A 69439-nucleotide genomic window follows, 5' to 3' on the forward strand; every position below is an offset into this window, starting at 1 on the left:
TTAGCTGTATCACCAGACCACACTAGAGGGAACAGACCTTCAAGGCCCAGTGACCTGACAGTCTGCTTCCAGGAAAGGGAAGGAACATCAACTGGGTCATTGTGGAAGGTCCCCTGTGAGTGTCACAATGCAGAGCCAGTGCATCGGGAGCTGCAGGTCTGAGAGGCAGGGGAAGCCAGGGAAGGCAGAAGAACAAAAAGGGACACACATGGGAGGAATGGGCAACACAGGTCACGCCAGTGCCAGGACAGGGCGTTCCGGGCGAGGGTTAAATGGGCCTGATGTCGACTCCGCCCACATCTTTTCTAGGTCCACTCCTGTAAATTTGATCATAAAAATTTGTCTTTTTTTTTTTTTTTTTTTGGTCAAAAGTGACCTTTAGCTGCCTTCACGATCCTGGATTTTATCAACTGGACAGTCAATTTGGGTCCCCAGAATTTGGGGTCCCGCACATTCATGATGTTCTGGCCACAGCCTATGGTTTCAGAGCCGTGGAATGAAGTTGCAGAAAGTACCCCTGCGACAGTGTCGCGGGACAGCCACCAGAGAGGACTGCTCTGACATGGCTTTAGGCCAATAAAGTCTTTATTAGCCAGCCAGTCAGCGACTACACTGGCTGTGAGGGATCCTACTGTAGCTCCAGCCTTTCTCAGGTTGAGCTTTTAAGCACAAAAACCCATGTTCTGGGTTGGCATACTTCAGTTAACAAGAACAGTTAGCCAGAAGCAGAACCATAGAATCCAAAAGCAAGGTTACCATACTTAGAGACTTTCCTCTAACTATGGATTCTGATGGATTAGGTCTTTGTTTTAGTTTTGGCAGGTGGTGCCGGCTACGTGCTGAGTTTTACAGCCTGAATGGTACTTCCATCATGGAGTCAGTTGTGCTAAGATCTGCTACGTTCTGGGGACGTGTTACAGTGCCATCTTATCAACATCTGAGACACACTTCTGGCCATGTCTATGTGGAATTAAACCTCTGAGCTTGCCTATGGAGCAAGCTTTTAAAATATTTATTTTTATGTACATGAGAGATTTGACTACATGTATGTCTGTGCACCACTCGGATGCCTGGTGCTCACAGGGAACCCTAGAGAGCACTGGAGATGGTTGTGAGCTGCCTTGTGGATGCTGGGAATCAAACCTGGGTTCTCCGGGAGAGCAGCCAGTGCTCTTAACTGCTGAGTCATCTCTCCAGCCCCAGAAAGCAATTGTGTTAATTGATGTGGGAAGACCCATTTTAATTGGGCAGGGCCATTCTCTAGGTGGGGGATCCTGGTTTGTATAAAATGAGTTAACCAAACTGAGCCTGCACACTCATTCAGCCCTCTTTCCTGACTGTGGGTGTCCTGTGACCCGCTTCTTCATTCTCCTGCTGTCTGGAGTCCGTCTCTGTGATTGGCTTGAACTACCTGATGAATTAAGTCCTTTCTCCCTTAAGTTGCTTCTGTGGAGATATTTTATTGTAGCCACAGAAAAAGAAACCAAGGCACCTTCCTAACAGAGTCTGGGGAAGTGCTCAGAGGGCCACGGGATGAAAAGGACCCAGCCCAGGAAAAGCCAAGGCTAGCCTTTGCCAGACAGGCCGGCAGCGGCTTGCTTGGAGCCGACTGTGTTTTTCTGGTTCTGTCTCCCGGCATGGGGCCGGTTAGCTGCCTTTGATGTGCAGGTGTTGTAAGCAGCTGCTTCAGGCACACAAGCTCTTGGCTACTCTCCCCAAAACTAGGCAGGATGCCTGCAGGGCAGAGGCAGCCGCAGCTGTGGCAGAACACTCCTCCCTCCCCCTCACCTTTGTCTGTCTAGATGGGAACCCCTGCCAGGCAGCTTGAACCTTGAGTCTCTTCTGCTGGAACAGCAGGTTTAGACGGCTTTGTTCTTCCGCTGAGAGTCATCTACCCGCCCCCCATACCTCCACCCACCCACCTCAGACCTTTCACTGCACGCCCCTGAGAGGGAGGCTGATGCCTGAGGGCAGGATGGGGGGTGAGATCTTGTAGCTGACCAGGCGATGCAGGTCTATCTCCTATGGACCAAACCCGGAGCAGGAGAGACCCGCCTCCACGATGTTACCCTGCCCTCCTTCTTTGAGGCCTTTCTACTGACTGGCTCCTCTCTGGGGGTGTTAGATGGCAGCTTGCCTGCTATGGGGCTCCCATCTGGCAGGAAAACTATACTAAAAACCACCACCCAGGCCAAAGGGGTAATTCTGCCAGGAAGAACCCTATAAAATGCGGATCCACTCTGAGCCAGACCCCTGGAGGCACCTTGTTCCTAAGGATTTGATATGAACCTGGCATCAATCAAGGTCGCCCTCTTGGGGAACCTGCATGGGGCTGAACTAGGCCCTCTTAATGTGGGTGACAGTTATGAGGCTTGATCTGTTGGGACGGACGGGGCAAGGTGTGTGGGGGGGGGGGGGACACGGACGACACTTGCAGTCGCACCAGGACCTATCCTAGGTGCATGAACTGGATTTTTGGAGCCCATTCCCTGTGGTGGAGTATCTTGCTCAACCTTGATATGGGAGGTGGAGGCTTGGTCCTGCCTCTGGGTCATGGACTGTGAGCTTCCTGAGGACAGAGACCTGGCTTCCCCATTCCTCAGTAAGCCCCACTGCTTAGCACAGGGAAAGCAACAGGAAGCAAGCACTGCGCTAACAATGAAGAAACCCACAGAGGTCAGAGGGCATGAGGTCCCGTGGAATTGGAGTTATAGGCAGTTATGGGTCACCGGATGTGGGTTCTAAGGGCTAAACCTAGACTTTCTGCAAGTGCATTATGGTTTTTGTTTGTTTGTTTCGCTTTGCTCTTCTTTGGGTTTTTCGAGACAGGGTTTCCCTATAGCTTTGGAGCCTGCCCTGGAACTAGCTCTTGTAGACCAGGCTGGCCTCGAGCTCACAGAGATCCACCTGCCTCTGCCTCCCGAGTGCTGGGGTTAAAGACTGCACCACCCGGTGTCACTAAGGTTCTTAACTGCTGAGCTGTCTCTCCAGCCCCAGCAACAATCTTTTAAACAAAAGTGAGTCCTAAACATTATTTGGACGATAGTAAAACCTTTAATCCCAGCACTCAGGAGACAGAGGCAGGTGGAGATGAGGTGGTGTAGAGGCGGGAATCCAGGCTTCGGGCAGGCAGGCAAGAGTGCCACGAATATTATCTCCCCTAAAGGGTTCACAAATGTTACTTCTCCTAAGTTATCAGATCAAGGAACCTTGGCCCCGCTGGTCCCCGGCGCTCCTAGATCAGCCCCTGATTCTTCACATCCTCCGGGAGGGTCCCTGGCGCCCCGTACCGCCCCGTTCCAGGCGTATGCGCCTGCGCACTCCGCTTTGCGGGCCGCCCTGGGGGGTCGTGGTGCCATGCGCACGCGCGGACAGAGCGAGGGAAGGGTGGCCTCGGAGAGTCCGGCCGTGTCCGCCATCATGGCGTTCGTGCCCACGGGGCCTGAGGCCTCGTTCTTCGACGCCCTGGATAGGCACCGGGCTTCCCTGCTGGCCGTGGTGAAGCAAGGCGCAGGGGAGGTCCCTACCGGGGTGACCCGCGTGGTCTCTAGGTACAGCCGGTCGGCAGGCGAGGGCAGGCCGGGAAGGTGGCCGCGGGGAAGGAGAATGCCGGCCGCACCTGACCGGGCCCTCCACAGGGCTCCCGGCCGTTAGCTCTCGTCTTGCGGTCCAAAAAAACGTCGCATTCCAAAAAACCCGGTGACCACGTCCATATGCACACCGGATGTTTTCTAGAATGTTCCAGCATCCTCTAGCCTAGTTCCCAGGGTTCTCAATATCCTTTCTAGTCAGGGAGGCCGAGATCCTATTTGGCTCTATGTTTTAACTTTGGGGATTTTGGATGAGGAATAAGAAGAGGGAGGAGAAAAATGCAAAAGCGTTTGCTCGCTACACTGTTGGGTTTCTCAGCTAGACCAAGGATATCAGTACGTTAAGTGGTTTACAACCGTCCTGTCCTTTTCCTTGACCCAGAGGAAACAGATGAATGGGTTTTAAGGGATTTATTTAAAATCAGCGGCTCCTCCAGCACCCGGGGTGGCCCTAAGTGCAGAAAATGCGGTTGTATGGCGGTTGTGTGGCTCACAGCTTTCCTGTCCTTTCTCTTGGCTGCCACCGCTTTGCATCTTAGACACATTACTTTTGTTTTTAAGCCCAAATCAGCCACCCCAAACCCCACAAGCAAACAAATTTTACAGAAGTAATTAGTTTGTGGGAGAATTTAGGAGATTGTGGGAATCCTTATTGACAACAAAGACGTGGATTAATCCCATTATACCTTAAATTTGTTTCCAGTATTTTTCTCAAACTGTTCCAAGCTTTGAAAAAATAGCAAGTCATTAGTCTCTACTGTATTAGAACATACTAAATGTTTCAAAATCTATTTTCTGATCTATTTTTCTTTTCAGTGAAAACATTGAAGACGGTGTGGACATTAAAACTCAACATTTTGCCCATCTTCTATGTTTAACTTGGTTTCCCTTCCTAGACAATGTGCCAATGTTACTTAGAATGACATGTTTGAAGCTGATGGTCTGTGAAATTAACAGCCAGCTGACAGAAAACTGGGTTTAGTCTTGATATTTTGTGGTAACGTGGCATGATTTAAGTGGCCAAGTCAGCCATTTAGTACAGAACTCACAATTTATTCCTTTCCTGGTCGTGATTGAATTCTTTCCTCTTGAATCACTAAAATTTAAAAATGGTTAATTTTTACGGCATGAGATCAATTAGGGCAGTGTGCTACAAGCAGCTGTGTTCGTGTGCATGCGTGCATGTGTGCGTGCATGCGTGTCAAGACTCATCTCACATCATCCTTAGTAAAACATTTAGCAGTGGTATGTCAGGCCAAGTCTGTGTAAGTTCGGTGACATCGAAGTAAGTTAATGTGAGCAAATAGAAATGTATTTGTAGCTTATATTAGCTCATCGTTAATGCCGAAGTGTTATTGAAGACATGAATTTACAGGCAAGTCTAATGTCTCTGTAAGTACCACTATACCAGCAGGTGTATGAATGCATGGTAATGTCAGAGACGTCAGACTTTAGTAAGAGAGGTGGTTATTGGCATGCATTTGTTAGGCGTAAAAAAGAGTAAGCAGAAGGGAGGCCTAGTGGCCAACACCTGTAATACGAGCACTCAGGAGAAAAGGCAGGATTGTGGGTTTGAGGCCATTTTGGACTTCATGGTGAGTTTCAGGCTAGCCTTAGCTATCTTGTAAGACCTTGTCTCCAAGATCAAGACAAAGCAACAAAAATCCAATGAAATAAGGAAGTTGTGCCAGGCAGTGGTGGCAGGTGGTGGAATACGCCTTTAATCTCAGCACTTGGGTAGCAGAGGCGGGCAGATCTCTGTGAGTTTGAGGCTGGTCCACAGAGCAAGTTCCAGGACAGCCAGGGCTGCACAGAGAAACCCTGTCTCAGGAGAGGAAAAAAAAAAGTTGTCTTTGTATTGATCTGGGAAATATTACATGCTATAAAATTAAATCATGATGTGTTTATTGTTTCAGTTCTGAGGTTCTTACATCTATAGAAAATATTATTCAAGACATAATCAAAAGTTTGGCAAGAAATGAAGTGCCTGCCTTCACAATAGACAGCAGATCGAGCTGGGAAAACATAATGTGGGCATTTTGCTATTTTATTTCTATGTTTTAAAAAGATGCATGTGCTTGCCTCTGTGTGTGTGTGTGTGTTTATGTACCTGAATGTGCATGTGCACGTGGTTGCCCATGGAAGCCAGAAAAGGGTGTCAGATCTCCTGGAGCTGGAGTTACAGATACTGTGTGTGACCTGGTATGGGGACAGAGATCTGAACTCCAGTCCTCTGTAAGAACAGTAAGCACTCCGAACTGTCCAGCCACTTTCCAGCCCCTGGAAGTTGTGTTTTATTATTTATTTATTTACTAACTTATTTGTTTGTTTGAGAGGAGGTCTCACTGTAATGTCCAGCTGGCCTGGAACTCATAATGTAGACTAGGCTAAAATCAAATTCACAGACTCTCTAGCGCTGGTATTAAAGGTATGTGCCAGGCTGGGCAGTGACGGCATACACCTTTAATTCTGGCACTAGAGAGACAGAGGCAGGAGGATCTCTGTGAGCTTGAGGCCAGCCTGGTCTACAGAGCTAGTTCCAGGACAGCCAAGGCTGTTACACAAAGAAACCCTGTCTTGAAAAAAAAAAAAAAAAAAAGGTATGCCTGATCCTTGCAGCTTTATTTTAAAATGCACTATCTATGTTGTTATTTCAATTTATATAGTCATATGTCATTCTTTTTATCCCCTTTACCTGTCCCGTAAAAATTATCAGGTTTACAAAATCCACACCCCACAGAAGGGCTGTGAGAAAGATAAGGCCAAGACAAGGAGGCTAGCAACTAGAGCAGCTCCGAGGGAGGGGATGGTTCAAAGTCTGTTTGTCCTTGCTCAAAACAGCAAGTGTAAAGCCACACTTCTAGCACTGGGGAAACACCCTGCTGTGGTTGTCTTCCACTCTGCCAAAGCAGCCATTGCTCAGACAGCTGGAGTCAGTGCTGACATGTGGACCACAGTGTGGGCATCCTGAACACGGCACAGAGATAAGGCTCCTTCCTTGCCACCTAGTCTATCCTAGTTCTCCAGCCTAGTGACAAGGCTTGGTCTTTCCTGGCTGTGTAGCCTTTTCTACCAAACCAAGTTGCAGAGGAAAGGGACTAGGGAAGATCCTTTTATAAGTATTATTTTAAGATCAGTATAACTAGCATAAGCTGTATACTTGGGCGATGTGTTGTGAAGGATGGATTTCAAGCAGCTGCCATGTGTGGTGTTCTCCTGGTGCCTTCTGCCACCTTTAGGAGAGCCTGGGAGGTTCAGTTTAACAAACTGATATCAGTCATTCACACAATGTCACTTTGTGGGTAGTTGAAATAAAATATTTCAAAAATTATTATTAAATAGAACCAAATTATTAACTGAGAATGAATAATGGCAAAATGAGTAAAATATATAATAGTAAAGTATGTGTAAGTATTCCATATATATTGTCTTCCCAAAAAAAGAACTACACACACATACTCCATACGGAAAGGTATTTGGTTTAAACCTTAGCTAGTCTCCTAGCTAATTAACAGCCTGTAGCAGTTTGAGCCTTTGGGCGTTCCTAAGCTCCAGTGCCCACACAGAGAACTGTGGGAGATGACTGAGTGGCTGAAGTGCTTGCTGTGAAGCGGGAACGGCTGTGTTAGGGTACCCAGCACCTTCATAAAAGCAAACTCTGGCTTATGCCTGCAACCCCAGAGACAGGTAGTTCCCTGGGGCTCAAAGACCCCCCCCCAGTCTGTGGTGACTGGTGAGCTCATAAAACAAGATGGGTGGTACCCACCTGCAGAACAATTTTCTCATGGTCAAAACCTCTAGCCTCTGTCTGTGCCTTTGTGATATGCAGAAGGTCACACCGAGTGTGTGTCCAGGAATTAAGTCTTTCTCATTTTGTTCCTTTGTTTTGAACAAAACAACAGGTTTGAAGATTCTGTCGGCCTTCAGATGATACCTCAGTGTATCACCAGAAAAATCAAAAGCGATTCACCAAAATCAGTTAAAAAGTTTGGTAAGTTACTCTTTCATGGTGTTAAGTAATTAACAATAAGTTAGCTATTTCTAGAGTTTAGCTGTTCCTAAATGGATGTCTTCACATGTTCTTTAGTAGGTAACTTGTCCTTAAAATAAATTCCTAGAACTTTTCACTGTCAGTAACATTGGGAGCACACGGCCACTCCAAATAAGCATGTTCTAGGTTCATGTTCAGGAAAAGTTACTTTGATTTGCTACCCAAAGAGCCCTTGATTTTCCAACTATTCTTTACCTAATGCTCTCTTTTGGAAAGATAATTTTTAAATCATTATAGACAAGCAATGGGGGCAATTAAAATCTTTGACAACAGTGTCTTTCAAATTAGTGAGAGAAGTAAATTGTTTATGTCTTATTTTCCAGCTCTAATTCTGAAAATATTGTCCATGATTTATAAATTAGTACAGAGCAACACTTATGCAACCAAGAGGTAAATATATTGTTCCGGCAAATGGATGCTCACCTTACTAGACCTGGATGGAGGTGGGTGGTCCTTGGACTTCCCACAGGTCAGGGAACCCTGATTGCTCTTTGGGCTGATGAGGGAGGGGGACTTGATCGGGGGAGGGGGAGGGAAATGGGAGGCGGTGGCGGGAAGGAGGCAGAAATCTTTAGTAAATAAATAAATTTTAAAAAATGCTGTGTGAGATTTGGTTAAATTAACTGTTTTAGTTTTAAATTTGATGTGTATGGGTGTTTTGCCTGCATGTGTGTCTATGTGCCACTTGCCTGGTGTCTGAAGAAGCCAGAAGATAGTCTCAGTTCGCCTGGAGCTGGAGCTACAGATATTTGTGAGCAGCCTTGTAGTACTGGGAATTGAACCCAGGTCCTCTGGAAGATCAGCCATTGGCTCTTATCTGTTGAGCCATCCCTCTAGCCCCCATTAGCTTTTAAAATATGCTTTGGATAGTCATGAATCCTGGAGCCCAGGTAGTAAGCAGCTCTCATGGTATGCTGGTATGCAGTAAATGTCCTCCACATAGTACTCTGCGCATCACAGGTCAAGAACATGGTGCTCATTCACAATATCGACCTTACATTTTCATAGAGACATATACTACACTGACAGCCAGCTCTTTGGGAACCAAGCTGCAGTGGACAACATTATAGATGACATTTCCTGTATGCTGAAAGTGCCCCGGAGGAGCCTGCATGTGGTAAGCCATTCTCGGAACAAAATACTGCCACAAAACAAAATGACAGCTGCCCTTAGTGCCAGAGCTGAGGCAGAGGCCGGCAGGTCAGCGAGATCTTGTCTGGGAGGAGAGTGTACTCTGGCCCTTTTTATGTCATCTGATCGTACATTTTCTCAACATAACCTCAGTCTGTTTCCAATGTGTTCCTTTGGTCAAATGAACCTAAACAGGGCCCTTTTCAGATATTTTTATTTTCTAAGTACACTTACATGCTTTCTCCTCCATCTCTACCTAAATTCTGGTCTAAGATAAAATACAAATATCTTAAGAGGTGAGCATGAAGAGGCTTGTAGCAACAAGTATATTAATGAGAATAATTTCAAATCTGTTATTTTTTTTCCAGTTATCTACATCCAAGGGATTGGTTGCTGGCAACTTGAGATACATGGAGGAAGACGGTACCCGAGTGCAGTGCACCTGCAGTGCCACGGTGAGCATCCTTCCATCTACCTGCTCAGTGCCACACAACCCCTTCCATTTTGAACTGGATTTCATTCCTTGCTTCATGTGTAATTTAGAGACAAAGTAAAAATTATTTATAATTGTTGACTATGTGTATGTATGTGTGTGTGTGTGTGTGCTCACAGGTGTGTATATATGTGTGCTACAGCACAAGTGTGGAGGTCAAAGGACCATTTTCAAAAATCGCTCCTCCTTCCACTGTGGGTTCCTGGGCTCAAACTCTTGTCATCGGGTCTGTGTGGCAAGTACTTTTACTCACTGCTCCATCTTGTTGGCCCAGAGGTTTTAAAATAAAACTGATGGGTGAACATGTGTGTGCTTTATGGGGTTCTATACCAAGCACACTATTTTCAAATATGCTAATTGTCATATTGAAATAAACAGACACGTATTATCTTTTACAATGTGTTGATATTTTCAAATGACTTGTGACATGGCCTTTTTGGCATGGTTATTTACATAATCTGTGGGTTTGAAATGAACACATTTTATCCCAAACCCCTTGCTGATGTGGGTGGTCTGATGCTCCCATCAGGACAGGGCACAGCCATGCTGTGAGGCCCTGCATCAAGACACTTTCCTTCATTCTGTCTGCTCCACAACCTTCCCTGCTGGGGAAGCTAAGTAGATCTGTGTCTGCTTTCCTGGACTTGTCTGTTCCTCACTGAGGGACAGTCTCTAGTCTACCCACTGAGGGACAGTCTCTAGACTACCCACTGAGAGTCAGTCCCTAGACTGACTCAATGAAAACTGAATACATTTGATTGTGGTGATGGATTATTAAGTGCAGTGACACTTTTTTATTTAATTTACAAACTGCTTGGTTTTGTTTTTTCTTTTTAACTTAGGCTACTGCTGTTCCATCTAACATCCAAGGGATCCGGAGTATCCTTCAGTGGTAAAACTGTTTAAACTGGAATGTTCCTTCAAAGAACTTTGCCTTCCTGTTGTGTAACAAGTTAGGCCATAGAGACAAGTAGCCACAGTCAGCTTGCTAGGGCTCTCGGGAGCTGTGAAGTAGGTCCAGCACCTGTATACCTGAGTGAATACAGATATTGGGAGGTAAACTAAAAACTTTTTCCCGTAGCTGCTTTTGAGTTGAGATATACTCTGCTGTCACGTAGCGGGTGACTAAGCCTGGAGACTGTGACTAGAGTTTCTCAGCCTTAGCTCCACAGATCTGATCACAGATGCGAAGTTTCTGTTAATAGTAGAGAAGGATGCGACATTTCAACGGCTCCTGGACGACAACTTCTGCAGCAGAATGTCCCCATGCATCATGGTCACGGTAGGACTTCTGCCTCACTTCACCATTGTGGTGCCTGGAAAGAGAGTGCCAACGTCTGTGCACCTGTCCCTGTCCAGTCTAATGCACCATCTAGTCTCACAGCGCAGAAGACATCCTTCAACCCAGCCCAAGTTCAGATGGGTCTCTATTCTTAAAAACAGCCGTTTCCCCAGACAGGCTTTGTTTTCTTGCTCCTCTGGGTCTCCCTCACACATTCCTGCACAGTGTTGCTCAGGGCTGGGCAACTGACAGTGCTTGCTGCTCTTCACACGAGTTTGTATTCCAGGTGAGTCACTGGCGCTTTCCCTTTTCACACACACATGCGCAGGAATAGTGAGGGACGTAGGTGGTGTTGTGACACCAGTGGGCCCACAGGATGCCTCAGCCAAAGGCCGTATCTCAGCCAGCAAGAGCCAGCCCAGAAATGCAGCAGGCAGGGTAGCTGAAGCAACACGGGTGCTTCTCAAAGTTCTGCATCCTAGGGTCAAGACTAGATATTAGTTGATTCTCTATCTACTAAGGGCAGACCACTTCCTGGTCACAAAGAAGCTATCTTCTCATTGAGTGTACACATGGAAGAAAGAGCAAGACCGAGACAGGAGAGAGCCTTTGTGGAGCCCCTCACATAAGGGTTCATACCCCATTCAGGGGAGTCCATCCTGCTGTTCTCGACCCCAAAGTCTCACCTCCACATCGAAGGGTAGGGTTCTGACATGAACTTATTGGTACTGACAGAAGTATTGGTCCATTGTGGGCAGTTAGCTTCTTGTGGCATGGCAATGTGGTGAGAAATCACAGGAACTGGCTTCAGGAGGGCAGAAAGATTGGGGTGAAATGGGAGCTGCAGATAAAGCTCCCCTCTTCTGAGATCTCTCCACATCTGCCTTTACATAGCTGTAGAAAATCCACTACTTGGAGAAGAAAGCTGTTTAGAGTCCTGTGATTTGTTAGAGGGACCGGAAATGCAGCCTTAGCATAGCCAGGAGAGAGTCTGAGGAGGAGGTGTCAGGCAGCACCTTGGAAGCCTGACTAGTCTTGTAACATTCTGACTTGGACCAAAAGGGCAGACTCACAGGAGGCTTTGCATCCTTGGGTTTATGTAGCAGCCTGCAGATCAGATGGCCTATCTCATTGTGAGGATGGGGTGGGGACTGAAGGAAGGACACTTAAGGAGGACTAGGTGACTCCTGATTGTGGGGAACAAGTCTATGTGGCTCTGACCTATGGCTTCTTGCTTTAACGTCACCACTAAAACCCAGAGGGCAGACACAAGCACTCAGTTCTTTGTGAGAGAAGTTCCAAGTGTGATTTTGGCATGGATTCTTGGGGTGATGGCAGAAAATCCTAGTGGCATCTGCTAAGGTGGAAGAGCCAAGAGGCAATATAGAGGGTAAAGGACAATTTTAGTGTCTGGCCTCTTTCCTGGCATCGTCTGGGTCCCAGGAACTGAACTCGGGTCATCAGGCTTTCTCTGCTGAGCCATCTCATGGGCTCTCCCTGTGCCCTTTTAAATAACACTGTGGTGAGCGCCTTTGTGTAGGGACTTTATTATTTCTACTGCTGCTGAAATGTTTCCATGGAGTGGGGTCTTCAAACAGGTATACTGGAAGTAGAGGTGTGAATATATATGGCTCTTCCTGTTGCACATTGTACATTTTCCTCACAGTCAGCACTAGACTCCCCCTCCTGGAAGTCAGAGTGGGGGGTCTCACTAGCCAGTGTTGATAAAATGCTGGCAGAATATACCCAGGTTCTCCACAGCCACAATGCCCGACTCTGTCTGCTTTCAGGGAAAGGGCATTCCAGATCTGAACACAAGGCTCCTGGTGAAGAAGCTGTGGGACACATTTCATCTTCCTGTTTTCACACTGGTAGATGCCGATCCCCATGGTAATCTCTCCTGGACTATTTGGTACAACTGTCGTGACTAAATTATACCTGTGGTTATGTTTTTCTGCTCTTAGAACAATTCACAGCGTGTTGCATGGGCCAGGGGATAACTCAGTGCTGTGGTACTTGCTTGATGTCCTAGGCTCAATCTCCAGCGTGGTAATCAGTAGAGAAATAAATCAAAGGGACTGTTAATATTGTCAAATTAAAGGCTATAATCATTTAAGGTAATGTTTAACATGAAACTGAGAACGTAAGTTTTCATTGGTAATGTTCATAAAAATAAAGATTTTAGATGTTAGATAAAATTTGAGAGTGCAGATTCCATAGCTGCAGCCTGAGTCTAATTGTCAAGCTCACTCTCAACAGGCATGGAGATAATGTGCATCTACAAGTACGGGTCCCTGGTGAGTACAGAAGAGAGCATCTGCTCTGCTCCACAGTGCGTTTCACAGTCCTGGGCTTTACTTACAACCCTAGCAAGCCAAGGCTCTCCAGAATGTCCCCGGGGAAATGGTGATCTCTTTGAGAGCCAATCTTTGCTTCAGTGGTGTGAGTCCTGCCCCTAGAATGCACAGCTACTCACAGGTAACCCAAGGATAAGCCTGTTCTGCTCCAAAAGAGCATCAGATAGACCATAAATGTCACATGCAGCTTCCAGTTTTGACTTTGCCACTGCGACTCCCACAATGACAGGAGGGAAAACATCAAGTCCACCCTGGAACCTATGGTGACCAAATTTCACTCTTGAGAACCTGCAGAGCTACAAATCCTGGTTCCCTTCAAACTCACTGAACCTGCATCTCCCAATGAGCTGGAAACCCAGCCAACTTCTTACAGTGGGGTGGCAGAGCAGGGAGGGAGGAAGTGAATGCAGGTGAGATTAATAAAGCAATGGCTCAGAGCACCTCACCCTGCTGCCAGAATAGAAAGCTAGGGCTCCACCCAGGTCACCTGACACAGCTCTGCTCTTTACCTCAGTCCATGTCCTTCGAAGCCCACAGTCTTACCGTCCCAGCTATCAGATGGCTTGGTCTCCTCCCTTCTGATATTAAAAGGTAAGGAGTCTCATTGCAGTGTGTTTGACATGCCTGATGTCACTAGAAAAGCACTTGCTGTCTGTAGTTATAAGTAAATTTCTTGAGGTTTCTGTTATTTACATAGTTAATGAAGGCCGGGCTTGATGGCATATGTCTTTAATTCCAGCACTTGGGGGATAGAAGCAGGCAGGTTTCTGTGGTTTCAAGACCAGCCTTGTCTACATAGAGAGTTCCAGGACAGCCATCACTATTATACATCAAGAGGCCCTGACTCCAAAAACAAACAAAAAACCCAAAACTCAATGGATTATGCTGGGCAGTGGTGGCACACACTTTTAATCCCAGTACTTGGGAGGCAGAGGCAGGCAGACCTCTGTGAATTTGAAGCCAGCCTGGTGTTCAGAACTAGTTCCAGGACAGCCAGAGATACATAGAGAAACCCTGACTCAAAAAACAAACAAATCAAAATCAATCAATTTAGTTAATTTTACTTTCAGCTAGCTACAATTATTTTTATAATTATGGTTAAACCTTTGTACAAGTTTTTTTTTAATTTAAAAGGATAATGCGTGAAGATGCATGACAATATACTTGTAATCCTGAGCTCAGGGGACTGAGCCAGAGGCCAGTCTGAGCTCCAAGTGAGAATCTCCCTCACAAACACAGATAATATGTGTGAGGCCAGGAGTGCAATTAAATTTCAGTCCTGATCTTGAACATTCTAATAACTTCACAGAGTGATCCCATCTTAATATCAGAGTTTGGGAACTTCCAGCACTTAAAGTTATTGGTCATTCGAGGCAGGTTACTAGGTGACCGGTGATTTTCTGCCCTCAACCATGACCTTTTCCCAAAAACCTCAAGATCCTTAACTGTTTCTTTGGTTTTTGCATACAACACAATGTGATCACTTCTTTTGCTTGTTACCAATAAATACATTTCTCTCTTGTGGACCTCATGGTAACAGCTTCTGCTCCTGAGTTTCCATGGTCCCGTGCCAGCGTTCGTTCAGGCCATTCCTCATAGCTGTTCTGCAGAGATTGTAGGTTACAGGCAGATCAAAGGGTCCTCTGATAATTAAATCTTTCCCTGAATCTTAACATAGTCTCTGAGGATTCCCAGAGACATGGTGGGTCAAAGTGTATGTGAGTTTGAGGCTTCCCCGGCCTTCAATAGGGTCCTTGTTGTGTTCTCTCTAGAGAGTGGGCCACCTGGTCCTCACTGTGGGGGAAGATTGCTTTTCAAATACTTGTAAAAATATCTAATTATGTGTAGGTACTAGGTGATATGAACGTGTGAGTGCAGATACTCACAGAGGACTAAAGCCTTGGGACCCTGGAGCTGGAGTTACAGGCAGTTGTGAGCTATTCAGCACGGATGCTGTAATCAAACTTGGCTTCTCCGCAAGAGCAGTATACATTCTTAACCACTGAGCCATCCCTCCCACCCCTCAAATGCCCTCTTGCGATCTATTCTCCTTTCCCTGGGTGAAGAACTTGAGTGTGTGTATATGGGCTTTCCTGAGGCAGTGGGCTGTCTTGGGTGTAGATGCTGATTTCCCAAACATGGGGATCATTAAGCTATGAGCTGAGTAGGAAGATAACCTTCTTCATGGAGTTTCAAATTCTTCCATAGAAGGAAGCAAAGTTTAAACTTGTCATGGCCATGATCTTTTGGCATGACCTCTTTGTACAAACACGGATTTGGACAAGCCTTCTAGCACGAATTCTAATTGTTCTTAATAACAAAAACTCAGAGTCAGATGTTAGGGGTTGAAAGTTGAGAGATCAGAGAAGCAGTGCAGCCACTAGAGAGACCTTTTACTTCTATTGAATCATCAGACTGAAGGGAGGATTCTGTCTATGAATCCTTAGACTGCATCTGTCTCTACAAACCCTCAGACTAGGGAGAGCTCCTGTCTCCTCCCACCTTATATTCCTCTCTCCGCCCAGCCATATCTCTCCTGTCTACCTCCCTAGTGCTGGAATTAAAGGTGTGGGATCCCAAGTGCTGTGATCACCTTAGTGTGAGCTCTGTTTCTCTTTTAGACAGATTCAGTTTAGTGTAACCAAGGTGACCTTGAACTAACAGAAATCCCTCTGCCTCTGTCTCCTGAGTGCTGGGATTAAAGGTGTGTGCCACCTCTCCCTGTCAGGTATGGCTGACTAGTGGCTTAGCTCTGCACTCTGATCTTCAGGCAAGCTTCATTTGTTAGATTACAACCAAAATATCACTATAGAACCTCATGGCTTTTAAGGTAGAGGTCTTGGAGGAACTCCAGCTGTGTCCTGTAAACCACTCTGGTGTCCTTAGAGCCACTCCAGAGAGACATGTGATCAAAGGAAAGAGACTGCAAGGAGCAGCACTGGATTCCCTGCAGTCAGCCAGCCAGGAACTAATTATGGGGCCACTGAGGACAGCTGAAATTAGTGTTTACCTGGGAACCTCGGACTTGACTTTAAGAGCACATTACACGGGGGCTGGAGAGATGGCTCAGAGGTTAAGAGCATTGCCTGCTTTTCCAAAGGTCCTGAGTTCAATTCCCAGCAATCACATGGTGGCTCACAACCATCTGTAATGGGGTCTGGTGCCCTCTTCTGGCATGCAGGCATACACACGGACAGAATATTGTATACATAATAAATAAATAAATATTAAAAAAGAGCACATTACACCATAAACCCAGATCTCTCTACTGTTTTCAAACTTCAAACTAGATAAAGTGTGCATCCCAAGTAAGAAAATAATAGATACACATCCTCAATACTGACTTAGTAGGCAGCCACTTCCTGATTTCTCAGTGTCAGCCACTGGCCACTTCTGCTGGAGCTCACAGCTGCAGGACAAGCTGTGGCCTGTCCACACTAGCTCTGCTCCGTGGACCTACACCAGTGCTTGAACAGTGTCTGTCTATCTGTTACCATCTCAGAGGTGAGGAGGGAGAGGAAGGATAGAATCTGTTTCTATGACAACACAGACTTCTATTTTGAAGTTGGAAAACTCCCTGGCCTAAGTCACAGAGCCCCAGATGCTGGGATTGGGGAGGCTGGCCTGAGACTCACAGAGATCCACCTGCCTCTGCCTCCCGAGTGCTGTGATTAAAGGGGTGCGCCACCACCGCCCAACCTCACTTGTTTTTCTGTTTGTTGACATAACATAAATACAGGCATGATTACAGACACATCCTGTCCACTCCGTCCGATTTTTTTCCAGGTTAAATATACCGAAGGATAGTTTGATTCCACTGACAAAGCATGACCACATGAAACTGGACAGTATCCTGAGGAGGCCTTACATCAGCTGTCAGCCCTTCTGGAGAAAAGAGGTAGATGGTGTGCTTCAGAAAAGGCAAACGCTGCGTACTTTCTTTCTTTTGTTAGAGTGGTACTTTTCAGCACATCTGTGAACTTCTGTTTCATCTTTATTACTGTTACTGATTTTTAACTAATGTTTTCAGGTAGTGTATGAGATGATGGGTTTTATTATTGCATTTCTTGCATATATATCATGGTACTTTGTTCATCTCCCCTGCCCCCACCCCTGCAGGTCATCCCTGCTGGCAGGTCCTATTCCAAACCCAAACCCAACATGGCCCACCTTCTGCTTTCACACATACATACATGTTAAACCTAGAGTCCACATAGAAGAGAAGATGTGCAGCACTTTGTCTTTTCCTTCTCTGTTACCTGCTCTCGTTCTCCCTCCCCTCCCTGGTTGGAGCCTCCCTCCCCCACATAGTACCTTTTCTACATTCATGTCCTACCTGCATATATCTAAATCTAGATTCTCTACATGGAAGAAAACATACAATTTGTCCTTCTGAATCTAACTTACTTCCTTGAAATTCTACGTAACCAACAACTGATACCAAGGCAGTTTGACAATTCACAGTTTGTTGAAACTGCATCACAAATAGTGCTAACAGAGGTCAGCAGGATGAAGACTTCTGTCTTTCCTCCATGGTTATATCACTTTATCAGTGATGGTATTGCAGTTATTGGGATAAAATAAAGGAAGAAAGAACTCATGAAAAACCCGGAACAAAAGCACCTAGTTGTGAGGCCTGACCTTACAGTCTTGGCCATTAGCCACTCACATGCTCTAGCAGTCCTGAAGACAGCCTAGCCTGTGGTTCCTGACAGACGCTGGTAACACTGTGGTACCTTCTGGCAGATGGAGATGATGGCAGACTCTAAGATGAAAGCAGAGATCCAAGCCTTGACCTTCCTGTCGTCAGACTATCTTTCCAGAGTGTACTTACCCAACAAGCTGAGGTTTGGAGGATGGATATAAGATTGTAGCTGGGCGGTGTGTACTTTTCAGAGCTTTTCATCTTCTTGTTTGAACTGCAAACATTGGTTGAAGGAGTACCTTATCTTAATGCTTCAATGGTAAAAATAATTTTACATTAATATGGTTGTCAAAGCAAACTCCACAATGCTCTTTAGAATGTTTGATCTTCTGTAAAGACAGATTCTTATTCTATGTTCTAGAGTGATTATAAAATAATTTTAAAATTTTATTAGAAAAACTGTTACATATGAATATCTATAAAATATTTACTTCTGCTGGGTGATGGTGGCACACACCTTTAATCCCAACCCTCAGGGGGCAAAGGCAGGTGGATCTCTGAGTTCAAAGTCAGCCTGGTCTACAGAGTGAGTTCCAGGACAGCCAGAACTACATAGAGAAACTGTCTCCAAAACAAAAAAAAATTACTTCCTGCAACTGCTGTAGATATGAAGTGTCTTACTAGCAACAAAAATAGCAATCAAAACTCAAGAGGTTGCAAAGAAATTACATGGTATTTTTCTCTTGTACTTTCTTTTGCTTCATGGTAAAGGGACCTTGATGTACCTACGAAACTAGTAAAGTTTATTATACACAAGTATTCGAGTTGGTGTGTGTCCTGTGCCTTGCTCTACTCATTGTCAGTGTGCTTCTCTACCCACTGCCCTGGACCTGAACCTGCTTCCCAGCCACACAATGTTGCCCACAGCAAGGTGTCTGGATTCCTCTTTGTTCTCTGGGTGCCAAGATTGCTTGCAGTGAGAGTTCTCTTACAGTAGGCTGTGCTCTCACCTCCTCTTGCTAGACCTTAACTTTGTCAGAAGTAACCTTTATGGTCTCAGTGCAATGCATCCCAAGGAAAGAGAAGTTTCAACTGTCTGCAAGCCTACACACTTCCAGAAGGATGCAAACGTTGCTGAGTTTCTAAGGCTCAGCTGCAGCTGATACAATAGGACCAATTCTGCCAGTGTGTGTGTGTGTGTGTGTGTGTGTGTGTTGCCACTGTGTACACATGATCTCACTTTATTCTCCCAATGAAAACTGGTTTGCAGGTGAGAACTCTGAAGGTGTTACTTGTCCAAGGCCACAATAGCATTAGCCACAAGAATACCAACTACCTTGTTGGACAAATAACAGAATATGCAGGGGCTACAGAGAAATGGGGAAGGCAGCCCTTGTTCAGAGTTAAGAATTATAAGATAGCAGCAACAGAGAATTCAACTGAGCCAGGTCTCACATAACTACCGGTTACATAGCCATGATACTGGCCCTGCCCAGGAGCTGGTAGTAAAGATTAAACGAGGCAATATGACAATCAATACTTATCACACAAGAGGCATTTTTCTAGGGGCTTCCCAATGCTGACTCATCTCATCCTGTAAAGCTCCTTTCTCACCACCCTACTTTACATATGAGGAAATGAAGGCATACGGAAGTTTAATAACTGACTGTCCCATGTCCTCAGACAAATAAGCCATGGAACCTAAACTTCACCTTGAGTCTAGAGACTTCTGGGGACATAGAATGTGCTTCCCAAGTGTCCTGCATGCATACTGCCAGGGCAAGGTCTAAGTCGTGTGTTAAATCAAAGCCCTGATATCATGCCTATGGCATTGAGATGGCCCCTGGACATACAGAATACCGAAAATTTTGTTTCAAGAACATTTTAATAAGATGTTGATTTGACTTCTTTGTGAGAGTTATCAAAAATTATTTAAAGCTTTTATAAATTACTAATGTTTTCCTTTAAATTTATACACACAATACCAACATGCAATAAAGTCACTGAATTTTGGTAAGCTAAAAAGAAAATACAAGTAAAAAATATTTAACCCACAGAACATCTGGGCTAGGCTATATTGTCAAAAACGAGAGGGAAATACAAGACTACAGTAGTCATGAAAATTTGGAAATAAACTTAAAAATAGCTTGCAGATCCATTCAGTTCGTCTAATTAAATTATCTAAAGTTTATGACTGGAAATTTTCTTAAAATAATTTCCTATTATTTTGGAAATGGAAGATCAGCCACACTGAAGTTGGCTATGCTACCCACCTTTATTAAATGCAGATGAGAAATTGGTGCTAAGTTTTGGGAACCATCTAGAATTCTAAATTACAAGATTTGCTTTTAGAACAGATTGCGGCACAATAGCTCTTTCAAATGGCAGCTGGTAACAGACATGCCCTCAAGGTGCCAGCATCTCCTGGACCCATGTGGAAGAACACAGGACTGAAATCTGTTTGTAGTTAGGGGGTGTAGGCACAAGTACCACAAAGTATGTTCTGAGACTCTTGGTTTTTCCTTAAGGGCTCGTAATGACCCTCATTTAAAAAAAAAAAACCTGCAACATCCCATTTTCTGGGAAATTGAATTGTCATTATTGGTGATGTTAAGTGATTTCAGAAGTCATGGTTGCATAGGGGTTGGGAACAAGTAGTGCACATGGTACAGAAATAGGGCAAATCCTCTAGCTGTGCCTCACGGCTTCCTCCAGGCCTCCTGGTTGACTGTCAGTGAGGCCAGTATCTGTCAGGTGCTGCTGGAGAGAACAGACACTCTGAAAACCACGCCACGTGTGTACAGCAACACTGATGTGGGGTGTCTGCAGAAGGCAGTGTGGACTAACCCTGACTTCTGCCACTAAAGGGATTGTCAGAGGTGGATAGCCGGTCTAAGCTCCCTAAGACAGACCAAGACTGCCCTCTGCTGGCCAAAGCTTGTTGGGCATGCAAATCCTTCCACTCTTGAGTGGGAATTTTCTTAACATTATTTCCAAGTCACTTTTTAAAGAGCTAGATGAAAAAGTGTGAGACTCGTAAAACCGAAGGTGTGGGAAGCCAGGAGGCCCTCTGGTGAATTCTTCCGAGGCCTCATGAGCTCATCTGTTCTGGGCCCCTACTCCCAAGAGTCTGTGCTTGGCCGCCAACTGCTTGCAAACCTTAAGCCAGCCTATGAGAACTTACCAATAAAAATGTCAAAATTAAGTATCATTTAAGTTGAAAAATTAGCTGAAACTAAACTTATAAGCACATCCAGTCTCTTGGAAGTGTACTATAAACAGCACTCTGGCCTAAGTTTTCTCCTGAGACGTCTCCAATGTGGGTGATAGTCACAGCCAACATTTCAGATTTTTATGTGAGTTTTTTTGACTTTGCTTGGTTTTGTTTTGCTTTTCCTAGAAAGAGTTTCCCAGTGTATCCCTGGCTGTCCTAGAATTCACTCTGCAGACCAGGCTGGGATTGAACTCAGAGATCTGCTTGCTCTGCCTCCCTAGTGCAGGGATTAAAGGCATGTGTCATCACCACGCAGCTTTCTGTGACTTTTTACCCTTACTGAGTACACAGATGATTAATCTCCCTTTGGTGTTTAGGCTTGGGGAAGAGGTAATACTGCCTCTCATGTGCAGCCAGGCTCTGAGGTTCCCTTCACTCACTGCCTCTGTGTGTGTGGTGGGGGTAATGCTCTAATCCCGTCTCTGTCTCACAGCCACGATGGAGGAGGGCAGAAATGATGACGAAGTCCATAGGAACATTGTGAAGATGGAGTGAGAGTATTCACGTAAAGTGTGTGTCTGTATAATATAGTTTAGACACAGAATGTGAGCTGCTGGGTTTGGGTAAGCCATTGCTCTTGGTGTACTGATGGAGCGTGCAACATGGCCAGTCGTTATATTCCCCTAAACAGCAGGGTTCTTGGCTGTATCTCAAATTATCTGGGTGAGATTTAATAAAATAATTTCTGAATTCCACCTGAGACCTGTGAGTGGAATCCAGGCGTGAAAGTTTTTTGGGTTTTTTTTTGTTTGTTTGTTTGTTTTAATGTTCCCAGGGATTCTAACAGCCTGGTTGTGCTCTTTGGTGGGGTCTTGGGTCCTGGTTTATGCTCCTTGGTGGGGTCTTGGGTCCTGGTTGCACTCCTCGGTGGGGTCCTGGGTCCTGGGTCCTGGTTTATTCTCCTTGGTTGGGTCTTGGGTCCTGGTTTATGCTCCTTGCTGGGGTTTTGGGTCCTGGTTTATGTTCCTTGGTGGGGTCTTGGGTCCAAGCACTGCAGCCACAAGGTGGTAGAGATATGGGTTCTTGACCCACCCTATAGCTGTTGGGCCTACAGTTCACAAAATCGCATGAATCTAAATATCTAAGAGAAGGTCATGGAGCAAGCGGACCTAGGACACTCACAGCAGCCTCACAGTGCTAAACAGCTCTGTGGTGAGCAACAGGCTTTGGGGACGCTGGAATTAGAGCCTTCTTCAGAGTCAGCAGCCTGTGAAACAAAGAGCTGAAGGGTCCAAGGTTAGGGAACGTTACGATTGAGGAAGAGAGAGGACCTCTCCACCTGATGTGATTTCCCAAGTTGCCTGAGAGATCATTAATAACTAATTGGAACTGGCTCCATAGACTGCGTGTCTTAGTGTTTCTATCGCCATGATAAACACCATGAGCAAAGCAACTTGAGGGAGGAAAGGGGTTACCTGGCATACACTTCCACATCACTGTTCATCATCAAAGGAAGTCAGGACAGGAACTCAACCAGGGCTAGAATCCGGAGGATGTAGAGGCCACAGAGGAGTGCTGCTTACTGACTTGTTCATGGTTTTCTCAGCCTACTTTCTTATAGAATCTAAAACCACCAGCCCAGGGTGGAACCACCCTCACAATGGGCTGGCCCTTCCCCCCATCAATCACTAATTAAAACAATGCCCTACAGGCTTGCATACAGCCTGATTGAGCTCATGGAGGCATTTTCTTCAATGAGGTTCCCTCCTCTCAGAGGACTTAGCTGGTGTCCGGTTGACATAAACCACCCAGCACACCCCACAGACTATTGCACCGCACTGCAAGGCCTCGCCCTGAAGGAAGCTGTCATCCGCGCTCATAGAGAGTAAACTGTGCTTAGTTAATGAATCCTCGAGAGCAGGAGGCTGGAGAGACAGACGCATCTGGATCACCTCTGCCGTGTACATCCTGTGTCTGGAGTGGTCCTGGGACAGTCCCTGGTGAAATACAAACTAGAGCAGCCCACTGCTTTGTACTCAACTCCCTCAGGAGACCCCAACAGGAACAGACAAGACTACATACAAACCAAACGCTAGCCACCCATGTTAAAATTCCATGTAGGCAAACTGAAACTTGCTATTTGACTTTTCGAGGGGAAAAAGTAAATCTATAATCACCCAAAGTCTCCTAGACAGGCCAGTTCCGACTGCGTTACACTGAAGTCCCTTAAAACATATACCTGGATGTCAGCTTTTACTCTGTTGTCCAGTGATCCTGTTCCTGCCTTACATTTTAATAACTGTTTTGGAGACAGAGCCTTACCATGTAGCTCTGACTAGCCTGGAACTAACAGAGGCCTGGCTCTGCGTCTGCTTCTACCTGAGTGCTAGGATTGAAGGCCTGCCAGTCATTTCCCAACAAGAAACGTAATTTTGTAGCAACCAATCACATCTTGTTCTTCATTACTAACATTCAGCCTTTCTCTGTCTCTAAAACTACCTTTCCTTGATTGGCTCGTTGAAATCCTCAATCTGGAGTTCAGCTAATTGTGTCGTCATTTTGTCTGACACATTTAATTAGCATTCTATATGGAATGTTCCATAAAGCAAGTCTTTTGCTGGTGTTTCAGGCCAGCTTAGTCCTGACCAGTTCCTGGGGGCTCAGAGCATTTGGTTTGTTCCCAGCATTCACTTGGTGGCTCAACTGTATCTCCAGTTTCAGGGGATCCTACACCCTCTTCTAGCCTCTGTACACATGCATTCAGGCAAAACATCCATGCACAAAAACTAAATCTTAGACAGCTCAGGGAGTAGGCATCGTTCTCCTCATCGTTTCCCCCTTCGGGATGCCCCAGTGGGCAAGTAGGTAGATAGCCCTGGACATGAGTTGATAAACTCATTTTTATTTTATTTTATTTTTTTATTTTATGTATATGGGTATTTTGGCTGCACATAGTTCTGTGTACCTGTCGTGTGTGCAGTGGCCACAGAGACCAGAAGAGGGCGTTCTCTTGGAACTGTGTGCCGTCCAATGAATGCTGGGAATAAAACCTGAGTCTTCTGCAAGAGGCCACTGCTCTTGACTGCTGAGGCATCTCTGCAGTCCCACGATCATCAGAGACGTTTAAACAATAAATACACAAGTGAAAACAACTCCCTTTCTCGACCAGTCGCCTGGCAACTGCCAAGGCTGACTTCCCTCCCACCAGCCCACAAACTCCTGGCATAAGGACTTCCTCTTGACCTCAGAAGGGCTTGTGCGCATGCGCACCCGCCTGGAGCCCCGAGGTGCGTGGTTCTCTGACTCTTTCCGGGCAGTCCCGGAAGTGGCTCGTGGCGCGTGCGCGGTGCTTCTGTGGTAACGGGGCTGTTTCCCCCGGCTTGAGGCGACTCGGGCATCTGGGGTCTGCTGGCCGCGCCCCTCAGACCCCCGTCAGAGCAGGTACGTGGCTTCGCGCCCCGCCGCGTGCGCAACCCTTGGACTGTCGCGCGTCGCGACCCGGTCCCCGCCGGCCGCGTGGGGAAGGTGAAGCCGGCCGGCTGCGCCCCCCTCGGCCGACCCTTGCGGCGTGTGCGCCGCCCAGGCCGCGGAGGTGGGGAGCGGGTGAGGGCGACCCGGCGGGTGGCGGGTGTGCCGGGGGCGTGCTCCGACGGGGGGGGGGCGCAGCCGACACGGCGGGCGTGGGCGCGCACTTGGGAGGTGGAGGCCCGGAGTTCGAGACCATCCTGAGCTAACAGTGGGTTCCCAGCCAGCCCGGGCTGCGTGAGACCTTGTTCCAAAAAGCCCAGCCAGACACCTCTGGGTGTCTGGGCCGGAGAGAAGGCTCTGCCGTTCTTCGGAGGTCGGGCAGCTCACAGCCCTCTTCTGGCCTCCGTGGACACTGCACTCGCGTGCACACACCCACATAATGGTTTAAAAATACAACGAATCTTAAAGTAACTTGTACAGTAGAGGAGCTTGCCATTTCAAGCACCGTGACTGAGGTGTTCTGGTTTCATAACTCCAGGAAGCAGGGATTAATGTTTCTGGTTTAAAGGTGGGAAATAAAGACTTAATTCCCGTTGCCGAGACACACAGCTGTGCAAGCGGGAAAGCTGTGAGTCAGTCCATCTCTACAAGCACGGGCAGGTTTGCAGTCGTCTCCTAGACGCTTTCTTAGATGTGAATGTGCCAACCCTGCCACTCACCTGCTGTCTATTGCAAAGCCAGCAGAACTCAAATGTGTTCCCAAAATTCCTTGCTGTTTCCCCTTTCTGTGTTTTAAAAAGCAACCGGCATTGATGGTGTGTTAGCTTCCCTTTGGAAAGGTGGCTGATTTGGTAGACTTCTGGGTGTAAGTTTTTGCCAGTTAGTAACAGTTTGAAGTGTTATGTAAGTAAATGTGAGTCTTCAGGAGTTACAGTGTACAGATGGTTTCCTTGGAAACGATGCTGTTTATCACATTCAGCATGTGCTAGACCGTGCAGATGTTTTCCTTTAAACAGGTTCTCTCATAGGCTAGGCTGTCTTCAGGCTTGCTGTTAGTTAGGGATGGCCTGATTCTCCCGACGCTACTTCTAGCCAGGTGCTGAGATTACACGTGCCATCTCACCTGCCTGACCCCAATCTGTTTCTGCATTATTTATTTATTATGCGTGTGGGCGTGCATGCCACAGTCCACATGTGTGGTCTGATGCTGGGGCTCAGACTCCAGTTTTCTCCAGGCTTGTACCCAACGTCTTGTTAACCGCCTGAGCCATCTCGCTGGCCACAGCTGCATAATTTAGTGTGGCTCCTTTTATAAGAAGACATTCTGCTTCTTGCGTGTTTAAATCTCTACTGAAGAGCAAGGCCTGGCTTAGCATGAGAGTGCTCAGCCGTCTGCCATGTGCTCTGTTACCTCAGAAGGGCCTGTCCTCAACACCATCCACTTTGTGTTTTACAGCCAACATGAGTCTGTTTGGATCGGCCTCCGGATTTGGGACTGGCGGGACCAGCATGTTTGGGAGCACAACCACAGATAATCACAACCCAATGAAGGTATCCTCAAAGGTCTTGCAGAAAGAGTCAGGCCATGTGTTCTGTACTGCTGACAGCTGGGGAGGCAGAGAGAAGTCAGGTGAAGGAAGGGGGGTCTCTAGCTGGCCTAGCAGTCGCCTGTGGACTGTGCAGAATTAGTGTCCTGTCCTCACTTGGAGCTCACCTTAACTGTCCAGTCCACCCGCAGAAGCCAGAGCTTCCTGGGCCAGCTGAGAACTGCAGCAGACGTAGACCTAACCCGGAGCCGTCTCACCGGCTACTCCTGCATAACGAGTGTGGATCTCGGGGCAGTCCTGGAGAATGGGCACTGTTCTTTCTGCACAGCTGGAAAGTGAAGGCTCGGCCGCTGGCGGGGGTGGGCCAGCGAGGGCCCCCCCTGTGCAGATGCTGTCTTTGTGCCTTTCACTTAGCATGTTTCTGAGCCAGCAGCTCTAGTATTTTCCCTGACCTGTTTGTCATTCCAGTTTTTGATCAAAGTGAGGAACGGTCAGATCCAGCTAGCTCTCGGGGCTAGGAGATACCAGCTCAAGGTGTTGGGTAATTGGCGAGAAAGGAAGCTACCTTATGGTGATGATGTGTGCATTTTAACTCTGACATTCCCTCCCCAGGACATCGAAGTAACGTCTTCTCCTGATGACAGCATTGGTTGTCTGTCCTTCAGCCCACCGACTTTACCAGGGAATTTCCTTATTGCCGGATCGTGGGCTAATGATGTAAGTGCCCCTGAGGCAACTGCCGTGTAGTAAGTGTAGCAGGCCTTTCAGCTCCATTCTGTCTGTGAGTCGAGGCTAAAGCTTTTGTGTGGCCCTTTCTGAGACATGGTGTAGAAGCTGTGCACCTTTCTGAGTGGCAACACCACAGCCAGTTACTGCTGCAAGGTGCCCCTTTCCTGATCAACTGCACTATATGCTACTTGTTTGAGTTTTTTTTCTGTTATTGTTTTATTTGGTTTTGTTTTTGAGACAGGGTTTCTCTATGTAGCCTTGGCTGTCCTAGAACTTGCTCTGTAGACCAGACTGGCCTCAGACCCAGAAATCTGCCTGCCTCTGCCTCCCGAGTGCTGGGATTAAAGGTGTGCATCCCCACTGCCTGGCTTTATATTGTCTGTTAAGAACCTTTCTCGGCATCCGGCAAATGTTCTTTTGGTAGACTTTAAATAACGGCAGATTCTCCATAGACTGTTGTTAGCTACTTAGTACATTAAGCTCAGTGAGGGCATGAAGGGAATTGAGAGCCGGGGTGGAAACAGGCATAGGTGTCGGGAGACTCCACACAACAGTGACCCGGACCATCCTGCTACACTAGCAATCACAAGAAATGTCTGTGGTAGACTCCTTTTCCTATCTGATTAGTAAGAGTAAGCGTCTTTGGATGGTAGTACGAGGGTCAGCTGGAGCCTGAAGTACCAGACTAGTCTAATTAGTAAGAATAAGCATCTTTGGGTGGTAGTACAAGGGACACTGGAGCCTGAAGTACTGCTTGTAGCAGGCTAGCCGCAGCAGCTCTTCACAGGTCTACTTAAGACCTTGTCCTGTGGACTCTGTAGCTGAACTCAAGGGACTCCTGATAATGCCCTTCACACCCCAGAGTTAGAGACTGTGCGCTCATGTCTGTGCTTCAGGACAACGGCTTCATGTGGATGCCTGTGAAACCGGGACACAGATCTGCACAGCTAAGCTTGGTGCCCTCAGGACCAGGGCTGCAGCTCTAGAAGCAGAGCGCCCACCTGGGGTGTCTGAGGCCCTGCGATACCATTCCCGATACCGCAGAGAACCCAAGCTTAAGGGCCTCACTTAGGTAAGACCTGGCACTGCTGGATAGGACACCAGACGTGGCTACATAGGTAGGCCCTGTCTTCAGAAGGGTTTGGGGAAAGATTGCAGGTGAACTGCAGCAGTGCGGATGCAGGGAGGACGGAAGGCGGACAAGCTTGCTTTACTCATTTCACCTGCTGCTTTAAAGGCTTAGGCTTAGAAAACAGGGTTGTTGGCACCTCCGTTAGCCCAGCCCTGGAAGGTGGAACAGGAGATCACAAGTTCAGGGCCATCCTCAGCTTCAGAGTGAGTATAAGCCAGCATGGGCTATGTGAGAGACCCTTCCTCAAAAAAATAAAAAAATAAACCAAGTTAGAAGTACGTTCAAAGATGGGCAGGGTGAGAGTCCCGGCGAGGAAGACTGCAGCTGCAGAAGTGCAGAGGCCTTGAGTCAAACTACGTGTTCCTCTTGGTTTTCTGGTTTTGGTTATTTGATTATTTGCATTGAAGAAGACTAAATGCAAACAGAACTTAACTAGTTCTCTCTGGTGGAATTTATTTTCTCATCACAGTTAGAAAATCTGCAAAATGCATAGCTTTAACAAGAAAATGATACAGGAAGCATTACAGAAGAAAGATGAACGCTCCTTCAGGCCTGGGTGACTGATGAGCAAGCAGCTTAGCTGCAGTGTTGGGTGTGAGCGGTACCCTTTGTATGTCTCTGGCTCAGCAGTAGGAAGTAAGCTGCTTGCTTATCCATTTTACTTTTGAAGTCAGATAACTGGATTGATAGAAGAAGCCTGCAGTAAACTGTACTAGGTGGGTGCACATCAGACACCAGGAACTGCCCTGATCTCATTCATCTGTCTTGTTCCTACAGGTTCGCTGCTGGGAAGTGCAAGACAGCGGGCAGACCATTCCGAAAGCCCAGCAGATGCACACCGGTCCAGTGCTTGACGTCTGCTGGAGTGATGTATGTCTAGCTTCCTTCTCTTGCTGTGACAGAGTACCATGACCAAGGCAGCTTCTGAAAGGAAGCGTTTAGCTAAACTTACGGTTGTAGAGGAGTAGGGTCCATGATGGCAGAGCAAAGGGCTGCGCGACAGGAACAGCTGAAAGGGTCTTATCTTGATCTGCAGGTAGGAGGCAGAAACACTGAGAATGGCTTGAATCTCGAAATGCGAGAGCCCATGGGGCCATTCTCACTCAGACCACAGGGTCTCACAGTGTAGTCCTGACTGGCACAGAACTCAGAGGTCTGTGTGTTCAACTTTCTGAGCTCCTAATGTCTCAGCAAAGATTTAGCCTTTTGTAACAGAATGCTTAAGGCCAGAAGTGTCTTGGTTTCCAAAGCTTTTGAATTTAGTAGGCAGTGAGCTGTGGTAGCACTCAAGGATCAGAGCCTGTCCTAAGGAGGGAGCACTTTTTCTCTTCTGGGCATGTGCATGCTGGAAGACCTCTCTGACAGGTGGGCCCAGCCTGAGGTTCTAAGGCTTTTTTTTTTTTTTTTTTTTTTGGGAGACAGAGTATTTCCGTAGACCAGGATGGCATCGAACCCAGGATCCACCATCCTCTGCCTCTGCATAGTGCTGGGATTAAAAGAGTGCCCCACCACCATCATCCAGCTGTCATCATCATCATTATTATTATTATTATCATCATCATCATCATCATCAATGTGTGTTATGGCTTGAATGTGAAGTGACCTACACAGGTTCTTAGTTTTAATTTGTGGCTATGTGTGTTTTGCCTGCATTACTATGTGTCTGCATTATTTTGAAGGCTGTGGGATCTTTTGGACACGGGGTTTAGATAGCAAATGTGAGCTGTAGAGGCAGAGCTAGATCCCTGTAGATCACCTGGGGATGCCCTGAGGTGTGACCAGTGAGGACCCCAGGTGTTGTGCCTCCGCTGCTGAGAGCCTCTGAAGTAAAAGAAATCCTTCTGCTCAAATGTTCTGGTCAGGTTTGCTGTGGCAGGGGAGAGGACTTGATTGTGTCGTTTCTTGAAGCTTTGAGTCTCTAGATATGCAGTGAGCTTAAGCTGGTTTTGCTTTTGTTCATATTTGTAGTGTATTTGTGTGTGTGTGTGTGGTGGTGGTAGTGGTGGTGCCCTTCCCACTGTGCGGGTCTTGGTGACCAGTCAGTCTCAGCAGTGACCTTTATCCATTGAGTATGTTGCCAGCCAACACTTAGTTTTCATTTTGTAGCTTTCAAAGCCATTTGGATTCTTTTTGTTTGTTTGTTTGTTTGTTTTTTCAAGACAGGGTTTCTCTGTGTAACAACTTTGACTGTCTTGGAACTCACTCTTTAGACCAGGCTGGCTCAAACTCACAAGAGATCCACCTGCCTTTGCCTCCCAAGTGCTGGGATTAAAGGTGTGCGCCACCACCTTCAGGCACTACTTGATTGCTTCTGCGTGATCTCTTAGTCAGTTTCTAGTTGTGTGTGTTTCTTAAAAGACTAGCTCGCTGTGTGCTAGCCCTTAAGTCATTGGATAATACAATGCAGAGCAAACATGTGACCCAGCTCTTGGGTGTTGTGGATACTTAACTTTTGTTCAGCGAGCAGACTGCCTCTGTTTTATTTTAGGATGGGAGCAAAGTATTCACAGCATCATGTGATAAAACAGCCAAGATGTGGGACCTGAACAGCAACCAGGCCATTCAGATAGCACAGGTGAGAAGCCTTTGTGGGTGGACTCGGGAGACAGCACTGAACAGTTTGGTGTAGTGGCACCCGAGAACTTAGTAGCACACACATAGCGTGTTTGTAAGCACCCTCATTTGTACTGGCATTTCACAGAGCACTTTGCCACGAGTTTCCCATGGACACATGAGTCAGTGATGGTAAATCTGTAAAAAGGCAAGTGTAGCATTCCAGCGCCCGTTTGTGACTTGCCCATCATTGTTCGCCTGTCATTCATCAGTGTCGGTTGAGTGCCTGACATGTGCCAGCCAGTGTCGTCGTGGTTAGGAGGACACCCATGTACCTGTGGAGCATCTGTCAGCTGAAGGGCAGCAGGCTGGGTCTCAGTGTGAAAACTGAGAAGTAGATAAGGGACCGCCAGAGGACACTCAGTAGAGAAGGGACCCCAGAGGACACTCTAGTTGAAGGACAGGGAGGACTTCTGGCATGGTTTTCGTCGCATCTGAACTGAAGGCGTAGCCTCCTAATCGATGAATCTTAGTAAAGAAACCAGCAGCATAGGAGCATTTCCCACTAGATATTTCTGAATAGCTTCCTAGGACGGGCCTTACTGTCACCATTAATTATGCGTGAAGGGTAAGCTTGCGTTAGGACAGAATATGGGTGCGAGGCCTTGGGTCATGGGAAAGCAATGACATGCCCTTTGTTGTTACTGTTGACTATAACCCAGTATTTTGATTAAGTTAGTTCCTTTGAAGTTCCACAACTAGAGCTGTTGACACTGGTTGTTCAAGGGTCTCCCTGGTTTTGTCTTTCAAAAGCACGATGCTCCTGTTAAGACCATACATTGGATCAAAGCCCCGAACTACAGCTGTGTGATGACAGGAAGCTGGGATAAGACCCTGAAGGTATGCTGTGTGGCTGACGGGTTGTGCACCATGAAGGTGGTGTTGGTCTCTACGGACGCCATCCTCAGCAGTCTCTTACCGTTCCCTTCTTTGCTTTCAGTTTTGGGATACCCGGTCATCAAATCCTATGATGGTCTTGCAACTCCCTGAACGCTGTTACTGTGCAGATGTGGTAAGTGAAGCATCTCACTTCCTTTCCCACAGCTGAGCAAGTGCACCTCTCTGTGGCCTCCTGCCTTTTGTCGGTGATTAAACCCTCCAACTTCAGCAGATTGCTAGTAGACGTTTGGGGCTGCCTTTGTCCTGCAGTACTGAGTGCTGAGGTTTGGACGTTTTCGTTTTATTCTCTTTTGGGCTGGAGATAAAAGCCCTGTACTGCTAGTGATTTGTTTGAGCTCTAGCCTCCTGTCCTCCGTCGTGTGGGGAAACAGCAGGGCATGATGGTAGTAGAATTGGAGGACCTGTGTGTAGTTCTGATCTCTGAGTGCTTTCTCTGTGTCTTTTCTTTAAGTCTCAGAATTTTGTTAATAGCTACCCAGGTCATTCCACAGTGAGGAGATCCATCCTCAGAAGTGCTCAGTGTGGACTGATGTTCGCAGACTGTGTGTAGAAACATACATAACTGGGCATGTTTGTCCGTGATTGTAATCCCAGTTCTCAAGGCAGAGGCAAGATAATAACTGTGGGTTCTAGGCCAGTCTGATCTACAGCTGGAGGTTCAGGCTAGCAAGGCCCACATAGTGAGACCCTGTCTTAAAAAGAAACACCTGGTACTCAAAGACGGAAGGAAAATGCTGAAGTACAGCCCATTACCATATGAAGGGGTGGAGATGACCACTCATTCTCACTGGGGCCTCAGAATACTGTTTGTGTCCACATTTTATAGTCTAAAAACTCTAAAGGACAAGGTAACAAAGGCCTGAACTATAGTGCTCAGGATGCGCCAGTAGAGGATGGGGTCCAAGATACCAGCCTGTGCTGTGTAGCAAAACCCAAAGTATCCCCATCACCCAGAGTAAAACAAACATGTGTGACTGTTGTGCTTGCAGGGTGTGTTTCTGTGTCTTCACAAACACATGGAAGCCACTGGATTATTAAACTTTGTGAACCATTAGGATTTTGTGGACTGAAATGTTGTCTTCATGTCAAGTGTGTATCTCTTTTTGTCCCTAGATATACCCGATGGCCGTGGTGGCCACTGCAGAGAGAGGCCTGATTGTCTACCAGTTAGAGAATCAGCCTTCTGAGTTCAGGAGGATAGAGTCGCCACTGAAACACCAGGTGGGCCAGAGACCATTGAGAATCATACAGTTAGCACCTGCTGCATGCAAGATGTTGCTCATGTGTGGGACATAGTTATACAGTGCCTGATTTGACAAGCTTGTCAATATGTTCAGAGGAAGAAACGTTGCGTGTACATAAGCACTTACCATCCAGACTTCCATGTCCTCCACAGATTCCCCCAAGTGGCTTAGTGCTCCTGAGTGCTCCCAGCCCATCTGGAGAGACTAGTTCAGCTCAGCCCTACCCTAGCTGCAGGACTGCAAGGCCTTCCTGCTTCCCTGCCCTAGATTTCCTCCCAGCCTGTGTCTCAGCAAATGGGATCAGTTTGCACTCAGAGAAGAGGAGAAGAGGGCTGAACATCCTTGCCTTCTTCCTGCAGTGTCTGCCTGCACATGCAGCTTCCCTGCTAGGTGCTGCCCAGCTTCTCTGGAGGAGGGTTCCATGGCAAGCCCTCGTGCCCTGCAGCCTTTGCAGGGACTAAGACGTCTCTCTAGCGTTCACTGAAGTGTGCCTTAGTCTGCTTCATCCTGGGAAGCAGGCCTCTGCCTCTTCAGAACCGTCTATGATCCTTTCCTTTCACGGTTCAGAGGCTTCCTCCCCATACCTCCCATCTTCTCCCATTTTCCACTAAGCCCTGTGCCTATGGCTTCACTGAAAGCATTTGGTGTAAGTCCCTGTGGCATCGCCATCAAGAGTTTCCATGGGCACTGATAGCGTTACGTCCAAAACACTTCGCCCCTCATACTCGAGGTCACTCCTCAGTCACCTTTTGTTCCTTTTCCTTCTCAGCCACCAGGCTTCCCCAGTTCTTTTCTCGCTCTTCGTACAATCCCTAGCAGTTACGTAATACTTTTCCCACTGATCTTTACAGTGCTTGCTTGGATGTGACACAAAAAAACTTAGGCAAGAAATAAATAACCAGTGGGACATCAGACCAGCTTCTGCATAGGAAGGAAGTTACCAGCAACAAAAAGCCTACAGGGAACAGGGACTAGTGAGGAGCCTGTATTGCTAAGTGCATTTTAAAGGGTATAAAGAACTTGTGGCAAAACTAATGACCCAATTAAAAACTTCTCCAAAGAAAACGACCTGGCCAGCAGGTGTGTGAGAAGGCAGTCATTATTTCTACTTATCCCAGGAGAGCCCTGAGACAGCACTTGATACGGGGGTGGGGGGCATTGTTTTCAGGGAGTCAGAAGGCAGGGCCTTAAGAAATCGTGCCGTGGAGACAGGTGGTGGTGGTGCACTCCTTTAATCCTAGCAGTCAGGAGGCAGAGGTTGAGGGGGGGGGGTCTCTGAGTTCAAGGCCAGCCTGATCTACAAAGCAAGTATCTAGACAGCCAAGAATGTTACACACAGAAATCCTGTCTCAAACCCCACCCATCACCCCTCACCCCTGGAAAAAAAAGAAAGGAAGAAATGGTGCCGTGGTCGAGAACAGTTGCAGCACAATACTGAAGACCTGAATTCAGATCCCAGCACTCATGTAGCAAGATGGGCCTGGGCTAATGTATGCTGTAACCTCAGTGCTGAGGGAGCCGGAGATGGGGGCCAGAAAGACTGCCTAACATACAGAAAGTGAGGGGGCACTTGACACCCTCCTCTGGTTTCTGTGCGTTTACTCACGTGCCTGTATACATATACTGCGTGTGTGTGTGTGTGTGTGTGTGTACGTGTATGCCCACAAGAATTACAAATTAACTAAGATAGATAGCAAGTGTTGGTGATGTTGTGGTGAAAGCTCTTGCCCCATGGCAGTGGCCTGAAGTGCCTGAGGCTCTAGGACACAGCCAAGTAGAAATACTGTGAGCTTCTAAGAAGGATTTCAGTCCAAGTGGTGGTGGCGCATGCCTTTAATGCCAGCACTCAGGAGGCAGAGGCAGGTGGATCTCTGAGTTCACGGCCAGCCTGGTCTACAGAGCCAGTTCCAGGATGATCAAGGCTATACAGAGAAACCCTATCTCAAAAAAACAAAGATGTTGAAGAGATGCTCATTCTAGTATAGTAGTCTTGTGATAGCCAAGTGAGTGGGTATTTGCCCCTAAAAAGAAGTAAGCTTGTCACTGCACAGTGGATGGACTTGGGGGCTGCTCTAGTAACTATAGTAAGCCAATACAGGACAACAGAGCCTAGCTGAGTCCCCATACTTGTGATAACCAAAATACTGGCTTGGTCTGTGTACCTGTCCGGGGTTCCTTGTAAGAGGGCTCACTGTTGCACTGCTTCCTGGGTAGGGAAACAGGACAGACATTGGGTGTCTGACCTGAGGGTGCCTGCTGATTAAAGTGAGACGTGCTCTGAGTGCAGCCCAGTAGTGCTGGGACTGTGGGCTTGGAGGGCTGTGCTGAGTAGGGCAGCTGCAGTTGTGCACAGATGATCCTGGAGCTGGGAGGAAGGCTAGAGAGGAGCACTTTCTGGGGAGACAAAAATACTTTCGTATTAGTCATGGTTTTGGTTCTTCTAAAACCTAAAAATGTATAACATGTATGTTCATATTAACTAATCTTTACTTACATGGTGTTAATGGTCCTTCCCCTTTTATTTTAACCATAGCATCGGTGTGTGGCTATTTTTAAAGACAAACAGAACAAGCCGACAGGTTTTGCTCTGGGAAGTATTGAGGGCAGAGTTGCCATTCACTACATCAACCCTCCGAATCCGTAAGTGACACTCACTGCCTGGCATGCTCTTTCCAACTGGTTCTGAAAGGAAGCTGAGATGTCCTTTGTTTTTTAGGGCCAAAGATAACTTCACCTTCAAATGCCATCGATCCAACGGCACCAACACTTCAGCTCCTCAAGACATCTACGCAGTACGTTCCAGCAGTACTTCATCATGAGGGGAAACCCCTGGAACCAGGCTTGGAGCTGGCTCTCCAAGTGCACTGGGACCAGAAGTCATAGAAGAGCCTGTGTTTGTGTTTGCAGACGTCAGTGTTCCTTTACAAACCTGTTGACTGGCTCTCTTCTAGATGTGCTTGGGATAAGAGCTTGTGCACAGGGGCATTGGTATTTTCTGCTTTGTGGGTATTCACAGACAGTTTCTACACCTAGTAGAATTTTAGCATTTAGACAGTGGAGTGTGTGGACTTGGAGCCATAATTCAGACCTCCCTGTAGAGTGTCTGTTGGAGGACATGCCTCCACTTCATTCTGCATGGTTGTTCAAGAAATTTGTTTGCTAAAAGAAATCACACACGTTTTCCTATGTTGCTGCTTCGTGTGGCCAGTGGGTACAAATGTGAGTTCCTATCTGGGGAGCTCCTGAGACAGGTTTAGTTATGAGCTGCCAGTTGCCATGGGCAGCCTGGCTAAGGAGTGCTATGCGCCCATGTGTTTGGTTTTGGCAGGCAGCAACCTGCTTCTGCTTCTCACTGTGCTTATCAACCTTTGCAGGTGAATGGAATTGCCTTCCATCCTGTTCATGGCACCCTTGCTACTGTGGGGTCTGATGGCAGGTTCAGCTTCTGGGACAAAGATGCCAGGACCAAACTAAAGACTTCGGAACAGTTAGATCAGCCCATAGCAGCTTGCTGCTTCAATCACAACGGAAATATATTTGCCTATGCTTCCAGCTATGACTGGTCCAAGGTGAGAACTTCCAAGCCAGTTCTGGGGCCAAAGACCTGAATTTGAATTGTAGATTCCTCTCGGGACTTGTATGCCCTTGAATGGGGGTGGTGTGGGCGGGACACTAGCAGCCTGACTCCCAGTGTGGGGTTTAGTGTCATCTTCAGTCCAGTCTTTGCACAATGGGAATTGTTTTGCTAGGGAGATCCATCATGAGCTCCTCTCTGTTCTTGGACCCAAAACATGGGCATGCTGGGGAGGTGGGGGCGGTCACTGAAGTGTTGCTCTGGTGGCATCGGTTGGTTTGCCCAGGGAGAGTAAGGAGCTGGCAGGGTTCTGGCTGCATCTTGAGGCATTGCAGACAGTGGAGTGTGTGGACTTGGAGCCGTAACTCAGACCTCCCTGTAGAGTGTCTGTTGGAGGACATGCCTCCAGTTCATTCTCCATGGTTGCCATTTCTCTGCTCTTTGGTGGCTTTACCTCTCACCCTTGCTTCTGATGGGGTCCCATCTGTTTCAACTTTTGTTGCTTCCTTCCTGCCCTATACAAGTTCCTGCTCCATTTCTCTACACTGTTCTCTCCCAGCCTTGGAGAACCTGCTCAACACCCTCTAAGCACCCATCCCCTTCCCATGTGCAGCTGGAACACTGCGATGGACTCAGTCTCGGGTCAGCTCTGGAAGCCTCCTCTCTGTTTGCTCCCTCCTTTAGCTCTGTTTCCCACAGCTGTTTAAGGCCTCCTTCAGAGGCTGTTCCTGCCACCTTGCCAGTCTTCTTCCTCCAGTTAGGGGCAGCCTTGGGGTTCTATAGGTGTTGCAATCCTGAGGCCCCAGTCTGCACAGCTACTGCCTCCTGGCTCCCCATTTCTCTTTAGCATGTTCCCAGGCTAAAAGGTGCCAGGAAAGCACCTTCATGGCAGCTAATAATTGCAGCTCTACTTCTAGGGCATCTGCTGCCCTTTCCTGCCCACTGAGGGCATGTGGTGAACATATTTATGTTCAAATGTGCATGGCCACACACACAAACAACAACAACAACCCCTCTGCCCACACTACAGATATATCACTTGGGAGGCTGAGGCAAAGGATCACAAACGTGAAGCAGGCTGTGTGTATAGCTCAGTAGCCGGTGCTTGCTTGGCATTGTGGCTAGGCCCTGGTTTAGTCCCCAGCGCCACCAAAGAAAAGTCTTGTTTGGAAAAGTAAGGAAGGCCTGCATTCTAACATGAGCCTCAGAGACTTAGACAGTAACCCGGAAGATGAGAAAGCTTACTCTGAGTGCTTAAAAGATGGAAGCCACAGCCGAGTACCTTAATCCCAGCACTGGGGTGGCAGATGCAGGCGAGCGCTACTGAGCTCCAGACCAGCCTGGTCTACATAAGCGAGGTGCAGAGAGGGCCTTTGCCTCTACCCACTGATGCCCCTGGACCTCTGCTCTTCTGGGAGCTGTCCCCTCTGTGGAATAGATCCTCTTCCACAGAGTATCTTGGGTGAGTTTGGCCCTCTGTGGACCCTCTGGTCAGGGCTAATGCTGAGCCTGGAGTCCTGAGCAGTGAAGTCATAGAGTAAAGGGCCAGTACCCAGAAGACTGTAGGAAAAGGCCACCCTTAGCAGGACACTGGCAGCCAGGCCCTGGCTCTCTGACTTCGGAGGGTAGAGGTTTTGTATAGCATAGACTGTTGATGTCTCTGTTCTCACTCAACTCTGCCTTCTCAGAGCAGGGCTCGGTGTGGGTTCTGCTCTAATACTTGTTTAATACCTTGTTGCCTTTAATACTAAGGTCATTTGGGATTTTTTTCCTTCTTTAGGGACATGAGTTTTATAATCCTCAAAAGAAAAATTACATTTTCCTGCGTAATGCGGCTGAAGAACTAAAGCCACGGAACAAGAAGTAGAGAAGTAGTGGCTTGAAGCTGGGGCTCTTGGAGTTTGCTGTCCACAACACATCTCTGCTCGAGCTCGGGCCCAGCTATCCTGGCTGTGGCTCTCCACCATGGAGGACTGATGTTCTTGTTTAGCGGTCAGCCCAGCATCTGGCGGCTTGCCTTCTCTCCATTCCGCTCTCTGCTGCAGTACCCCATAACTCTAAGGGAACTGAGGTTCTCGCTGCAGCCCCATTTGTTGGACTTTGTGTCGTCTAGCGGCGTGTATTTGACATTGTCGGGTGTGAATTGTTGATGAGCCCTGTACTGTGTTTTATAATAAAATATTTTGAAGATGACTTACTGATTCCCTTCTTCCCTCTCCCCTTTCCCTGATCCTAAGGAAATAGCCATCCCATCAGGCATCAGTGCTGGCTTCCAAGTTTGTTTCAACTTTTTTTGTTGGCCCCTGTAAAGCTGTGTGAGCCGCACCATCCCTGCTTCAGTGCTGCTGAGGGAAGGTGCTGTGTTCTGGGAGAGCAGTCACCTTTCCCAGCATGGGGGGGGGTTCCATAGCTCTCTTTTATCCCACAAAAACGGGAGACAGTGGATCAGATCAGAAAGCCAACAGAGGCCATGAGAAGCCATGAAACCAGAAGAGAACATTGGTCTGGAGCCTGTGGGAAGCACCAGGATGGCACTGGCTGGCCGAGGAACGAGGGCTTTGGAGGTGCCACAGCCTTTTTCACGGAGACCCTTGGCTCCAGGATGGCGGGGGGATAAAGGGTAATGCTTTAAGTCCCTGGGTGTGACGACTGGCAATAACAGCCACAGGAACTTCTTGCACACAGGCCCATGGACGTGGTGGGAGAAGGGCCTTGCCTTCCCCAGCCAGAGCCCAGTGACCCAGGATCATGGTGTGCGTATTACTCTGAGCCGCACCTGTGCCTTGGAAGCCCCTGTGTAGCTGTCACCAACAGCTGGACTTGGTGACTGAACCTCTACACTGCAGCACTGTGCAGCCTCCAGTTGGCCCCATTATAATGCTCCAGTGTGAAAACATACATGCCTACATCACACATTGTGAAGTGAAGTTAACATTCATATTAATGTGAAATAGGAATATGAACCCGAAATATTAATGTGAGGTTAATATAACGGCTCAATTTAATTTGGTTTTGTTTTTTAAAACAGGGTTTCTCTATGTAGCCATGACTCTCCTGGAACTCACTCTAGTGACCAAGCTGGCGTTGAACTCAGAGATCTGCCTGTGATCTATCTATCTATCTATCTATCTATCTATCTATCTATCTATCTATCTATAGTTTTGTTTTTTGAGATAGGTGCCTGTCCTGGAGCTAGCTCTTGTAGACCAGGCTGGGTCACAGCTGTATTTTTAATATGATTGTTTCCTTTGCAAACAGGCATTTTGTTTGTCTTTAAGCTATGACTCAGAAAAGTCGTCCAGTCTCTGCAGATGGCCATGGGCTCCAAGGCCTAGGAGGACCAAGGAGGGGACACTACTTGACAGAATGTGCTTTAGTGGATTGGTGCTTCTGTGCAGTTGAGAACAAGTTGGGAGCTTTCTGGGAGCAAGCATGACCCATCCCTGCCCAGAAACAGGCCAACAGAAGGGGTGCCCTGTTCCTGCCTGAGATGAGAGGGCAGATGGGGTTAGGCTCCGCCTCTTTCTGAAGGTCCAAGCTCTGAACCTCCCAGGCATCCTCTGCTAGGTGCTAGTTTGCTACTTTACCCCAGGACTCTGGCTGCTCCGTTTAGCTGAAGTTGGGGCAGGTGGTGTGCAGCTAGGGCTATTCTAACTCGAATCCTCAGGAACCTATGTTACCTTTTCCACCTGCCTGCAGGGAGCCTGATCACTCAGGGCACACACTTGTGCACCTTCACGCCTACCTCCCAAGCCCAGTGCAAAAGACACCTTTGCGCCCTACGCAAGAAAAAAATAAAAGCTGGGTTGTGGTGGTCTGTACCTTTAATCACAGCACTCAGGAGGCAGAGGCTGGTGGATCTCTGAGTTTGAGGCCAGCCTAGTCAACAGAGGAAGTTCTAAGACAACACAGAGAAACCCTGTCTTAAAAAAAAATAAATAAAAACCAACCAGTCATTCAAGGCTTGAGTGTACAAGAAACGGGGCTGAGATCAAAGTCCTGGATGATCCCATGTACCATAGCAGCCGAAGAGTTGTGGGGAGAAGAGCAGGAGCCAGGCCTCCCTGGGTGCCCTGGCCTCCACCTCGGGTGCCCCAGGTACACTCCCATCCCCTAGCAGGCTGTGACTATAAAGGACCTCTCCAGGCATCCCCACACATCCTGTGTTTAGTTCTGTCAGTAGTATTGTGAATCTCTCTGACTCTGCCTCACGCTCACAAGATGTCTTCCAGACAGCTCACACATGCTCAGGACAGAAAGATGCTAAGGTTGGACTGACGAATAGTTCAGTTGACAGAATGTTTACCCTTTGTGCAGAGAGCCCAGGGCTTGTTCCCCAACACCCCATAAATCAAGCATGGCGGTGCATTCCTGCAATCCTAGTAGTCAGTAAGAGGATGGGTGAGTTAAGGTCATCCTTGGCTACATAGCAAAGTTGAGGATAGCCTGGGCTACACGAAATCCCGCCTGAACAAAAATGTATGAAAAAAAAGAAGAAATGGTTGCCAATGTCTAGTATTGCCTAGTACTTGATCTCATCCGTCAGGAAGAGGAAAGCTGCACAGAGGCCCCACAGACTTCCACTGGGACTCCCTAGCTCAGATGAGGACAAGGCGGGTGGAAAAGCAACTGCTTTCTTCCACACTCTCCTGTCTTAGTGGGAGGGGGGAACGATTGTGGGCTAAGGTGTTATCTATCAGTCACCCAGGGCTCCAGAGTTAAACGGGTTTCACAACAGGTTTCCGTATTCCCTGCTGTCGTGTCTGATGCCCTGTCCAGCCTGAAGAGCAGCAGAGGTTCACATCCAGCTGTCTCTGCTGCAGTGAGTGCATTGTTTGTTTGTTTTGTTTTGTTGTTTGGTGGTGGTGGTGGCAGTAGAGTGTGCTTTCATGCCTCTGTGTGCGTGTATGCGTGTGTGTGTGCACAGGTCAGAGAACAACTTCGGGGGGGGGGGGGCAGTTCTTTCCTTCCATCTTTATATGGGTCCTGGGGATTGAACCCAGGTCTCTAGGCTTTTAGCACAAGCACCTTTACCTCCCTGAGTCTCCGTACTGAGCCCTCGGTCCAGAAAGGTCTTCAGAAAACTGACTAGCTCCAAGATGCTGCCTCTTGCGTCCTTGTAGTGTGGTCGCTGGTCACTTGGACCCCTCGCTAGATCTCTGGCACCTTGCTAGCCTTTGCTGGCTCCTGGGGCAGTATTTCCCCCACTGAGACTGGGGATTCTCCACCACGCAGGAGCCAGCGGTGACAGCATCACAGGGTCCTAAGATCTGATGTCGGTTTCAGGCTTGTGCCAGGGGCTCCGCCTCCGGAGCTGCTGACCGTGTGAGAGTTATAATTATCCCTGCTGGCAGGAGGGTTACTGAGGACTGACCAGCCCCAGTCCCACCCCGTGTCCTTCTCAGGGCCAGCCAGGCAGCCTGTCTGTGTCTACACCACCAAGGCTGACAACTGGCCTTGCCAGCTGGGTAATGGGGCAGCCCAAGCCTGAAGCCTGCTCAACTCTGAGCTTCTCAGGTGCTTGCTGGCCCATCCACAGACACCGGTTTAGATAAACTTTAATCAACTGATGGTTGATTAGCTAGGTTACAGACTAGCTGGGTTATGGCCAACAGCACCTCACCCCAGCCCAGAGGATGAGGTGTCAGGGGGAAGTTCCCCTGCTCCTGAGTCCTAATCCTGACTCTGCCTAGTCTGGCTGTGTAGTCCTGGACCATGTCAACACTGGGACGATCCCACCTTTTCAGCCCACAGAGCAGGGGACCAGGGCCTCTTCTGAATAAGATTTGGGGGTGGTTATAGTGACATGGGGTCTTGGAATTGGCTTGGCTCAGAAGCCTCAGTTCACTCCAGCTGAGGATCAGGCTTATGGATAACGGTGAAGTGCCCATGAATGGCTGCTTCTTTAAGTCACCTAATCTAGGGGAATCCCCAGTGAGGGCCTTAGCAGGCACCACAAAGGTCAAATGAACTTCATGATTGGTGATGCATAAGGCCATTGCCAGCCCTCAAAACATACCCCTGAGTCAAGCATGGCCATCCAATGCTTGTAATTCCAGGACTTGGAAGGCTGAGGCAGGAGGATAAAAGTTATAGGTTGGATGCCGGACGATGGTGGCGCACGCCTTTAATCCCAGCACTCGGGAGGCAGAGGCAGGCGGATCTCTGTGAGTTCGAGACCAGCCTGGTCTACAGAGCTAGTGCCAGGACAGGCTCCAAAGCCACAAAGAAACCCTGTCTCGAAAAACAAAAACAAAACAAAACAAAAAAAAAGTTAGAGGTTGGCCTGGGCTGCATTATGAGACCCTGTGTGAGAGGCAGCGGAAGGGGAGGATTCATTAATTAACAGTAGCTGCAGCTGTCACGTCTGGGCCTTTGGACTCCACTGTTCCCTACTCCCCACGTGATGTCACTGCCCGCGCTAGGTCCTTCCTGCCTTTGTACGCCACTCAGTGCCCGCCTGGGCAACTGTGTCTAAGGGAGATGCCTACTATGCAAAACCATTCACTCGCTGCAGCTGCCTGCTTCGAGGGTGAGAGAGTGGCGAATGGCATCCCCAGCCCAGAGTCGCAGCCGTTAGGGCACACGTACTCAGAGCAAGGCAAATCGACGCGCAGCAGACGGTGAGACGTGGAGCCCCTGAACAGGTGCAACGGCAGATGATTCAGAAATCCAAAGAGCCAGGAGGAGTTGGGTGCAGGGACCGTCCTCCGACAGCCAGAGTTTCAGACTAGGAGGCTCAGGCAGCTCCTGAGGGTCACGCCCGCGCGGTGCTCTCGCACGTTCTGTGATCCCCTCCCCCTCCTCCTGCCCAGGCAGCTGCACGTGCCTACAGTGTCCGCCCAGCGCTTCTTGGGGCGGGCCCTCGGGAAGCGGAGGGGCGGGGCTGGTCGGTGGCAGGGGCGGCGCTGGGACTTGTAGGCGGCAAGCCCTGAAGCCAACCGTCCTGGCCACCAGCAGCAGTGTGCCACCCAGGGGGAACTGAGACCCCAGGAAGGCACCCAGGTGGCTAAGACTTCGGGGCCAGACAGTCTCCGCCCTCAAGGGATGCCAAGAACATACTTTAACTGGTTTTCAAAAGAAGCTTCTTAAGGGGTCTTTTGGTCAGGAGCCCTCTTTACAACCCACCAAGGGTTCGCTCAACAGACATTGCCCAAGGCAGTCTCGGCTTCCCTTGCCAAGCCCTACAGTTTGAGGGAAACCCGCAAGAGCCCTGCTGTCAGGGAGCTCACTCAGCAGCGTCAGAAGACCCTTAGACCGGGAGGAGGCCAGGCTGGTTAGTGTTTGGGGAAAACAACCCGAACAGCAAAGGAGATGTGAAGCCAGGAGGGCAAAGGTGGGAAGAAGGCTGCGAGGAGGTAACCCCAGCAGGCTCTCAGGCATTGGGGGGCGGGGAGAGGGTCTGCTCTGTGTGAAGGCGCCTGGCTTCACAGGCAAGGAGCCAACTGTGCAAGCCCCGGGTGGGCTGAGCTTACCAGGAGGCTATCTGACTCTCTGTCCCCCTTGACCATGGGCTGGGCCAGTTGTAACCCCACTAAAAGTTGCAGGTCCTCAGGTTCCACTGTGATGGAGCCAGAGATGAGGACTTGGGGGACGCTGGATGAGGGCTGCTTCGTGGCCCAGCCGCTAAGGCATCCAGCCTGCTTCTGGACTGAAATTCCTGATTTCTTTTTTAGATACGAGTTTATGTCTCACAGGCTGGCTTCTGGCCTTCCGTGTAGCAGGGGATGAGCCTGTAATCCTCTCAACTCCACCTCCTGAGCATTAAAAACGAGTGTGAGATTTACGTCTCTTCAACAAGGGGCCCCACGTTTGCATTTGAGCTGGGCCAGAAGAGTTCTGCAGGCTGGCGTCTTGTCCCAGCCTTGGCCCCCTTTCCACACATGACTTGCTGTGCTCGCTGCTTGTTTTCTGGCTAAGGGGTGGCCCCAGAGTCCCCAAGCTGGTGATAAAGAAACCCAGCCGCCTCTGTTCTCCCGCCGTGGCCTGGGGTTTTTAGCCTCTATTAGGCTGTTAAAGATACAGTCATTGTGAATTAGCCCTAGTTTCCACAGAAGCCCGAGGGTCCCAGGGGTATGCTTCTCTTGAAGGCCCAGCATAAAGTGCCGGACACCCCAGGTCTCCAAAAGTATCTATGATGCGAATTTTGCCTGTATATACGGCAAAATACACTACCTTACATTTACTTTTTTTTTTTTTTGAGATAGTCTCATTTAACCCAGCTGATCTCAAACTTACTACAAAGGGTGGCCTTGAACTCTTAGCCCTCCTTCCTCCCCTTCCTGAGTGCTGGATTTACAGGTGTGTGCCCTCAGCCAGGTTTATGTGATGCTGAGATCAAACGTAAGGTTTCGCACATGACCAGCTGAGCCACTACTTCGGACCTTTTAAAAAGTACGTTGCACCCCTAGTCTCTTCGGCGTAAACCACTGAATAGAGCAGTCCATAGAAGCTACCGGACCTTGCGCCCGGCGAGACCAGTTGTGATTGATACCTGCGAACACAGGAGCTTCCAGGCACGTGGGGGCGTGTCTAGAACTACATTTCCCGGCGCCCCCCGCGATTGGGAGGGCGTGTCTGAAATAAGGGGCGTGGCTGCTGGGCGTGGCCGGCTACAAAGGCGGCCGGCAGCCCGTGGGGCGCAGAGTAGGAGCACCGCGGCTGACCGACGACTGGCCCGGACAGCGTGGGAGACTCGGATTCGGCCTGCGACGCCCCCGCATGCGTCGGCCGGCTCGGTAGCGGCGGCCCCCATGCTGCTGCAGCCCACGTGCGCCCCAAACGTGTTCCCGCGGCCGTCCGCCGCCCCCAGCGCCATGCACGGCTCGCAGAAGGACACCACGTTCACCAAGATCTTCGTGGGCGGCCTGCCTTACCACACCACCGACGCATCGCTCAGAAAGTACTTCGAGGGCTTCGGAGACATCGAGGAGGCCGTGGTCATCACCGACCGCCAGACCGGCAAGTCCCGCGGCTACGGCTTCGTGAGTGCCCGCGGCGCGCGCACCTGCCGCCGCCCCTCCCCCACCGCCTCCCAGACCCCGCCGCGCGCAGCCGGGACTCCGGGGCTTCCCGGGGCCGTCGGCCCTTCCCCCCACACACTTTCCAGCCTCCCCAAATAAGCGTCAGCTTTAACACTAGCGACTTGAAGACGGTTTCCCACTTCCTTCCACTCTAGTGTCCCCAAACTTCTCCTCTGAGAAAGTTAACGGTACTTACTCCCGGGCAGAACAGCCTGGGGGGGAGGGGGCTCCCCTAGGGGATCTCTTTGCTCCACCTCCCAGGGGATTATCGCTGTCCTTGAAGGCTCCGTTTCCCAGCACTTGAACTTAGGGGAAGGAGCTGCAGTCCTGGAGGCAGAGAAGACAGGCTCAAGGGTTCTGAATAAGAAATATCCTCCTGCTCCTGGGAGGGAAGACCCAGGGATGGCCTGATGCCAGGGCAGGACCCTCTTCCCCTCCGTCCTGCTTTCCTCAGCCAGCCACCGAAGCCCCTGACCCTCCGTGTTCCCGCAGGTGACCATGGCGGATCGGGCAGCAGCTGATAGGGCTTGCAAAGACCCTAACCCTATCATCGATGGCCGCAAGGCCAATGTGAACTTGGCCTACCTGGGTGCCAAACCTAGGAGCCTGCAGACTGGTGAGCGTTTGAACTTTCTTTCCAGCCCTTCTTGTTTCTATATTCAGCCTTGCTATCTGTCTGATGGAATACACTGCCCTCGCTCCCCCTTTGTCCCAGAGTGGCCGCCAGCGGTCATGTGCCCTGCAGAGCCAGCCTAGGGCAGCCACCCCTAGCTTGGAAGCTTGCTCTTCTTTTCTCAGCAGTGTATAGTCCCAGGGATACCGACTCTCAAATGTCTGCCCTACCCGTGGGAAGGGAAGAAGTCAGTTGCTGACGGGGCTGGAGATTAGGAGTCACCCAGAGAAGCCGCTGCCACCTGTAGACTTCTCTGCTTTGGATGTTTTGAGAGTTCACTAGCAGAGACAGAGGTGGTGGCTGGGTTGGGAGAAGGAAGCTTACTGTCCTTGGTGACTAGGGGAGTGTGGCACGCAGGACTCTGCCTCCCTGTGTGTGGCCCTGGGACCTTACCCATATAGTATCCTGTTCCTAACTCTCCTCTTGTTTTAGGTTTTGCCGTCGGTGTACAGCAGCTACACCCCACCTTGATCCAGCGCACCTATGGGTGAGTGGATATAGCTGGTGTGGGTGGGAGGGCCTTGAGGTGGGACAGCTGTGAGCTTCTGTCTCAGATCTGCAAGGCTGGGGAAATGGCTGTTTTCAGAAACTGGATTGTGTTTTGGAAGTGTGGAGGAAGAGATAAGACCAACTGCGTTTCTCTAACTCAAAGGGGAGCACCCGCCTTCAAGCCTGGTGCATTCCTTGCCCCAACTATGTGACACCTCCTCGGCCAGGTGTCACGTGGCCATCTGTGCCTCACTTCCTCACCTGTGCAGTGAATGTGGGGGCTCAGTCCGTCCCCAGTGCAGGCAGCCCTCCTAGAGTGTATGCCAAGGCTGAATGGATCTGGTGACCCGGGCTCTTCCTGAGGTGCTCTCTGATGTGGACCAGTGCCATGGAAGTAGCTTCTGTGGGACTGTACCCGGTGAGGGTTCATGTTTGTGAATGGCATAGTAGGTGACTGTCACTAGTTGGCTTTTTGTGTGAGTTGCTTGTTCCGTGTCCCACCTCCTCCCATACTAAAAAGAGCAGTAGGCTTGGCAGCTGCTTGGGGAAGGGCTCACACGCTTGAGGGACACAAGCGTTAGACCCTGCCACTCGGTTTGGCCACAATCAGCTGTTTGTCTGGTGTAGACTGGCTGTGAATGAGCCAGGTGGGTGGGATCTCTCTCTCTCTCTCTCTCTCTCTCTCTCTCTCTCTCTCTCTCTCTCTCTCTCTCTCACACACACACACACACACACACACACACACACGCTTTGCACTGGCAAGCTTGCCAAATCCTTACTGCCAGGTTTTGTGTCTCAGCTTGGTGGGTGGGGTAGAGTGGGGTTTGTCGGGGCGGGAGCTGGGAGGTAGGGTGGGGTGTCTTTTGGGGTTGGAGCTGAACGGTGGAGTGGAGTGGGTGTATGTTGGGGTGAGAGCTGAGTTTGGCCAGCATAGTGGGTCAGGTGGCTGGAAACAGTGCTGCATGCTCTAAGTGTGTGCTTGTTCTGTGGGATGCCACTGGGATTCTCCACAACTCTCCTTGGGGATTGGTGTGAGCCACACAGGGGCATATCTGTGGGGAGCTGTGTTCTGGGCCTCAGCCTGCGTTTTCTCGTGTGTTGTCACTGGTCTCCTGGGGACGTACTTTGGGTGCTACCATGGCAGATAGTGCCAGATCACTTTTTTTGGCCTGGGATCTGTTCCCTATGTGTTCTAGGCCGTCTGGAAGAGGTTTGGGAACATTGTAGCCTTGGTATCTGTGCGGTAGCTTCTCCCCTGCCGGCTATGTGAGGAGGGTGCCCCTCTCTCTGGTAGCTTACTGTACTCCTGGGTCCTGGGTTTCAGGCTGATGCTGGGCTGAGATGAGAGATGCTTACACTGGGACAGGGGTTCCCATGCCTCCGACACATAACTGCCTCACAGTCACTAGTGCCTGCCCAGCCTCTGCGACCCTCAGCTAGGTTCACAGCCTCTGTTACTCTCCGACTGTCCCCCCTTTGGTTGCCTTTCCTCATCTGGAAAATGGGGACACTACTACTTAGAGACAGCATGCCCTAGTCTCTGGAAAAGGCCCTCCTCCTGTCCTCATAGATGGCTAGTGACTTACCCAGGGGGTGAGGTGTGGACCTGTAAACTCAGGGCCACGCTTGCTGTCTTTGGGGATGCGCATGTTCTGGGAGCCCTGATACTCGGGGGTATCTGGCGTCAGGCCACAATAGTTTGTAACTAGATTAGCAGACTGGTCGTCTACCACCTTGACTACAAAGTGTTTGGAGGGTGCCAAGGAGTATAGACCCAAATGGACAGGTGGGCAGAGGGACTGGCCCACCTGCAGTGCCATTGGTCCTTGTGTTCCTTTGAGGAGGAACATCCCACTTCTTGCCCTTACCAAACCGTGTGTGTGTGTGTGTGTGTGTGTGTGTGTGTGTGAGAGAGAGAGAGAGAGAGAGAGAGAGACAGAGACAGAGACAAAGACAAAGACAGACCCCGTGTGTAACCAGGCCTTGCTGCCTGGGCCATTGCTATAAGTGCCCTGCCCTCCCAGCTGGGAGGCAGAATTGGGCTGTCAGCGGCTCCTTTGTTTTTGCAAACAATCAGGCTGGCCTGGCTGGGCCTGACTCAGCGGTTGGTTTTGTCAGTCAGCCTTGGGCTACCCTGGCTGAGGGCCTGGTGGGAGCTGGAACCCTGGCAGCTCAGAGCCTGCAGGCGCCTGTGTGACTGTACTTTTTCCTAGGGCTTCTGGACCCTTGACATTTAAGACCCCCACAACCCGCCTATGAGCCAAACCACTGTTGGGGTCCTCACCTGTCTGGTCAGAACTATTCGTCAGCTTATGAAAGCTCTTGAGAACACGATGCTTTGCTGTTTACCTGGGTCCCCATCTGCTTGCCCCCATGCCTGCTTGTTGACCGGGCCTTGTACAGCCTTGCTGGCTGTACAGCCTGTGCCTGTCCGTCATGTAACCGAATCTGTGGGACAAGGCTTGGTGTCTGGTGAAGCCTTCCTCAGCCATTGCAATAGTTTTTGCCAGCCTTCAGGCTTGTGTGGTAATCCCTGCTGGGGATAAGTGGCCCAGGACCTTCCAGCAATGGGGTCTTTTCCAGCCCTGGGACACAGTCAGCAGTGTAGATGGGAGGGGAGGGCTGAGATTACCCCACCCTGGTTATGTTTGTCAGGGCCTCCCAGGGTCAAGGGTGTCTGCCCACACTCAACCCACAGCTGATGGAGAGCTGAGGTGTGTCTCTGGCCTGGCAGCCCTTGGAGCCTCTCCTGAGCTATATTTGAAGGGCTGTTGCTTCAGCAGGCTGTTCTCCCTGATCTTAAGGGGAACCTTGCTGTGGAAAGATGCCCAGACACTCTGATCCTTTCTCCCCAAAATAGGGCCAGGCCAGGCCCTAGGGGCTGAGGTCAAGCCAGAGTCCCAAACCTGCTGGGTGTCAGGCTGCACCTCCGGACAGCAGCATTAGTGACAGGGCCACGTTAAGGACTGACTGAGTAAGGTGTGTGGAGTGTGTTGATTCTAAGGCCATGGAGAGCCTTAGGGTTTGTCCTGGATGATCCCACAATAGGCCTAAGCTTGGGGCCACATAGACTGCAGGCCTGCCTTCTCCTTAGGACCACCCAGGCCCATCCCTCTCTTCCCAGCACCTCCCTTGTCCCCGAGACCAACAACAATTGGGCATCCTCTCTCTGGCTTGGGTTTTCTTTCCCATAGTCTTCATTTTAGAGACTGTGTTTTCTGTGGTATGAACCTGGTACCCGTGATGTTTGTCCTGATTTCATGTCACCAGACCTGTGGACTAGAGGTGGGGGGGGAGGGGGTGGTGAGACAGACATCCCCACCCAGTGCCCAGTGTGGCCAGGACCACTGCAGTTAGACAAGGTGCTACTGGGGGTGCTCCTCAGGAATGAACAGTGCTGTGTTATCTGACTGGCCAGTTGAGCCGCATGTGTTACGGTGTAAATGAGCACCATAGTGTCTGGGTCCCCATAGGGTCTCACATTGTGAGTGCCATAGTGTCTGGGTTCCCATAGAGTCCCACACTGAGTGCCATAGTGTCTGGGTCCCCATAGAGTCCCACACTGTGCCAGCCTCTTTCCTGCACAGACGGTATAGCCAGCCAATGAGGGGAGGTTGGAGGAAGGGATTGGCCCGGCCCTTCAGAGGGATTTGCCCTAATTTCACTGAGGGCAGTGAAAGGTGAGGCGGGTGTGAGGCTGTAGGAGGGGCAAGTGTGTCGCACACTCTGGTTCAGGAGGCCTCTCTAGGGGTGGGGCAGCGAGGAGTTGGAAGTACTGTAGGCACTAAGCCAGGCCCAGAGCAGCAGGTGTGAGCATGCTCACCCCACCACCTGTGGGTTATCTTGGGGGTGGCCCTGCTTGCTTCCCCCGTCATCACTTCCTGTTTGGCAGCCTGTCTGGAGGCAGGCGTGGGCTGTCTGTCTGACCCTCCCAGAGGGTGTGCTGCCTGTGCAGCTGCACCTGTTGTTTGTCTGCAGGGACAAGAAGCTAGCCTCGGGTGCTCTTGGGTCCTCTCAGAGTTCAGTTATTGCCAGGTGCCCAAGGTAGCGCTTCTGAAGCCTGAGGCTGAGGGTCCATAGCTCAGTTAGCCCCAGAGATGTGTCCATGGCACGGAGGTCCACCAGGAGGCCTCTGGCCCCCAGATCCTGGCTCAGGAATTGAGGCATCCCTTGGGAGGGTGCCTTGCTCCCTTCCCCCAGCCCTCCTGTAGACTTGGTGTCAGCTGGGAACAGGCTGAGAGTCTGCAGAGTGATTCTGACCCTCCCTTTGTGTCAGATCAGGGGCCCTAGCTCCACAGTGTCCTCTCCCAGGAGACTTGCAGCAAGGGAGACAGAAAGAACCATGTAGGGTGGTATAAAAGCTGTAGAGGAAGGGACTGTGGGGTGGTGGTGATATGGGAACAGAGGCGAGAGCCCAGCAGTGTGTGGGTCCTTTTTCTGAAACAAGATCTTGTCATGCAGCCCAGGTTGGTCTTGAAGTCAACCTTCCTAAGTGCTAGGGTCGAAGTCATGCACCATCGCTTCTTTTTTCTTGTTAAACCAGGCAGGGTCTTCTAGCTCAGCATATGGAGCCCAGCAGACTGTGAACTCCTGGGTCCCTGCCTCTGCCTCTTGCTTCTCTGGAGCTGGGACTTGAACCCAGCCTTATGCGTGCTCTCTACTCCTGGACTACAAGCAATCCCCTGCTTTCCAAGTGCTGGGATTCAGATTTGTTTTGAGGGCATCCCTCTACCTTTGCATTAAGCCAGAAGGCCTTCCCTTGGGACAGCTGCCATCTAGCCTGAGACAGAATCACCTGGACCAGTAGACCTGGGGAGAAGGGCTACGATTCCAGGGTGGACAGTAGATGGACTTGACCTTAGAGGAAGAATGCCGTACAACTTAAGACTGTAGCTAGCAGGCCTAAGGTGGGATTTGGGCAGGTTCTTAGCTGGCTCCCACTGTGGTGTGTCTTCTCTCTGCCTACACTCACCCAGCTGCTGTGCACCCCAGAGAGCCTGGTGTCCCCCCTCACAGGGGATTCCCAGGAGGCCTGCCAGGCTGCCACACATGAATCACATCACCGCCCCGCCTCAACGCTGGGGCTGCTGGTAAGTTGCCAGGCTTGCCTCCAGCACCCAGGCATAAGGCCCCCAGGGAGAAAGAAAAAAGTGAAATGGGCTCATTTGCCTTTTTCGTTTTTATTTTCAGTGTGGCTTTGTGTTCGGGAAATGGGCCCTCCTGGGCTGTGGCCAGTGAGTTTTCTGAAAGCTGGGCTTCACACACGGGGGCAGGGCCGGCCTGCATTGACACCGCTCACTTTGAACCCTCCTTAGTAGTAGCCACAGTAGCTATGTGCTCAGGGTGGGGAGATAGATGTCTCAGATGCTGCTGCAGAGCTCCCATCTCTCTTCTGGGGGTAGCCAGCATCCCAGATGTGCCAGTGGTACCCTTAGTTTACAGTGGGGAAACAGGCAGTGAGATCTGGACCCTAGGCCAAGTCAGCCAAGTGCATCTGGCTGTTTACTTTTTGGCCTGACTCGACTTGATGGGAGGAGAGGCCATCTCTTCCCTCCCAGTGGGTCAGGTTCTCCTGGCCCCACCCTACAGACCCAGCTGTCAGCCCTGGCCAGCACCCATAGCAGCCCACTCTGGGCTCTTCCCTTCAGCCTCTGTAGCTTGATAGCTCAGTGTTACCCCAAACCAGACACCACTAGGAAGCTGAGAGCTTGAGCCATCCTTCCCCTAGCATCACATAGGTCTCCCTGGCAAGAGGGTCCCCAAAGCTCCAGAATTTAGACTCCTTTGGTGGCTTCTGGCCTAGGAATTCTTCTGCTGCTGCTGCTGCTGCTTAGGGTGGGTTTAATTGTCCTAGATCACCCTGGCTTGAGAAAGGGCAGAAGATTCCCTGAAAAGAATGTGGAAATGGAACCCTAGGTGTGAGGAGACAGTGGCATCTGCTCTCAGCCAAGGCCTGGATGGGAGTGAACCCAAAAAAGCTGGTGGCAGAGCACCCTGGAGAGAGTGGGTTATCCCACCTTTAGATTTCAGCTTGTAAGGGGCATGAAAGGTGTCTGTGCACTTGACCTCCCCTTGGGCCATGATGCTGCCAGGGGTCTGGGATTCACAGGGGTGAAGATCTAGTTGCCTGTAAGCGTGTCATTCCGAGGACTGATAAGGATGCCATAGGACTAAAGCAGGCAGTCGGCCAAGGATGGCAGGTCAGACTGTCTGCTGTGAACTTGACAGACAGATCTGTGTCTCCTGTCCCTTCCTACCCTGCTGGTGTCTGAGGCTGCTGCTCTATCTGCTGTCTCATGACTGGGCCTTCTGGCTTGCCCCCGGGTGCTCAGATGTCCACAGATGCTATTCTGGGCCTTTAGGGACAATGGAGCAAGGAAACTCAGCCTGCATGGCCATGAAGGTTCATACAAATAAAAGGATAGGGTGCTTTGGTGTGGAAAATAAAAGGGGCAGGAGGGGCCTGCAAGATGATGCTGGGGGGAAGAAACCTTTGGGCGTGTACCCCAGGTGTCAGCATCTCGGGGTGGCTGCAGTTTGGGGGCAGCAGGATCATCCAGGGTGGAGAGGTGGGTGTGGGCTCTCATGTCGGAAGCCTCAGGAGCAGTTTGGATTTGCTTCTTGGTCCAGTGGGATGGTGCTAGTCCCTGGTTCTGGTTTCTGGAGTGATGTAGTCTTGAAGTCTTTAAGTGGTATATGAGGGACTTAGTGGGCTAGGCCAAGTGGAGTCTGCTGGCCCAGAGGTAGGAAGTGTGGGAGAGTGACAGTGGCTTTGGAAAGCTTTGGGTGGGTGGGCATGCTGGGACGTGGAGGCATTGAGTTCCTTCAGGGCCCCGTACTGCTGCGGTAGGAGGTTAGGAGGCCAGTACCCTTGCTAGGCTGGACATGAGAGTGGTTGAATGGTGGCTGGCATTTGAGTCTAAGCAGCACTGGGAATGTCTCTGGACAACATGGCACTTCCACATTGCTTGCAGCAGTGTGCTCTCTGGGACCAGGGTCACCCATGGGCTGGGCGCAGGGCTAGAACTCAGGTGGGATTTTAAAGTAGAGTGATCTGTGTGCCAGAGTGTTCTCTGGTGTGCAGGCCCCATCCCAGCTGCTGCTGCTTTTAACCTGGATGTCTGTGGTGTTGGCCGTAGTGTGGAGTCTTCTCAGAGTAGCCTTAGCTGTCCTGGAACTCGTTTTGTAGACTAGGCTGGCCTTGAACTCAGAGATCCACTTCTGCTTCTGCCTCCCGAGCACTGGTATTGTTAGAACTGTGGTTCCAGGGGCGTGTGGCATAAGCAGGTGACTGGATAGTCTGAGTCGTTTTCACCTGTCCTGTGTCAGGCACCACAGTAGTGCCTGGCAGAGACCTCAAGGAAAGCACAGGTGAGCGTGCAGAGACCTGGAGCATTTAGGGTGTACAGGATTGGGCAGGTCCTCCAGGTGGGCAGAGCAGGGAACTTCAGTGTTAGCAAATGCCACCCCTAGAGGGATTGGGTAAGGGTGTCCCACCCGTGTTTCGGGAAGTTAAGAGCATAACTCTCTTGGAGCCTCAGTGCTTGAGTCCCAGGGGCCAGATGGGGCTTCCCGCCTGACACTCAGGTAGGGACACCACGTAGGCTTTGCTGCTCTAGCAAGGCCTCGGTCTTGCCCGGTGGGGAGCGGGCATCCAGCAGCACCCTCTACCAGAGCTCTGGTTTCAGGAGGGTCAGGCCAGGCTGGGGGACAGTGCAGGAAATGGCCCTGGACCCCAGGCTGAGGCAGTTGAGGAATGTTGGGTGCTGTGGGATCCACTGCTGTTGCAGGCTTTGGTCTGAGCAGGGTTTAGGGATCTGTGGGCCAGCTGAGTGGCGAGGAGAAGCCCTGCCTCCCAGTCCTGTCGTGTGTACTCCTGCCTGGGCGTCCTCCCTGCGGCCTGCCCGGGCTCCACTTGCCTGCAGCCTCTCCTGAGCTCTGGGTTTCTGTCCTCCACCTCTTCCTGCAGAACTCAGCCATGTGTTCTGTTCATGACTCTGTGCTGGCAGGAGTCTGAGGAAGTATCGTGCAGCCCAGAGGTAGGGTTAGAATCCACAGCAGCGCCATGCCAGTCAAGGAGGTAGGGCAGACACTACCTGGGGCTCCTGCCAAAGGCTGTTTGGCCTCACAACTGCACATCTGTTGCCCTGTGGTATACAGGATGCTGACCACTGCTGGTGATTGGTGTCCTGGCAACGTCTGGTCAGCTGCCCCTGCCCTTTGAAAATGGAGAGGGCAGCTGGGTGCAGAAGCTCTCCAAACAGCATGCAGGGTCACGCCTGTGTCAGCTGTGCCTCCCTGTGTGCACTCCAGTGGCTTTCCTAGCTCTGCCCAGCCTCACCCGTGTCCCTTTGGTACCTGTGCTATCAGACGCTGCTGCTGGGGCTGTGGCGATGAAGAGGTAGTAGGTAGTAAGTACTTGCTGCACACATGTGCTGGCCACAGTTTGGATCCCATGGCAGTCTACCTATAACCCCAGCATGCAAAAGACTGACAAGGTCCCCAGAGTGAGGCTATAGATCTATGAGGTCTGGGTTCAAGTAAGAGTCCCCTCCTCAATCTATAAGGTGGAGAGTGACCCAGGAAGATGACCGGCACCCATCTCTGGCCTGTTTGCGCATGCATATCACTTGAATTCACCAGTGATACTTGATGCTTGCCTCTCTGCCACCCACTGCATGGCTGGTCAATGCTCAACCACACAGGCCATATGCCACGTGTCCGTTTGCAACTTGCAGCAGGTATTGGGATGCTGCTTTGGTGACTAGAGCTTTTTTTTGGGTGGGGGGTGGATAAGGTTTCTCTGTGTAGCCCTGACTGTCGTGGAACTCACTGCCCAGACTGGCCTTGGACTCACAGAGGTCCTTCTGCCCCTGCTCTGTATTGGGATTAAAGGCATGCACCACTACTGCCCAGCAACTAGAATTCTCTTTAATCGTGCACGTGTGCTCCTCAAGCCTTTCAAAGACTTCAGATTCCACAAGTAGACCCCACTGCTTCCCTCTGTCTCAGCTAGGCGCGCTCTGCACCATCCTCCTTGGGGCATCCTTGGGAAGCCCTCATCTCTTGGACCTGTGCGTATTAGGTGGGCTAGGCCCGGAGTCTGCAGCTCACCAGTCAGTTTCATCTTTAAGAGGTGTTACTATGGGCAGGAGCCTGCTTGGGGTGGGATTGGATGCCATTCCCTGGTCTCCTGGGTGACTTTGGGTGACTTTGGTTATTTGTGATCTCACACAAGCTGCTGGGACTCACTGAGTGTGTCTTGCTGGGTGTGCTCTCTCCAGAGATGTGCACACCCCAGGGCTGGGTGTGGGCAGAGCAGCAGCACTGGGGAGCAGCTAAGTCTTTTCCTTTGGAGCAGAGCCTCTCTCTGGAGTTAGGCTGTGTGCTAGGCCTGCCTCAAAGATATTACGGGAAGCTGAGGCTGCAGCTGGCCCAGAGCACAGCTTAGACACACCATGAGAGCGAGTGAGCTGCATGCTGACACCCTTGGTGGCGCCCCTCCACGCTGTGTACTGCAAGATGCCACCAGCAGCCCCTCTGCAGGTGTTTAGTGCACAGTGTGGGCGCTGCTGTAGACATGTCTGAGGTCCAGAGAGGCTGCCCAGCAGGGGACTGGCTGTGCAAGCAGATCCAGCAGCAGGTTCTCTACTCAACTGCCTGCTGCCCAGCCTCAGTTTCCCATGTAGTCATGCTGTGCTTCCTGAGGGAGCCGCAGCTGGTGCCCAAGTTTCTGAGGGTGTGGGGTGGGAGCTCGGGTCTCCAGGTACCCTCCAGTTACAAGCTGCAGGACCTATGTGGTCACCTGGCACAGGGTACTCAGCCCTCCTGACTTTAAAATGGCTGTGCTGATGGGACATTAGATAAGGCCCCTGGAGCATCTTGTTACTTAGCAGGGCACAAACCAAGCGCACCAGCACCCTGTGCCCTCCATCCTGCAGTGGGTGTACCTGCAACCCTGCTGCCCAGCCTTCCCTGGCAAGAGTTGAGTAAGAACTCTATGAGGGAGGAGCTCCTGCTGTTCAGGAGCTGGTGGGTGGCTAAGGAGCGTGGGTGTCACTGGGAGGGGTAGGTATCTGGCATGTGAGCTGCACTGCTCCCATGGTTTTTCTCAGGCCTTGAGTTGTTACCGTCTCTCTCCTCACAGTCTTGAGATTCCCGGTTTAAATAAAGGCTGCACATTTAAACACTGTTCAGTGGGTATTGGTGGGAGATGCAGGGTGGGCCTAGGTTGAGGAGGAAGACACTGAGAACAGGTGTTTGGCGCGTAAAGCAAAGGCCCTGGTGTCAGAGTACAGGTGGCATGTTGCTGAAACTGTCTTGGAGATGGGTTATAGATGGGCAGGGCATGGGTCCCTTGGCCTCCCCCACTCTGCCGCCATTGTGTTCATTTCTCCTACAGCCCCTGATATTTTGCTTGGCCCACAGGCTGACTCCCCACTACATCTACCCGCCAGCCATCGTGCAGCCCAGCGTGGTGATACCTGCCACCCCTGTCCCGTCACTATCCTCGCCCTACCTTGAGTATACACCAAGCAGCCCAGCCTATGCCCAGTACCCTCCAGCCGCCTATGACCAGTACCCGTACGCCGCCTCGCCTGCCACAGCCACCAGCTTCGTGGGCTATGGCTACCCAGCTGCCATGCCCCCAGCCTTGTCTGCCGCTGCCCCTGCAGGCACCACCTTCCTGCAGTACCAGGCGCCTCAGCTACAGCCTGACAGGATGCAGTGAGGCGCGTCCTGCCTAGGCCACAGCCACCACCTTCCAGCCTCAGGAGCCACCAGCACTTGGGTCTCCTCAGGCCCCTGGGCCCACTTGCCAAGGGCACCAGACAGCATCTTCTCCAGCCCAGGCCCTGCTGTGCCTTGAGGAAGGCCATGAGAAGTAAGGGTACACTCTTGGGAATCTCTGCAGCCACTCCATGCCAGGTGCCTTACTCTGGGACGTGTACAGACGTCTGCCTTCCTCTCTGGGAACCCCGCCCATTGCCCTTCAGTCAAAGCACTGTGCCATGTCCTGTTGGGATTGTTCTACGATGAAGGCAAGACCATCATCACCAAGAACTCCAAATCTGTTTTTTACTTAGAGACTGGCTTTGGTCAGTAGCTCCCTTTGGAGACAATGACAGTATTCCTCTGTGACAGTGTCACTGATGGAATGCCTGGAGCTACCCCCTTTCCCATGGGGTGGCCATCGCCAGACCACAGCCCTGCAGGGCCCTGGGCCCCTGTCTGTCTGATGCTGCCCACCTTACCTGCAGAGGTGCCCGTCAGGGCGAATTCTCAGGTGTCTGTTGCTGTGCCATTGAGGCCTTCTTCCTGGCCCTGCACCCTCTCGGCAGGCTCTGTGCCCGCCCATCCACCCTCCTGTAGTCACCTGCGTGCCAGTCTGGGAGCATGACCTGGCAGCACAGAGGGAGAAGTCCCGCCCGTGTCTGGAAGGGGTGCAGTGGGCATCTCTGGCAGCATGGGCTGCCCGCAGGCTGGGCAGTGGGTCCTTCCACACCTACCTCAGGGAGCCAGTGTGAAGGCCCTCAGCAGCATGCCTGCTCCTCAGCCCAGAGGACAGAGGGAGTAATGTTATAATAATATTTTTATTAGAATATTCTGATTATAAAAATAAAACTTGTTTTCTTTAAAGAGAAAGTCTGTCCAAGATTTTTCTCTCAGTGGCCATGGTGGTCCTGTGTCCAGGGTTTCTGACTGCTGTTTATCAAACCCTTACCCTGCTTCAGTCTCTGCTGATTGATCTTTTAGCTTCAGAGACAGCAGTCTGAACCAGAGGACTCTAACCCGCAAGGTAGGTGCAGCCAGGCCTGGGTGGGGTTCACTGTTAGCCCCCATGCTCAAGCCTTTAGAAGTGGACCTGGGTTGATTTCTTGCACTGTACCTTAGGTTCCCCAAAGCCCCATTCTGGTTTCCACTTAGTTTGTCTGTGAGAGGCGCCTGGAGCATCTGTGACCAGGCCCAGCTGCGCTGTCAGGGCTGGGTTTGCTTTCATCCCAGGCCTCTACCTCCAAGTGTCAGTTTGCAAACACTAAAGGGTCAGAAGGTCAACATGGGGGCTCCTAACCCACAACTGACATCTGTTGCTGCTGATAAGAGTGTGGGGCCAGGGAGGGGTGGCGGGCACTGCCAGGGTTATCAGGAAGGCCACGTGAAGCCAGCATACTTCCTGTCTCTATCAGCTGGTGGCAGCCACAGGGGCAGGCCCTCAGGAAGGCCCCTTGGTCTGGATAATGCCCTCCTGGGTCTTAGGATTGAGGGCTCTAAACAGGGCAAACCTAGGAGAGCAATAGGTGCTGTTTTGTGCCAAGGACACGGCGGGCCGAATGCAGTCAGCAGAGCCACACTGCCATCAGTAATTACAATGGTAACCACTGCTCTTGCTACAGGACAGTTTCCCATGGGATGTCCCCAGGTACAGGTGGCAAGCTGTTCATTGTCCCTTGTGCAGCATGGTGAAGGGTCTGGTTAGGAGAGCCCACACTGTCCCAGGACAGGGATTTTCACTGCTTTACCTCCCAAGGACAGGATTTCTGCCCCAGAAATCTGTTCCTAGCTGTCAGCACAGACCTGGTGCACAGTGTGACCCAGAGAGGGGCACAGGTTCCATCCAGCCCGATGGCCAGGCACACTCCCGTGTAAACAAATGCTTACAGACTGCATACACGTTAGTGTGCTCGCCTTCTACATATAAAGGTTCAGCAGGCCAGTCACAGGGATACACACAAACTCCACACGCAGGATACACTTTCACAATTACACAAGCACACCTGACTTGGCTCAACTGCACACTTGCAGATGTCTGCTAAGCAACGCACACATGTACATGTACATGTGCACGCGTACACCCCAGAACCAGGCATACTGGGTAGCATGAAGGGGGTCCGTGTGTGTCATCTGTGTTAGGTGAGGACCACGGCCTCTGAAACAGAGATGCAGCTACAGTTTTGAGCTGGAATCACTTGGGGGAGAAGCTGTGTGTGTGTGTGTGGGGGGGGTCTGGGTGGCTAGACGAAAAGGAGGGGACCTCAGGCCCTGGGCTGGACCTTCTCTGTGCAGGGGCAGCAGCCCAGACAAGAGTCACGCTGAGCCTAGTGCTGTCCTGTATGGGCCATTCAGTTGAGCCTCATCTACCATATTTGCCCAGAGCCCAAAGCTTAACTAAGGTCCAGTTGCCACATGACCGACGGCATAGTCTCCACCTCTCCCTTACCCTGAGGATATCCTGTTCAGTGGGACCCCCATCCCTGGGCACCCACTGCTGTGAGGCTTTTGAGCCTTGAGGTGTGTGAGTCACTGGCATGCGTGTAGGCCCTGTCTGGGTCACAAGAGCCACATGAGCCTTCTGGAACTCCAGGAGGACGAGGGACTTCTCTGGGGGAAACATGCTAGGAACAGATAACCCTGAGTGTCTGGGGGAGGAAGAGGTCTCTGCCAGTGGGTAGGCAAGGAGAGCTGGGAACCAAACGGTCTTGGTGACCAACCCCTTCCCTTTACACTAGAGACTGGTCCTCAGGGATAGATCCCCGTGATCCTGAGGGCAGGGTTGGGAGAGTAGCTGCCGTTGGCTCTTCCAGCTGCCTCAGCTTCTCATCGAGACCCCTCCCAGGCAGTGTGACAGACACCCCTCTTGAGGGGAACTGGCTTGGGGACAGAGCAAGTGATTTCATTCAGGCTTCAGCTCCTGCCTTCCCACTGGCCAGCTGGCGCCCACAAGTGCCAGGTAGAGCATCTCGGCCAGTCCCCTGCCATGCCTCTCCCAAGGACCTACTGCAGCCGGGATGCAGTGGAAGGGCCGCTGCTCAGGCTATCTCGGGCTCTACCACTCCAGACCTTGGACATGATGGCTAGAGTTCCAGCAGCTATCTTGGCTCTTGGAGAACTGACCCAACCACAATTAAATCTCCTATAAACTGGCTCATTGCCAAGTTCCTAAACAGAAAGGGGAGAATTGGCAGACAGCGGGGGCAGATGTGAGGAAGGCACTCAGCTCAGGAGCCCCAGGAAAGACTGAGAGTCAACAGAGGAAGAATAACACCCCAGTTCCTGTGACCTAACCCTTTGAGCTTAAGCCTCTGCTCCCCAGGGAAAGGACCCCCATTTCCAGCTATGACAGCCACACCACCAGCTCCAGTACTCAGGCTGTCGTTGGAGCCTGGGAACTCGTGGGTTCCGCATCTGACATCTCCCTGAGACCCTGGCACCCCGTGGCGGGTTGACCCTCCCTGTGCCAAATAGGCAGCTCAGGCCGAGAAATCCAGTTGTGTTTAGATGCCGCCAGAGTACCGGAGTGGCTGGGCTGGATTTAACCCAAGCACCTTGAATCTGGCCACATAAGACTGCAGAACCAGGTCACTGCCCCATCTCTTCTACCTCACCCCCACCCATGGCCCTCTCTGCCTGCTGAGTCACACTGGTGTTTTTCCTCAGACGTGTAAACACTGAACGAGGACCCCAGGCAACAGGCTGGATGTCTAGATACAGCTGCCCAGAGCTCCCTGTCTGGGTGTCACCTCAGGCAGTGGTGGTGGTGGCATCTGCCCTTCCAGTACCTCCTGGGGCTGCTGATAAGAGTCAGGTTTTGCTTATCAGCCTGTTATTCTATCCCTGGGTGCTCTGGGAAGAGGGGCTGAGAGCAGAGATGGGGAGCCCCTACCACCACCCCCAGCTCCAGCAAGACCCTGGGTGTCACCTGCTGGCCCCTGACTGGCAATGGGGGCATTTTTAGAGGGGTTTTAAGAATAGAGGTATTCAAAATCATAGATACAAATAGTCCTGCTAGAATCTGGGTATTGTAGCTTAAGCCTATAATCTCAGCACTCGAGAGACTGAGACAGGTCTGGAGTTTGGAGCCCATCTATTTCCGAGTGGAAACCCTGTCTCGGAGGAAATGTGAGTAAATAAATAAATGAATACATGTCAATTGCAACACAGATGGTCACACTCTGTACAACTTTTTTCTTTTTGTTTTTGTTTTTTCAAGACAAGATTTCTCTGTGCCTGTCCTGGAACTAGCTCTTGTAGACCAGGCTGGCTCAGACTCACAGAGATCCCCCTGCCTCTGCTAATCATACTCTGACAGAGAAGCAATGGGGTGATGTTTGCAATTTTTGCACACATCTGTGCGTAGTGAGAGAGGAGACACTGACTGTTTACTTTCTTAGGTTTCTGAAACAACTTTTCTCTGTATCCCAGGCTATGTCCTGGAATTTAAGATCTTCCTGCCTCAGCCTCCTACTACACAGGACACAGGAGTTGTACTTAGGGTCAGGCCCTGTGCTGAGTCAAAGGAGTATGCAACACTAAGCCACAAACACTAAGTTTGGGGGAGTTCCTTATATAGAAACTGAAACATATAGCTGGAGGGGGAAGGACAGAAAAGAACCTTCTAGAATGAGGAGACAGTACACAAAAGTCATAAAGTATCTTAGAACCCCACCTTGGAGGGCTTCGGATGCACTTCAGTGTTAGAATGGGCGTGGCAAAGCCCTGGATTGCATCTCCAGCACCACATACATGTACACGTGTGCCCATGGATCCCTCTTGGTGGCCAACCCAAATGGCTCACTTCTAGACAGTGATTTCTTGTTTAGGGTTAATTTTTTCCTCCCTTGCGCTTCCAGCATGATCTGCAGGCCTCTGCCTTCTGCCTCTCTAGCAGAACTTACAAGGACACCCACACACACACACACACATACACACACCAGCTTGGCTGAGCCTCTCCTGCAGCCAGACTTTGCATAGCTGTTCAGGGAAGGCTGCCTTTTCCCATCTCTTACTAGCCAGCTGATCACACCTGTGTGAGGCCGAGGGCTGACTCAGTGAAGCGGTGGGCCCTCTTGACCACTGACGTCAGGTGATGAGACCCAGAGTCACCCAGGGGCAGCTTCCAGTTCTGTGGAGAGTACTTCACATTAGCCTTCAGGAGCGAAGAGCAACAGATATCATCCCTGAGCAAGCACAGTGTGACAGCGTGTTCAAAGTCCCCGGAAGAATGTGCCATCTCCTGGAAGAGCACTGTGCTTTCCTGAGAGGATGACCCAGAACCTTGTCAAGAGGAGGTAAGTGCCAGGAAGAAGGGAGGGACAGAGACGGGGGGAGAGGCGCTTGCTGCTCACTTCTGGGGGTAGCCAGGGAGGAGTGCAGGCAGTGCACTTGCAAACGTCCTGAAGTAGGGCTGGAGGAGCAGGGGGTGTCCCCTGTGACTGGCGGGAAAGTCACCTGGAATAAAGAGGTCATCTTAGGGGAACTGGGGCTGGAGAGATGGCTTAACTGCTCTTCCAGAGGACCTGGGTTCAGTTCCCAGCACCACATTGTGAGGAGGCCCCTGTAAGTTCCTAGCTGCTCAACCTCTAAATAATCACACGGAAACCATATTATTTAAGTCACTGCTTGGCCCATTATCTCTGCCTTCTTATTTGCCAACTCTTACATCTTAATTTAACCCATTTCCATTAATCGTGGCCTACCAGCAAAGTTTCGGCACATCTATCTCCGGAGGTAGCTCGATGGTTTCTCTCTGATTCCGCCCTTCTTTCTCCCAGCATTCAGTTTAGTTTTCCCCACCTAAGTTTTGCCCTATGAACAGGCCAAGGCAGTTTCTTTATTCACCAATGGTATTCACTGCATACATAGGGGAATCCCACATCACCACATGACAGCCCACGACTGTCTGTCACTCAAGTTCCAGGGTTTCTGATGCCCTCACACAGGCTTACATGCAGGCAAAACACCGGTGCACATGAAATTAAAAAAAATTATGGAGGGTAATGACAGGCCAGGCTGAAGGGTTGGCTGAGGGTCAAAAACAACAATAACAATAGGGTGGCACTTTCTAGCCCTGAGCTACAGAAGCTGGGGTGAGGACCTAGGGCCTGGGCGTGGCAGGCAGGTGGCATGTCACACCCATATCCAGCTTTGTCTGGGAAGCAGGCACAGCCTGCTGTGTGCGTGGGAACACTGCGTTAGGATGGGTGGATCTCAGACAGTCTCCCACACAAAACTACCATCACCTGAGCCCACCCAGACTACCTGCAGAGTGATCCTGGCTCAGGGTGGGTGGACACCAGCTTCTTAGTGGTGGGCTCGAGGAGGGGCTGGGAGAGGTCTCAGCCAGCCCTTCTTTACCAAGTCACCTGCACTGGGAAGCCTAGGAGCCTGAGGGCATATTGGGGAGCAGACTCAGCTGGACCCTGTGACCCCAGCAGAGAGGAAGAGACTTTTGTCATTCTAGTACCCAGTGCCCCGTATGGAACACACTTGGTGCTCTGTGGAGGACGGCACCTCGCCAAAGCACCCCTTGCCCACAGCGCCTTTGTATATGTGCTTAGCTCTGCGCTCAGTGCCCCTCCCCAGTGGTTCCTACCCTCTCCATCCCACTGCTGAGCAAGCTTCTTGGTGTGGTCCTGAGTCCCTTCAGTTGCTCTCTTTTTCCATCCTGAACCTTGAGCTTAGTGGATGTAGGGTGTTTCTGGCCCCTCATGACAAGTCAGTCTCCAGTGCCAGCTTCACTTGCAAAGAACTTAGAGGCTGGGGTGGGGGGCGAGGGAGAATGGCTGCTCAGTGGGTAGCACGCTGACATAGAGCATAGAGGCACAGGGGACTGTGTTTATTCCCAGCCCTATGTAAGCCAGGCATGGTGGTACACTTCTGCAATCCTAGCACGCAGGAGGCAGGAGTATCAGAAGTTCAGGATCATCCTTGGCTACATTTTGAGTTCAGGGCTAGTCTGAGCTAAGTGAGACTCCGTCACAAACAAATAATTTAAACAATTCTGTAGTCCTGGATGTAATCTGAAACAGGCAGCACCTGCTCCCTGAATTCACCCTTGAAGGCTGGTTCTTCACCAGAGACACCTGTGGGGTCTGCCCGGGGGAGGGGCTGCAGCTCATCTCTGGGGTCTGCCCGGGGGAGTGGCGAAGGCTGCAGCTCATCTGTGGGGTCTGCCCGGGGGAGGGGCTGCAGCTCATCTCTGGGGTCTGCCCGGGGGAGAGGCTGCAGCTCATCTCTGGCCCACAGAGCCAGAGCGCAAGTCGACTCTCTGCTCCTGGAAGTGTCCTGAGAGAGGTCAGAGGTGGCCCATGGGAGATGCAGTGGGCTCCCTGTGTGACAGCCTGGCTCTTTGTGGACTTGAATTTTGACCATATTTGCCCAGTGACTTGTGGCTGCCCCAGGCTGTGGCATAAATACCAGTTTATCAGGTTTATTTATTTTGTCCCCGTGGAGCGCAGAGGAGCCAGCAGCCTCCCTGGGCAGCGGCGCCCACTCAGTCCTGGATGGGAGGCTGGACTATGCCTGGCACAGTTGGGTTCCCTAGAGCTTCTGAGCCATCCTTTGGGGCCCTGGAACATAGGAGACCGGGCTTAGCCTACTCAGCACATTGTCAGTACCCAGAAGGCAAAACAGGGTGTCTGTCCTCTTTCCCAGCAGAATCTTAATCTACCTGTCACCAACAGGTCTCCCTGTCACTGTGTGTGACCAGGCCAGGCTGATCAGAACCCCAGAGGGCTGGGCTCAGATACAAGGACAAATCAATGAGTCTGTGTCTTCTGGAGGGCTCCAGACTGAATCCTAGCTTCCACCTTGTGGATCAGGTTTCAGGCCTAGTCAGCTGTGAGCACAGCAAGCCCCTGACCCACGGATGGTAGGTAGCTACGCTCCTGCTTCCTGAGTAACCCTTCCAGAAAAAGTGACCCGAGGCATGCACGCTTCTCTCTCCTGCTCTGCTGTAGAATTAGAATGTTGCCTTGCTGTCGTGTGCTAGGGGTCGCAGGGACCTGGGAAGGCCAGCACGGCTCCCATCTTAATGTACGTAACCAGGATCTCTTTCCCACTCTCATTTCCCAGGGAATTACACTCTGGTAGCTCAAAGGAGGGCATGCACATCTCTTCATTCTTTTCATTGTTTCAGATTTAATGTCTATGAATATTTTGCCTGCCTGTGTGTATGTGCATTGTGTGAGTGTAATGCCTGCAGAGGTCAGAGGAGGGCATCAGATCCCCTGGACTTGGAGTTACAGGTGGTTGTGATCTGCCACGTGGGTCCTTGGAAATGATCTGGGACCTTGCAAGAGCAGCAAGTGCTCTGGACCACTGAGCCAGCACTCCAGGGTCAAATTCTTGGCCACACCTTTAATCTCAGCACTAGGGAGGCAGAGGCAAGTGGATCTCTATGAGTTTGAGGCCAGCCTGATCTACAGAAAGAGTTCCAGGACAGCCAGGGATACATAGAGAAGTCCTGTCTCTAATAATAATAATAATAAATAATAATAAATAATAATAAATAATAATAATAATAATAATAAAGTCCTGTAGTCCCAGCACTCAANATAAAAAATAAGTAACTTACTTTCTCCCAGACTGATTCTGGTCAGAATGTTTTGTCACAGCAACGGAACGAGCTAGAGCACAGAGCATTTTCTCTGGTACAGATCAAGGTCAGCTGTTTCTGGAAGAGATGCCTGCTCCTGGTCCTCTGCGGCCTCTTGACCCCACGTGCTTAGTGCAGACCACATCAGTTCCTCCTTCACAGTCAGGACTGTCATTCCCAGGTCCTGTGGGCTTAGTTACCATCCTGGGATGGAGGTGAAGTTTGTTTTTTACTGTGGACAGGACCACGGGACAGCTCTGTGTAGTTCATCTATCTGACATGGATCTCAGCAGCACCTACTGTGTGATGTCTGTGGCAGAGAGCATGGGCACACACAGCAGGGGATCTGAGCAACACCTACTATGTGATGTCTGTGGCAGACCGTGGGCACCCACAAGCAGGGGGAAACATGCTGGGCCATACTAGATTCATTATTTCCCTGATCAGGTTGAACAGGACCCTCCCTGGGCCTTAAAAATCTTGTATTTTACAGGCCACAAACATCCTCGAGGGACTCTTGGGGTGTTCCTCCCCTCTCTTGCTTTCTCATGCCAGCTATTCCCAGCACAGGACACCTATGCCCACACCAAGGCCTTCAGGTGCCTAAAGAACTCAGCCTGCTTCATGGCCAGCTCTTCCTGTAGCAATGCACCCCGGGAGGCAGTTGTTAGTTCCTGGCTGCTACACATTGACCATCTATTACATTCAAATTTTGCCAGCAACGTAGCGAACAACACACGGTCCTAGTGGGAAAGGCAGAGTGTGTCACTCCTGGGACCACACTTTAATTTCAGCCCACAGATACCACGGTGAGGTGTTGAGTTCTCCCCCGCCAGCAGCCCTGCCTCTGGCTCAGTACTTTTGCACACTCTGTCCTCATCCCTGGCACGCTGCCCCCGCCCCTGCTCTCTCACCTTCTGCTCTCTCTCTGCTGTTAACCAGAGTCTCCTCTCCTTCTCTACTTCCTCCGTTCTGACCACACACACCTCTCCAGGGCCCTTAGGGATCTACTAGCTAACTGCTCAACTGAGGGGGGTGGGTCAGCAGGGGGTGACCTCGCCTGTTCTGCAGCCAGGAAGAAGGGTATCAGGGTGTGTTCTTGCCACCTGGGAGAGGCCCAGCTCCACTGGAGCCTGGTGCTTAGGCTCTTTTGGTCAAAAACATCAAGTCACATACACAAACCTGGGGCCAGGATTTGACCCTAAACAGCCTCCCAGCAGGCCCTGGCGAGCAGAGCCTGGCTTCCAAAGGGAACAGCATTCCAGTCAAGGACTCAGCAATGAGGAAGTTCTGGGGTGCAGAGGCAGTGAGAGAGAAGTCCTCTGTGGCTGCCGCTTAGTAAGGGGAGCCACGAAGCCTGGAGACTCAGTGGGGCCCAGCCGGAAGTGATGTGTGTGATACAATGTGGCTCTGGTTTCCCAGGGACCCAGGAGAAAGCCCAGAGAGATGACAGTTCCCAAAGGACTCCGCGCTTGCTCTGGATAGAGCTTATCTACTCACCCATGGCCTCCCTCCAGCTGTCAGGAATGTATTGCCTAAACTTGGGGTCCCTGCTCACTCCAGCCCTCTCAACACCCCTCCCGGCTGATAGAGGAAGGTCCCTTCGTAACCTTGCTTCATGCAGATAAAAAGCACTGAAGACCTAGCTGGGGACTTTCCCTCCCCAAGAGGCCACTGCCCACCGTCTGCGTCACAGGCAAGACTGGGACAAGCTCTTGGGTATAGGCCAGCCTGCTTGGTACCGCCCTGGGTGACCTGAGGACACAGGCCAGGAACCAACCACTGAACATGCCACATCCCCAGCCCCCACAAGTCCTCAGGAAGGAGGCCTGCCCCCCACCCCCCACCCCCCGGCCTGCCTGGGATCCTCTTGACCCAGCAACCTTCTACCAGCTGGGGGGAGTACATCCCTCTCCAGGCCAGCGAACTCAGTGCCAGCCCAGGGGCTCTGTGTGGCTGGGCTGGATGCCACCTCCTTTCCTTGCTTAGACTCTCAGGGCAACCTCTTCCCACTCACAGAAAGGGGACCAAGAATCAGGAGGTGAGTGCCATGCACGAGGTGACTCACTGAGCAGGACTCCCGTCTTCTGCAGTCTTCTCAAGGTCATCGTGTTGGCTGGTCCTTCGGAACACAGCTGCGTGCTTCGTGTACCTGTGACTTCATGCGACTACACACATGTCCTGGATCATGAGTGGTAGAGGGTGTAAGCCTGTGATGTGGTGTTGATTCCGGCACGCGCCCCTCGTGCAGTCAGGGCTCACTGTGTCTGCTGTGAACAACCGGATAAATGGTTGCACAGGCTCTCTGGGGGCTTCTTGCCTGATACCAGTGTAGGGTGTTGTTTAGTTCAGGCTGAGCATATGGCCTGGCCCCCAGCAGAGTGCTGGAAACTTCTCTGAGCTCCTGAGTGGAGCGTGGGAGCTCAGGCCTCCCCTTCTGACTCCTCCTCCTCTGAGTCACCTGAGGAGTTCCACGCCAGGCCCTTGCTTCCTCTTGTTCCCTTGCTGTGGACAGTCAGGGCTGGCTACCTTCCTCCATCCAGGATGAGCCAGGAAAACGCAAAGTTTATTAAGGGATTTTAACATAGATATCAGCACAGGGGATAATGAGAGCCAAGGGGTGGTTAGGAAAAGCATAATACATCCCCCAATGTGTGAGTGTGTGTTTCTCAAGAGACAGATGCGATGATGTCCGTTCAACTTTTTTAGGTATATTTATTTATTTTTATTTATATGTATATGTGTGAGCCTGAGTGAGCGTAGACAAGGGTGTTGGATTCCCTGGAACTGGAGTTACGCATGGTTGTCAGTCACCATGTAGGTGCCGAGAACAGAACCCTGGTCCTCTGGAAGAGCAGCCAGTGCTCTTAACCACTGAGTCATCTCTCCAGCCCCTTGATGAAGTGTGTTGACAGTAGCCAAGGATAGGGTTTGGGGGCTTTTGATGGCCCCTCTCAAAGGGTGTCGGAGTGACTTAAGTGGCACCAAGGTGGAGCCTGAGACTCCATTGATGGGATTGTCACTGCTGAGGTGAAGCCCAGGGCCACAGGGACTACTGGGAAAGGGGAGAGTGCGTGTATTGTAAGCAGTTTGTAGAGTTGTCTGTGAGAGTCCCGGGATGTTGAGTTGGCTCCTTGTAAAGGAGTCAGGTTATACTTGAAGATCATGTATGCTTAGGTCTTAAGCACAACTCATTCTGTTTTAGCATTCTAATTTTTTTTTTTTCGAGACAGGGTTTCTCTGTGGTTTTGGAGCCTGTCCTGGAACTAGCTCTTGTAGACCATGCTGGTCTCGAACTCACAGAGATCCGCCTGCCTCTGCCTCCCGAGTGCTGGGATTAAAGGCGTGCGCCACCACCGCCCGGCTTAGCATTCTTATTTGAAAATATCTCTTATAAAAGGAATCTTGGGGAGCTGGAGAGTTGGCTCAGAGGTTAAGAACACTGGCTACTCTTTCAGAGGTCCTGAGTTCAATTCCCAGCAACCATATGACTCACAATCATCTATAATGAGATACATGCAGATAGAACACTGTATATATAATAAATAAATCTTAAATAAATAAACAAACAAATCTAGATAGATAGATAGATAGATAGATAGATAGATAGATAGATAGACCGAACCTTGGGACTGGAGAGATACTCAGTCTTGCAGAGGACCCAGGTTCAGTTCCCAGAACTCAAACTGGGCAACTCCCACCTACCTGTAACTCCAGTTCTAGGGGATCTGAACCCTCTTCTGGACCCTAAGGGCACCTGCATACAAGTGTACATACATGCCCACACATAGAGAAACACTAATACTCATACAATGAAAAGGAAAAGGCTAGCTGTGAAGGCTCACACCTTTAATCCCAGCTCTCAGGAAGCAGAGATTGACAAATCTCTGCTAATTCAAGGCCAGCCTG

General features: G+C 50.5%; 3 protein-coding genes across 6 annotated transcripts; all 3 read left to right on the plus strand.

Annotated features, from left to right (window-relative positions):
* Positions 1-3420: 3420 nt before the first annotated feature.
* Spo11 (SPO11 initiator of meiotic double strand breaks) lies at positions 3421-17770 on the plus strand. 4 transcript variants are annotated; one of them, XM_050152914.1, is made up of 13 exons: positions 3421-3551; positions 5507-5620; positions 7493-7581; positions 7965-8031; positions 8650-8758; positions 9141-9227; positions 10108-10144; positions 10438-10547; positions 12338-12437; positions 12807-12844; positions 13419-13495; positions 16691-16802; positions 17651-17770. In XM_050152914.1, the coding sequence occupies exons 1-13, from the start codon at positions 3421-3423 to the stop codon at positions 17768-17770; spliced, it is 1191 nt and encodes a 396-aa protein (XP_050008871.1). The 4 variants fall into 4 exon arrangements, with proteins under 4 accessions (XP_050008871.1, XP_050008873.1, XP_050008874.1 ...); XM_050152916.1 differs by lacking the exon at positions 5507-5620 and having other exon boundaries at positions 8602-8758; XM_050152917.1 differs by lacking the exon at positions 5507-5620.
* A 6317-nt stretch (positions 17771-24087) lies between these two features.
* Positions 24088-38163, plus strand: Rae1 (ribonucleic acid export 1). Its single transcript, XM_050152912.1, has 12 exons — positions 24088-24204; positions 25688-25782; positions 26391-26495; positions 28417-28509; positions 30128-30214; positions 31006-31092; positions 31193-31264; positions 32266-32373; positions 34930-35036; positions 35113-35188; positions 35771-35965; positions 37751-38163. Exons 2-12 carry the CDS (start codon positions 25693-25695, stop codon positions 37835-37837), a joined length of 1107 nt encoding a protein of 368 aa, XP_050008869.1. The 5' UTR covers positions 24088-24204; positions 25688-25692; the 3' UTR covers positions 37838-38163.
* Positions 38164-44599: 6436 nt separating this feature from the next.
* On the plus strand, positions 44600-57801 carry Rbm38 (RNA binding motif protein 38). Its single transcript, XM_050152920.1, has 4 exons — positions 44600-44954; positions 45486-45609; positions 46099-46153; positions 56584-57801. Exons 1-4 carry the CDS (start codon positions 44724-44726, stop codon positions 56885-56887), a joined length of 714 nt encoding a protein of 237 aa, XP_050008877.1. The 5' UTR covers positions 44600-44723; the 3' UTR covers positions 56888-57801.
* Positions 57802-69439: the final 11638 nt, after the last annotated feature.

This window comes from Alexandromys fortis, unplaced genomic scaffold (genome assembly GCF_014885135.2).
Source record: "Alexandromys fortis isolate MF-2015 unplaced genomic scaffold, M_Fortis_MF-2015_v1.1 scaffold_81, whole genome shotgun sequence".
In the NCBI taxonomy this organism is placed as follows: domain Eukaryota; kingdom Metazoa; phylum Chordata; class Mammalia; order Rodentia; family Cricetidae; genus Alexandromys; species Alexandromys fortis.

Coding starts and splice junctions, on each gene's coding strand:
- Spo11 (XM_050152914.1), top strand. CDS start 3,421: ATGGCGTTCGTGCCCACGGGGCCTGAGGCCTCGTTCTTCGACGCCCTG. Junction 5,621..7,492: donor TCGAGCTGGGAAAACATAAT/GTGGGCATTTTG, acceptor ACAAAACAACAG/GTTTGAAGATTCTGTCGGCC. Junction 12,438..12,806: donor GGTAGATGCCGATCCCCATG/GTAATCTCTCCT, acceptor CACTCTCAACAG/GCATGGAGATAATGTGCATC.
- Rbm38 (XM_050152920.1), top strand. CDS start 44,724: ATGCTGCTGCAGCCCACGTGCGCCCCAAACGTGTTCCCGCGGCCGTCC. Junction 45,610..46,098: donor ACCTAGGAGCCTGCAGACTG/GTGAGCGTTTGA, acceptor CTCTTGTTTTAG/GTTTTGCCGTCGGTGTACAG. Junction 46,154..56,583: donor TTGATCCAGCGCACCTATGG/GTGAGTGGATAT, acceptor CTTGGCCCACAG/GCTGACTCCCCACTACATCT.
- Rae1 (XM_050152912.1), top strand. CDS start 25,693: ATGAGTCTGTTTGGATCGGCCTCCGGATTTGGGACTGGCGGGACCAGC. Junction 31,265..32,265: donor GCTGTTACTGTGCAGATGTG/GTAAGTGAAGCA, acceptor TTTTGTCCCTAG/ATATACCCGATGGCCGTGGT. Junction 35,966..37,750: donor CCAGCTATGACTGGTCCAAG/GTGAGAACTTCC, acceptor TTCCTTCTTTAG/GGACATGAGTTTTATAATCC.